The sequence below is a fragment of the Astatotilapia calliptera genome, chromosome 20 (assembly GCF_900246225.1).
Source record: "Astatotilapia calliptera chromosome 20, fAstCal1.2, whole genome shotgun sequence".
In the NCBI taxonomy this organism is placed as follows: Eukaryota; Metazoa; Chordata; class Actinopteri; order Cichliformes; family Cichlidae; genus Astatotilapia; species Astatotilapia calliptera.
The window spans coordinates 6,029,061-6,091,195 of NC_039321.1; the positions used below are offsets into that span (position 1 = coordinate 6,029,061).

Sequence of the window (62,135 nt, forward strand, 5' to 3'; positions counted from 1 at the left end):
CTACTGTTCACTCAGAATTACACTTAAACTTGTGCTTTTCTATTTAAGGCTAAATATATGAGCACATTGGTAATCCTGACTGTATAGCTATTTTGTGCTTATGTTTTATGGCAATTACAGAAAATAATTTCTATGCTCTTTGCATCTGCAAGCACAATAGTTCTGAATAGACAGGCAAGTAGCTCCAAGCATAATGATGGCCATTGTGGATAAATTCAAAATGCAGCTATTCACAAAACAATACACAGTTTAAACTTTGGACATTTTGTTGCTGAGTTGTTATTACAATTTTTTAAAAAAGAACAAAATATCAAATTAAATCAAATGATCTCACTTTAGTTTGCATGAGTGAGACTTAAGTTAGATTGTTAGCTGCAATATTGGGAAATAAAACCTCAACTATTGTGCATGGAAATCATTTCAAAATGAAGCACACGTCCCCATAAAGCTATCTTGGCACCTGGATATAATTGAATATATACTATATGAATAGGAAACGGTGCATTATTCACAAATAATATATAAAAATAATAATAATAAACATTGAAATCCCATTCTGAAAAACAGTGCATATTAGGAGATGTCACAACAGTTCATTTGTATATGCTTAAGGCAGCAGTGTGCGCTTCACAAGAAAACTGCACTTAAAATGAGATGATCAACACGTAAGCTTTGGTCAATCTTTACATGTAAAAAAATACATACAAAAAGACAAAACACGCACTTTGTGCACAAAGGATGGAAAAAATGACCAAAAAACAAAGAACGTTGTACGTGTGATGACTTTACATCGCGACATTAACCTGTTGATGTCGTCTTTTATGATAAGGCAAACCGGTGCGGCTTTCTTGTCTGGACATTATGGCTATGCTGTTTGTGGACTTCAACATTTTATGTTTTTTCTCTTTGGTTATAAACAGTGTTTCCACCTGAAAAACATCATGAACAACGTAAGGCACAATTTTCTGCCTTTCCTCAGTGGTGTTATCTGTTGGAAACCTGTCGGGTGTTGATGGCAGACATTACGGGTCAAATGAAATCTTCTGTTTGCCAAATGTTTATGGCAGGAAAACATCCAAAACAAACACAGCAGCCATATTTCTATCACCATGGGTAGCGAAAATAAGGAAGAGAAGGTCTGATTGGTAGTGGAAATGCGTCACCTCGATGGACTGCCCGTTAATGTCTGTCTGTCTGTTTGTTTGTCGGCGGGGTGGGGGGGGTAAGGGTATGTTGTCATTTCCTGCTGGAGTCCCTCCTCTATGTCTGACCTCTGGCCTGAACGCCCGTCAGATCCTTTCTTATGATTTCATTCACTGCAAGAGAAATAAAGACGCCAATATCAGACACTGACGCGATCAGTTTCACAAAGAAATTTCCAAATGATAAGAAAACAATGCCTTCCTGACAACGTAAAACAGTGACATTGATAACATTCCTATTGGAAATATTCCTCAGTGAGAACATTTACAGTCTGACTGATATCCTGTGAAGGGCGTCGATGGAGGGTAGACAAATGCTGCATTTATATAGAGTAACCTCTAGAGGTAGCAAGCAATTGCTGGTTGTTGCTCAGCCGATTACAAGTGTGTGTAAACACACACCGACAGCAGAGGAAGGGGGTTGAAATGGAAACTTTCATGGTGTCACAGCTCTAAAAATAGGAGCACTGTGTGTGTGGGGGGGCATACAACTTGCATTCGAAATAATAATAAATACACACATAATAGGTGCAGTTGTTTATCTCTCTCAGCAGCACAGGTTTGAGTTCATGGAGTTTTGTTTTTATCTGCTGAGTAAAACAGCCAAATAGTAGAGACAAGGAAGTGTAACTACTTGCTGTATAGTCTTACTTAAACTTCCTGCCTGCTTAGGTAGTTCAGCGTTAAGAAGCTAGGAATGATGACTATGTGTAATATGTCACTGCTTCACAAATGCCATGCCGTCTGTGTTGAGCTATGGTGTTTATCTGGCAGCCTACTGTGTACACTCTGGCTCTCAGACATTATAGGCTGGTGCCATTGCTTCCACTATGCCCCGGGGAAGTCATTAGGACGGATGAGTAATAAAAGTATTTCAAAGAGGACCAAAAAAAGCTTCTTGCCTGTGACAAAGCCATTACAGAGCATATTATGCCTGTGATTCTGTAACCATGGTAATAGCCTTCATTTTAGTATTGGCTTATTGAACCGTTAAAATGTGATTATCCAGCTAGCGTAGTTCGTATAGCAGTCTGTCAGGTTTGCAGAGTTTTCTGCTAGAGTTTGTTTTTTTCATTCTTTTTTAAAAGGATGCTTCTGATTCTATTTGACTTGGTATTCCTCATTAAATACACCTTAGTCAGATGTTTTATTTAGGAAATATGCCTCCTTATTAACAGGGTAAACAAGAAACCCACTACAGCCGTGAGCCAATTAGCTTAGTTTAGGGAATAAAAGCATGCTAACCAGTCACCTAAGCTGTCAGTCATTTTTTTTTATAAGAACCCAAACAAGGAGTAATATGTTTACTTGTGTCATTTATAAGGATACCCAACTTTCACACACATTTTTACCTTTAATTTCATGCCACTCGAATAAAAAACATGCTGGGTTTTTCTGCTCTGAGCGAGTTTTTGGCTTACAGCTGTTTGTAGGAGTCTTTCCTCTGATTTTATTAACTACCTGCAGCTTCGTGCGGTGCTACAGCAGCAGGATCCAGATAGTGAGACATCTGCATTTTTGTGTATGGCACAACAGTCATAATTTTCATGACTTGTTATTCCTAATACACAAAATAGTACGTTGCAATATGTACTTTTTTATGCCATTTACTGTTACTGTTGAAGTTGGTATTTCAGTGTCTGTGAAATCAGCAAATCATACATGAACCCAATAAAATGTCATCTATGAATGAAACATTTGAGTTATTATTGTGTTGTGGGAACCCAAGGTTAACATAAGTTGCCTTCTTTCTAACCTTACAGAAAATGACTTGCTCATGCTCATTGGGCTACATATGTAATAATTATCCATTGACAAGAATACAAAAAAGTTGATATATATTAAGATATTAAGCTGCCTCTGTAACTTCACACCTACGAATATGAAATATTCAAATCTGATTTTCTAACCACTGTTAGAAAAAAAAACTGCCATCTTGCTTTAGATAAAGATAGATTAACTCAGTTCAGCCCAACTGTGTATGTTCTATTTCCATCTTTAATTTACATAGTGTCAAAGCTAAGGGTGCGACTACATTTAAGCTCATGTAAAACAATGTCTGACATTATCTCACCCACACAGCTGCACTTCTGAGCAGGCACAGAGCAAACCGAAGACCACAAAATATATTAGAAGCTAGGAAGAGTCGTGTTATGTTTTTTGGTTTGTTTTTCTGACTCGTTTTTGGTGGAGTGTTGTGTGGTTTTTAGGGGATACAAACTATAATTCTAATTCAAACTTAAAGTACCTTTAACCTTAACCCAGTCTTTGTTTCTTTCTCTCAGCCTCTCCCTTGTCTTCCTTTGTGAAAGAGCAGCTCAGCGCTGAGTGCATTTTTTCAGCCAAAGCAACTTCTGAGACTTCCAGCACTGCAGGAGTAGCCAAACTGGATGCTCTGCTGTCGTCACAACATCGGCCTCCCTGTTTATTTTAGTCTGTAGTGGAATTCCCTCTGACACCCAATGCCTTAAAGAAACTTTCATCTATCCAGCAGTGCCACAGGATTTTTCCTGAGTATAAAACCAGCTTAGAGAAGGAGCAAGAGTGCCACAGAGGAGCAACATACAGTGGGGCTTTACTGATTCGAATGAAGGGTTGGCACACACTGGCAATTTGAGGCAGGCCTAGGGAACACTCAGACTAGTCTGTTCAATAGGTGAGTGTCTGGCTCCTGAGTTCTATACCAATGAGCTGGACTGTTTACCAACCAAAGGTGGGAAGAGAGGGGAGAGAAAGGGAGGGAGAGAAAGGGGAAACTCTGTACAGTAGCTGACTCAGTTGCCTGTTGTGAGCTGGAATGTGTGCGTTTGTGCATCTGCAAGTATCTGCATGTTCATACAGTGTACATGTTTGGACATACAGTATTTTTAATATTTTCATATGACCGAATCTATTTAAATGAAGCTCTTATTTCACTGCAATGACACTGAAGCTAAAAACACATCCACTGAAAAGAGAAAGTGGAGGGATCGGACTGACATCTAACTGCTATTCTAACTACAGTTCTGGTGTGTCAGCACTTAGAGTGACAAGCTTGCATTTTCAACCAAAGCTCACACACACACACACACACAGTGAAAAAACCTGCTCGCGAGTGTTATTGTTATTTTTCTTGACGCTGGCATGAAGGGACCGATTTGAATCTGATTTGCATGAAGACATTTTCTCCATAATTCATTTTCTGTTCCTATGAGAGTCCAACTGTCAGATTGAGCCTTAAGTTAAAAAAAAAGAAGATTTTTTATAGGTGTTAAATCCTTTTTGGTTTAATACATTTTGTTGCACATTAGCATTCAGGAGCAGTTTGAATTAAAATAAATTACTCCCTTGCTGTATTCGTACTGCACACAGTGCAGACTGCAGATTTTCAGCACCTGAAAGACAAAACAAACAGAGGTTGTTTTGTCTTTCAGGTGCTGATGCAGCAGTTGGAGACCCAGCATGTCTGTTAGATTCATCCTAGACAGCATGTCTTTTGTCCCGTCTTCCTTCTCTCACCCCAACCAGTCACGGCAGCCGCCCCTCCCTGAGCCTGGTTCTGCTGGAGCTTTCTACCTGTTAAAAGGGAGTTTTTCCTTCCCACTGTCACCAAAGTGCTTGATCATAGGGGGTCATATGATTGCTGGGTTTTTCTCTGTATGTATTATTGTAGGGTCTACCTTACAATATAAAGGGCCATGATTTGGCACTGTATAAATAAAATTGAATTGAATAGACTTTTGTCGCCCCCACCCCTTTTTCCTCTTTTTCTATTCCTCCGCCACCTTCTCCTTACTTTAGCCAACCTGGCCTTCCCCCCATGTCTGCTCCAGCATAATACCCACTCTGATATTAATGCAAATAATAAAATAAAATAAATAAACAGAGAGTCTATAGTGCTCCTTTTGGCAAAGAAAATGTGTTTGGCACAACGAAGCATTCAGACCATGATTCTGCTTGCTAAAAATGTCGGACTGGACAGGTTTAAAAAAAACAAAAAACAATTCGCATTACCGTATTCGTATTACACACAGTGCAGACTGCAGATTTTAAAGCTGTATTGTAGCATAATCGCATCTGGAAGGGCGCGATTGAGTCTTTAAGTCTTTCAAATGAGATGTAAGTGAGCTGAGACTAATGCACGTCCACCAGGCTGTTGCTATGTGCTTTATCTTTCCTGCGCTGATCTCTACCTGCTGGAACAATTTCACCTGCTCCACTGCCTCCAGGCTTTATTCCACACCCACCAAATCTGTCACTTTCAGCCTTTGTACGCTGTGCCAGTTGTTCTATTTTTGCTCTGACAAACTATATGATATGTAGTAACTGATGGGGGTGATTCTTGACCTTTGCGGTTCATAACAAGGCAGGCTCTGACAGGCATCTTTCACCAAGTTGACTAGATAATGTAAATAAATACCAGTCAACAGAAGAACGGTCACGTCTGAATACCAGCAGAGGGCACGGGAACTTTTCGAAGGGCATAAAAATTCAAGCCCTCTGCATGGGAGAAATTAGAAGCCACACTTTGTGTGTATAAGAGAACAAATAGCGGGTTTTCATTCAACACTCGTCTCTGGAGTTGACACACTTTAAAGTCCCTCTGAGATGTGACAGTTACGGACCACAACAGTGTGACGATACCAGGATGTGGCATCACCTCTTTTTCAAAAATGACTATAGACTTTAACACATGGCTTGATGAGTAATGTTGACAATCTCACTTAGGGCTATAAAACACTTTTTTACCTAACATAAATGAGTGTTATGCGGTCAGGATCAAACTTCAACAACCTTCCACTCAAACTGGAAGGGATTTTTTCTGCCTCACCTATCTTCTCACCCCCTAAAAATGTTTTGACTCTTGGGTAATCCCCCCTCTTTTTCTCACTAAATAGCAATGATGGCATGCGTAGGTGGCATGTCATCTGTTGGGAGTGATAAGACAATGGCAGAGCAATTGAGCTACAAATGCTACATAAGGTTAATAAGGTTTTTACATTCAGGAATGGTGTGAACTTATAGAACTGGCATTGTCATATTGAAAATTGTAAAATCACTTGACGCTCAGATTAATAAAAGACAGTTTTTAATCCCAGGAACTGCAAGTAGTTTTCATGAGATAAAGGGTTAAAGTTAAACTCAAGCAGGGGCACCTGGGGAAAATGACTGACCGTCATCAGCTTTTGATGATGGGAGGATGAAAGAGGGCCCCAGTTTGACCATTTCTCTAACTCCTTGTTAATTCACCAGCTCACAGCCCTGTTGCTGTTTACTGTGGAGGAAAATCCTGCAAGTTCCATCCAAAAAACACAAATTCCATTGCTAGCCTTTTTTCTTCGTTTCATTTTTTCCATTGAAGCACGCACATGTGCAAACACACACAGCTCCTTCCCTTTTCCTGCGAACTACCCTCCACCCTCCTGCTATCTTACAGGGATCAGGCGGGATCTCTGGAGGACAGCAGCTGCAAATAGGAATTTCTTGTGCCAGATTGGCAGAATCCCGTGGTCGGAAAAAACCTAAACCTCTGGTGGGCTCCCCGACAGAATTGAGGGGCATAGGGCCAAGGAGAAATCCTGGCCAACTATAACAAACAAAAAGGCTTTCCCCAGTTCTCCCAGGCAGCACGTTCCACTGTTTGACAATGGTTGCCATGGAAGTTGTTTTTCACTTCATAACAGTGTCAACATGTCCGGGCGGTCAGCACAGTGACACTTTTTTCTCCCTCTCGCCCTGTCTTTAATGCATGAAAAAGCTCATTTCCTGATGTTTGCCAGTGCCAGATGAGCCCCTACGACCAGCAGAATGAGCATTTTGAATGGAGCAGAGCATTGACGAGCAAAGTCTAACTTTAAAAACCACCCGGCTGACAAAAACCAAAGGTAAGAAAAATACTGCACCGCGTTCAGAGCTGCTCGTTTTATTTTAAAAGATTGGAGGTTTGGAGAAATTCTAAGGAAGAGGTATAACCTCATGCCTGCTGCTGGATGTGGCCTGACATTAATTTTGTCAGAGGGTAGTGGGGTTGACAAGCACAAGTATAAACATATGACTCACAATCCCTGTTATTTCCACCTTGAATGGAACATAACTGCACCTCCCGGCAAGGATTGTTTTAACAGTGCGAGTTTGTTCTGCTGGCTTTGTTCAGAGGAATACTATAGCACACAGACTGGATCAGGATATGTGAAAAGGAGATACTGTAAATATCCTTGAATTGTTCTTGGGAAAAGTCATATCTTTGTTAGTGGATCTTATCAAATCGGAACTGCACCTATCGATCACGTTGTCTGGCCCTGAATCTGGAGACTCAGACACAAGCTGCAATTGACCACTCACACTGAGTATAAAAGCATTAACTTACACTCACCATCATCTAGGTAGGCCTGGTCCAAATTCTCTTCCTTGACAGTCACTCGTCTCTGTCCATCTGCCGAAGCGTCCATCTGCCCCGTCCCAGCTGGAGTTCTGCCTTTCTGCTGCTGAATCACGGTGGGGTAGTGCTGCGGGTGGGTTACTGCTACCTGGGGGGGTGTGGGTGAATGGGTGGCAGCTGCCTGTGGGGAATAGCTATCGCAGTATATGATCTGCTGGTTGTCAGGTTGAGGCCCAGTAAGGGGTTGAGGTTCACCTGCTCGGATCAGGTGGTGGTTGGTGGGAGAGAACTGGATGATAGAGGGGTGTTGACCTGCATTGATTGGCCCCACAGACTGAGCCGGGGAGCCCGTGTGGACCAGGACCGATCTGTGGGGGTCAGGCATCATCCCTCCGGTCTGCCACATAGCAGGGCTGCCACTCAGACTCTTGCCTCCACGTGAGTACACGATGGCCGGGCTCTGCTGCTGGAAACGTGCATCCTGGTTTGGAAGGCTGGAGCTGAGGCGCTGGCAGGGAGCCATGCCAGAGACCAGGCCATTGTCTGGGTGGAGAATGCCACGTGGGCTATGGTAGTAGGAATGAGGAGATAAGCCCAAGATTTGAGGCATGGCAAAGCCCATGCGCTCTGCTTCATACTCATCTATAGGCTCCGTCTTAATGGATGGAGCTGAGGAGGGGAAAAAATGAGTAAGATGGCTGTGAACAATACCACGAAAATCATTTAAATATAATTCTTTAAAAGCAGTATGTGAAAAAAGCATACCAAAAAGAGGCTGAGCAGCATTCTTACATGCCAGTGGTGTGTAGGTGAAATGCTGAGGCTGGCTGCGCTTTCTTTTGCCATTGATGACGTAGAAGTTTACTTTGACAGGATGGCAGACAGATGCATCCCGGTAGGGCGGCACCTCCACAAACAGCATACTCTACAAGACAATGCTCTATTATGTACTGAAAGTGATTCATTTATTTGAACTAAATGGTAGATATCCAGAATTTAAGTGTCATGTTTAATACATACAGGTTGGCTTTTGTCTTTATCCACCGTTGCTTCCATTTCCCAGATTTGCTGCCCATCTAGAAAGAAGGAAAGAGAAAGCGAAAACCTAATTACACTTAAGAACATGTGGTAATTAATTCTACAGGGTAAGTGAGGTCGATTGCTTCCAGATGTACTTGACAACGTGCAAATTTGGAAACCGGTGAAACTAAAACGATTGAGAAATTAATTTTCTTTCTTTTTCAAGTGTATTTTTGCTTATTTTATTTCACCAATTCAAACGTAGGGACGTGCATTACTAGACAAATCTACTGTATGTCCCCACGAGTCCCATTTGAGTTACAGTTCATGTCGACAGAAAAGGCATCTTTGTGCTTGGAGATGATATCACTTTTGAAACCACTTCCTCTTACCCCACAACGCACGCCCAACAATAGAGGATCGGTAGGTTTACCCCAAACACACATACAGCCTTCCATTGTTCGGAAAGACATGTGACTTTTGAACATCCTGAGCCGACTAAATAGTAACGTAACAAGGTGAAACACCTTGGATTATATCTATGGCGGTAAAGGTTTACGTTATCTCACACTTCATTAGATTTAAATGCAGCTGTCATTTATGTGCAAAAGTTGAAAACAACATGTGCCTGCGAACGTAAACTCCACATGCCCCAACACATGACAGGACATGTGCTGCAGCGAGTTCTGTTTGGAGTGCAGTTGGGAAACCCTCTGTCAGATTGTGAATTAATAACACATGGCTAAAATGAGTCAGCAGGAGAAAAGGGGGGATTCCACACATGTTGACAACTTTTTTTCTTAGCTTTCTTTTTATGATCAACTTTCTCCACTGCTACAAAACGTGACCATTTCTGCTTTCTTGGCATTTCTATTTGTTTGCATTTTGTTGCAATTCTACTCCAAGGGATACCCCTGACTGCGTGTACTTTTGGAGATAATTGCATGTGGAGGGGGGGGAAAGGGGGCAAGGAATGGAGCTGGAAACAGAGAAAGAAAATTTACTTGGACAGAGAAGCTTTCCTTCTCTCCGTACAGCTTTCCCTGTCCAAGCACAGGAGTCAGGGGAGCTCCAGCCAATAGCAGCTGAGGGATTCAGAGGGATTTCACAGCCTCACTGATCCAGAACTTTGTGTCATACACAAACTCTTCAAAACATCGGCAACCCCTCTTTGTAAGATTTCTTTTTCCATCTCTGTATTACTATCCATTGCTGTTGTTTCATAACACAGCAGCAGGGAACCCCAAAGAAGAAGAAGAAGGAGGAGAGGAGGGGAAGCACCTGCGATGTGCATGTCCAAGTTTTATTTTAGGTAGCCTGTAGATTTAAAAATACAGCATTGATGCCATTTAATCAAAATAAGGGAAACCCAGAACAACAGAACTTCTGACCTTTGACCTAAGACAAGAACCATAAAAGCTCCCAATCATAGTACAAATGCTTCAGTCTGGCGTAAAAATGTCAGAAGGCAAGAAAAATTACTGCACTTCCTCGCTGCTAAAAATAAATCCTTTTGTTCCGTCCATTTGTTTCAACAAATAAAACAAACTTTTATGTGACACCATTGATCAAATAACGAGAGGCCCGTGTGACTGATAAGACATGAAGGTGAGGGAGAAAAGGTCAAAAGGAAGTCAGGCAGCAGCGTTATCCTTCAGATCATGCAAATAATTCACGCAGATTCATCTATTAAATGAAAGCGAAGACACGTAACAGCTATGACCTCGTGCACAGACACGGCCAATTATGACTCATTAGTTGTCGTTCGTGTCGTGTTGTTACTGTCACACAATGTTGTGCAACAGTGGAATTGACAAATCGACAGACACCACAAAGATTTTATGAATTCAGTCACTGATTTGGTTTGAAAGCAAAGCATGTTTTTGGAATGCCGCTTACCCTGTGTTTTCTCCATAAAAATGACCTTGGAATCGGAGCTGAAGTTCTGCCCAGTCAGGATCATCTGCTGGCCACCCAGAACAGAGCAGCTGTCCATGTCCTGCTTCTCGACCATGGGAAGCTCGTGAGCTGAACGCTGAGCTGCAGGGACACACAAAAGGGTGGCATGCAACATTTACTGCCTTTCTACTGGTGTCACTTTCTCCAGTGTGTGGATTTTCTGTTTTTCTTTGTTTTTGTGAACTTCTTTGCTTTCTATGCTGTTACTTGGACGCTATGCAGCAGGTATTGGCAGTTTTCCCCAGCTCTGACATATCACAGACTACATAACCAATTTTTAGTCATAGCCCAATACTGCAGAAAAGAAAAAAAAAAAAAAGCATGTAACAGATGATCTGAAAGTTCACTATTGATTTCTCACAAATGCAAAACAACTCATTACCAAGAAGTGACAGTGTTTGGCACTAAACATTTGATGCTGAGTCATTCAACAATCTCACCCAGTGCTTTCGGTTTTAATCAGCCGAAGCTTAAAATCAGTCAAATCACAACCTGCAAGAGCAAAGGGGAGTTGTTGCTGTCTCAGCCCATTTACAATCAAGTACCGTACAGACACAAAGAACAAAATAAAACTAACACCGAAAAGAATGATGCAACCTCTAAAAACTGTAAATGTGCTGTGCAGTCAAATCATTCAATCGGACAAATATTTCCAGTTGATTGAAATATGAGAACCGAATTGAACGTTTAGATGAGGCCGATACAAAAATGCATACAATACTCAAACGTGCGGAAAGAAATACACCTGCTTAACTGGAAATGGACATGTTATGTAATATGTATATGTTAAAGGGAAACAGATAATATTCCCGTAGCCATCAGCTTTGTATTCATTTATTCATCTTTTTAAAAAAAAACAAGACAGTTCCTCACTGGTGCCCTATTGTCATCAGTTCAGCCGTATCTCCTGTTCAGCTGAATCTCCACATTTACTGATGGGAACTGAGCTACTGACAAACACGCCGCTGACCTTTAAATCGGCCGGTTCAACCTACTACACTGAAAAAGGGTAGAACAAAGAGGATGACACAAGCAGGTGCCTCATCTCCTCAAACACCCCATCACTGACCCTCTGCTTAACAATACGCCTGACAGATGCAGCACAGGTGTTACTGTGCGCTGCTTTACGCTCGATTGGTTTTCACATACAATGATTTTTCAGAAATTCACCTTTAAAAAAAAAAAAAAGAGGTAGTAACTGTTGTTTCTCCCTATCTGTGATCCGCGAGCAGATGGAAAAAAATACTTACAACATAATATTGTATTCTGCATCATGACTTTTTACAATGGCAGGAGCATATTGCAAGCAGATGGTGCAACACTTGACCAGGGTGTTGATTAAAGCCAGATAAAGGCCCTTCTTGTTTGAGTTTTGATTACACCAGGTGCTTTAATAACACTGTGTACACATTCGCTGATGTACCCAAACACAGACTTTACTACTGTGCACATACAAACAGGTACACAGACACTGTCACATGCTGTGCCCACCAACTGGATGGAAGCCCTGGTAGCATAAAGAGGTCTTTCATACTATCAGGCAAGCTCCAAACTCATTTGAATGTGGGTTCTTTTTTTTATGTTTGTTTTGTATGAAGTTTTGTTAACTCTTGAAAAGCAGTTTGACCTCAATGGGAAGCGCACATGCTGAAATTCAAAAAGCTCATGGTCTATCAGGACGATATTAGTAGTTACAATAACGCAAAAATAAAACATATTGTTAAATGTAATTGTGTGCAGCTACTTACAGCACTCAATGGGATGTGAGGCCACCTGGAGAGAGACGTGCTGTCCTCCGGGCTGAGGTATGTGCACGCGAAACACAAGTCGGACTCTGGTGTTTTTCCGACCGACGTCCGTCTCGCCCTTCCTCAGCTCGATGTCGGCGTTCCTGAGCTTCAGGATCCCAGCACAGTCGATGCTGCGACGAGAACGAAATGTTCAGAACTTTAATATTTAAAACATTAGACTGCGAAAAGACAGATCTGGGGTTTAAAAGTGGACACTATGCTTATCTCACATTGCTTTCATGTTGTTCTTTGGCTCCAGCGGGATCTCGAGGACTTTGGTGCCGTTGATAATCTTTTCGAAGCTGGTGGTCGTAACTGTTTTGCCAGTGATGCGGTGGACTTGGTAAAAGGCATGAGGCTTGAGGATGCGCTCGTCAGCTGTACCGATAAAAATCTGCAGGCCAAGAGGCTCCTTGCCTCTATAGCCATGTAACTGTAAACGAAGAAATAGCACTCAGTCATTTTCTTTTCTTTTTTTAACTTAAAGCATCCTCTGGAAAGCAAGGAAGCAGAGATACAGTACGAAGGAAATATTTCAGTCACGTTTAACTGGTTGTGCTTCTCCATAACCGCTTTCTCTAACTCTGCATTTCCAGATGTTGCCCCCCCCCCCTCCAGTGATGGCAAATCTGTGTCAGACCCACGTGCAAACACATGAGTCTTTTTTCTGCAGCCTTGAACGGAAGCCAGCAGAGAGCTCAAATCCTACGGCCTTGTGCTTGTTCTTTCCGATGGGATGAAGGATTAAGCGGGGATTCTATCTTTTAAAGTTTAGCTGAAATGACAAGTACCATATTGATTAAACCGCGAACATGAAAAGACCAAGATGCTACTTTTAACCTGTGACTGCCTCCTAAGGAAACCTGCAAAAACCACAAAGCATCAACTTGCATCTAAATGCTGTTTTTATGCAAACTGTGTAGTGCATAACCTTTATCATAGAGCACAAACATGAATTGGATTGTGGGTAATGGAAAAAAAAAAGGCTTCGGGTCCCTCTGCCATTAGCCTGCAACACGCAAAGTTAATTTAAAGTTGTTTCGAAACATAATTTCCATTCAAAAGAGCTCCGTTTAACTGCGGTCAGGGAAAAAAAAATCAACTTGTTTGAAGAAATTATCATCTCAGTGGATGCAACTGTCAGGCTTGACAGCAGCTGCTCAGTGTGAACAGAAGCTATGGCAACATGAATGAGCATGCTCCCCTCCAAACAGAAGGAAGCTGACTGCAAACACTCAAAAGGCCATGTGAGCAGCCGGCCAGTCGTCATGGCATTGGCAGGACCCGTGAGTCATGACAGAGCGCAGTGTAGGAAAAGTAAAGTGGAGGGCAAGAAGCTTAGAGAGAGGCAAAGAGAAGAAGAGAAGGAGGGAGGGGGGGACACAGAGAGTGAAAGAAGGGCAGAGGAAGGGAAAGAGGAGGTGAAGGAGTGCAACCGTGGCTAGCCAGGCCTGACCATCTGATTGGCCGGCAAAGCAGGCAGAACTGACCTCAGGGTGAGGCCTTTGGGGATGGGCATAAAATGGAAAAGAAGCATTAGAAGCTTAATTTCCACAAAGTCCCCACAGTCACAGACAAACACAGCAGTGAAATGTTGCCACAGTAACACAAAGAAAAGGAAGTTGTATCTATTTATGGACCCCAGCTGTAACTGTGTCAAGGCTAATTTTAAAGTGGATATTTGAATCTTATTTTGTGACTAGAGAAAAACTAAAATATTAGTATTTTTCATTTTCGTCTGCAATCATTATAACCACAGGCCGTATTCAGTTTCTACACATAGGGGCTGAACGCTTCGATACTTCAACGCAGCTAACGCAAGAACCACACAGTCAAAACCTCTTACACAGAGTGCAAGAGGAAGTCAGAACAGCATGAGAACAAATATGTACATGTGGTTAAAACCATACGGCGAAGGTGCACTATTGCAGACTATTTTAAGCTTTAACACCAAAAAGAAAAAAAAAAATCTGAGTGTTAGAGTTGATGAGTGACCCGAGGGTTGTCCTGAGTGTGCACCCTGGTTTCAATGCGTCATTTTTCTGGGGTTACAGCAGCTATTTCAATTTGTTTTAGAAAGTGAAAAAAAATGGAGAGGTGCCATGACAGTAGCCACAATAACTAACACAGACTCATTTTCATACAGATGACCCCGGGCAACAATACCACCACTACCGCCGAGTGTATAATGAGTAGGAAATACTATTACACGCAAGCCCTCCCACCAGGGTTGCCTGAGGCTCTCGAGCTGGACGGCTAATTTAAAGCGGAACTGTTACTAGTTTCCTTATTCCTTACTTTGCTGCTGTGTATACTGTCACAGCGGTGGACGATAACAGAATTCAGACTGCTCTTAAAAACCGTTCTAGGCACTTTTTTCTGTGCTTGGTTCTGTATGATGTCAGTTAAACGGACACCTGTAATACAACGATTTGAGGCACACAGCTCTGTATGTGAACACAGAATCTCCACCCGTGTTCAAACCTCCTGTTTACAAGGGCCAGCCAATCGGAAGAAAGTTGGCAGACCAGTATAAGAAAAATAAGGATTAGGTTTAGCTGTGAATCATTAGACTACTGAAGTAGAGCCCAAAATATGGGAATGGAAATAACTATGAATGTGCACTTTTATGAATAACCCTGACAACATGACTTCATATGGTTATTCACCAAAGTAAAAAACAGATTTATTCATATTTACTGATTTAGTACTTAAAAATAAATCATAGGCTTAAGAATTTTACTTAATTTTTTTATAGTGATGCTTTTGGCCATACCTGCACAACAGGATGTCCTCCCGTGGGGGCTTTGACTGCACCCCTGCTTCCTTCTGTTTCATAGTGAGCTCTGTGATGTGGTTTAGGCTGCACATCAATGTGCAGTTCATACTGGTCGGTGCGACGAGGAATCGGCCATTCCAGCGGTGGGAGAGAAGCCACAGGGATGCTGCAAAATATTAATTATTCATAAAATTATAGAATTATTGCATAAATAAACACACATGGAGAGTGGGAGCTTATCGGAGTGAAGCCTCACTTCATGGCCAATTTACCTGCAGAGGCTGGAAACCAAAGGCTTGGGCCAGACTGAAGGAATAACAAAGAAAGGCTCTGCAGCAGGTTTGGTCTTTATGTCCTGATCACAGGACACCATGTAGTTCCCATCGCCATGATTCTCTGGATACAGAGTGTAAACCTGGTTGGATGTCTTCACTATTTTAGTGGGAACCAGGTTTGGATGATTGGTGCCAAAACCATTCATGGCATCAGTAAGGCTGGTGTGTGTATAGTGGGCGCCTATGTTGTGATCTTCATGGCCGTTATTGGGGGAAGGACTGCGGGACCGGTGCCCAGGGATTAATCCTGGGTTTCTGTACATGTCGTAGGTGCGTTTTCCCTGTGGGGAGGTGGAGCGAGAGCCTGGTCTTGGTGAGGGAGAACGGGGTCCGAGGCCGTCGTCACCTAGGCTGGTGTGAGGAGAGGTGCCTGGGGAGGTGCGAGGGGAGCCAGTGTGGATGTTCTGCAATCGAGGGCAGAGATCTCCAGGGTTCTGCGCACTGCTTGGGGAGACGCAAGGTGACGCCCAGGGAGAATAGTTCTCAGAGTGCCAGCTGGTGGAGGAATTGCTGCTGGCAGGACTCAGGCACTGGGGCTCACGGTAGGCAAGGTTTTCATGGCCCGGGACAGTAAGGGTAGGTCTGGGGCTAATGTTTAGATGGTGGTTCTGCAGAGAGTCCCGACCATGACTGTAGTGCTCACGTGAGGGGGTGATTTCAATGCGAGGGCTCAAGGCTGCAGGTCGGGTACTGTCCAGGTAGTTTCTGGCTTCCTGGTTCTCGTATCCTGTGAGAACTTCGATGTGCTCACTGTAGACGGGGCTGCACGACTTGATACCATAGGGTGAGGTCTCCTCCAAGGGGTAAGCCTGCTCAGATTCAGGACTGAGGACTTTTGGGGGTCCAAGGTTGGAGTCATCTGCAGGGAACAAAATGTTTACATTTATTACAATGCACACATTTGAAAGAGAAACGGGCATATGTTTGTTTTTAAAGAAAAGCGCATGTTTTTCTTTACCAATATCACTCAATGAATGAATGAATCTTAATCAAAGACGTGTTTCTTTTCAAAAACAACACAGGTTATTTTTAGCTCAAGTATACAGTTATCAGCTGAAATATTGACTCTTTTTTTTTTCACATGGCGAGGCGTCAGAATCCTCATTGCGAAGTCAACTTTACTTCCTCATTTTTCATTTCATTCACATTAAGCAACTTTAAAGGCCTCGCTAGTGGTCAACACAGCAGAGAAAGAGAAAGGCAAGCCAACTCAGAGTGCCAAAAAGAAAAGTCTCGGACAAACCTTGGTGCCCCCCTGCAAAGTCACTGCACGGCGGCTCATATTCAAACAGGTACTCAAACTGCAAATCCTCATCGGGGCAGCTGACTCGACTGAGCTCTTCCACCAAATCTTTTTCGTCGTAAAAGGAGGTCATCTGTCTATTTTTTTCCTAACTACTCCTCTGAGTTCACACGAAGCGGCAGGGACGTGGACGGCGAATTGCGGTGTAGATGTGGATTTGGGGAACCTGTTGTCAATTCATGCATCGGTGAGCAGCAGAAGGTGAAGCGCACACGTTTCCTGTTCAGTTCGCCGCGGTTATTTTCGTACGGAGGCGGGTCTATTTACACACTGAATACAAACTCTTTATGTTCATCCCCGAGAGTCCGATCACGCCTTCTCTCTATGCTGATGCGTCAAACAACAAAAAGCGCAAGTGCAGTTTGGACGTGAATTAACTGCTCAGATCAAACAGAATACTGATTTGACGGGCTACACAGCCTGTTGCTGCCCCCGGGTGTTTGACATGGTGACATAGCAGGGTGCCGACTATGTTCGACACCTGTCAAGCTGAGTTACCATTAAAACGCGGTTGTGCATCGCTTTTGCGTGGACTTAGATTAAAGAGGATAGATGGCTGAAAATATAAACGTTTATTTTATCTGATGCATTATCTCGTCAAACAATAAATCCTGTCCCGGACTGGATTTCGTAGTGACGTACTGTTTTATTGTCACTGAAAACCCACGGGTTCTCCTGAGGGTATCCCCGGATTTACGCACGACGCAGCACACATACCAGGGCGTTCCTTACACCGGTAGCATTTGCTCTGTCAGCAAAAAGCTAAACAACGGCAGTAAACTTTAATTTTTCTGATCTCGTTGGTGGTGTTATATAGAAATCACAACTTTATTAAATCGTTGATTATAGGCTTATTTGTTTAAATCCTTAATGAAGACGGAAAGCGTGTATCCCTATCAGAGAAGACGCTAGCATCTTCAAGTTTTCATTAACTGATGAGAAAATCAATCTCTGCATGAGCCTATCGGTCTTTGCTACGTTGCATTTGGTAGACTTGTGCAGAGTGCCCTTCTTTCTCCCGATCAGCATCGTGCAATCCAACAAGTAATTCTCAATGGCAATCAAAACTTTGTAGGCGACCGTGATTTCAAAAGCACGCGCTGTATGCTGATTTAAAGCGCCAAACATCAACATCCCAGCTGTCTCCGAAATGTTAGACAGACAGCCGACAAATGACTGCAGCATTTCAGGCATGAACACACTAGTTAACACTAGTCTATAAATTAAAAATCAAATGGGTTGATTACCAGATAATCACAACACTTCAGCAGTACCTTGATCCATCGACCTCATGGTGTGGTACTGTGCCAGCCTCCAAGTCTCTCTGAACATCTGGATACAAAAAACTGGAAACAGGAATGTAAAAAAAGAAAAAAGAAAGAAATATCTGGAAAAACTAGTGTCCTCTAATAACCATAGCAGAAGAAACTCTCTTCGGTTAAAATGCTGAAAGCGGAGTAAAACAGGAAAGAAAAACTCTGTAGACGTTCAAGTTAAGGCTGCGACACGGCAGCTGCGCGCAAACTCCTTTTCTGTTCAAAAACATGCGGCCGCATCAGCAGTGGCTCTGGTATGAAGCCCCTCTTCCTAGAGCTCTATAAGGATTACTTGAGTATCGAGAGCGGCTTCCTTCCCCGCTCTGGGTGTTTATAATGGTCCAATGCTGTAAAATAACGGGATTCCCTCAGTGTTTCCTCCTGTTTGTGCGGCTTTGCCATGGAAACCTGGAGCTGGTCCATGTCGGAGACTCAGGGCTTTCCTGCAAAGCCCCACACTCAGGAATCCATGACGTCTCCAGCTCCTGCGCCAAGGCATTTCTGCGGTTCTCTCAGACAGTAGCACACAAGAACCTCATTGTGGGTATGAAGAAATTACTGTAGGACATTGTAGGAAAGAGAGAGAAAAATGAAAAATAGCTCTGAAGTCTAATCACAGGCTACGGTATGTGAAATTTACTTAACATAGTTCACCCTACTCATTCTTCTACAGTTCAGTTTGAACTATGAGAGACCAGGCAGTAGTAAGATGTAGCTTTTTGGAGCAAAAACTAAATCCTTTTTTAGGCTATGGCTAATTTTGAACATGGAATATGGAGAATTCCATTGCTTCCATTGTGGGAAGACGTTACTACCCATTTCCATTTTAAAATGGAAATCTGCTGCATCTTCTAATACTTGGCTGGAAAAAAATCTGAACAAGACCAGGACATAGCGTGTCCCCAACAGACCTGTAGACACATTTATAATTCATATAGAAGTTATATAACCCAGCATTTGAGGAGAGGAAGAATAATGCTATTTTGGATTTAACTGAGCTAAAGATTTGTTATGTATGAAGGTTTCTGCCAGACATCTAAATCACAGGCTCACTTCTTCATTCCAAGAAACTTCATTTACTGCATTGTGGAGGGAGATCACCTGAGGTCACAAAGACATGGGACTTTACATTGTAGACTTCATCTTTTTACTCCCAGACGTGATCTTTTTGGAATAAATCACTAAATAATGAATAGGAATGATATTTCACACAGCACAGTTTTTCTCGTCTCATAAAACTTAAAATCGCACTCTTGGGAATTCAGGAGGGGGGGGGGGGGGGGGGGTGGCTCATCTATCTACCTGCTGAGGTTTCCAGCTTCTGAACAAATACTGACAGAAAACTTCAGGAAGAATGGTTCTGAAGTTTTATCGTCATAAATCACCCCTAGCAGCAAAAGGTCTTTATTTTTCATTTGGACAGGAGAGAAAAAGTTTACGTTGTAGATCAGTGCTCCTGCTAAACCGCTACTGTTTCACGACCATATGTGATGAATTGCGATGTTTTTAAGAAGCTGAAGTTTATCCAGAATATATTTGCATAATTAAGAAACTGGGAATAGAACATTAAGACTTTCACATATTGCCCAGGAGAGGAAGACATGCTGAATAAGCCATCGAGAAGAGCCAAGTTAAACTATACATTACCATGTCAGTGCCAAGAACTCAAGCCTACTCTGCTGCATTAAGTGTAGTGTGTTACTTATGACATCTGTGGAGTTTGTATGTATGTTCAAAATACCCCCAAAATAAAAATTTGCCAGAAAAACTGAAGTTTTTATACTATTTCATTGTACAATGTACTACTTTCTTCAAAGAACAGCACTGCTGGGATGTAGGGGTTGAGGACCTGCGAGGATACTTCTCACTTATCTTTGTATTCTAGTCCTTACTTACCACCATATGCGCTCTTCTGTAAAGGGAATTATGCACACTGTTATATGAATTCTTAATTTCTTTCAGGCACTGAACAGTCTTCATTTATAATAAGAACAATCTGAAGTGTTTCAAAAGATTTTGTGTGTGTTTGGCTATTTTGAGACTATATTTGTAACCAAACCCACAAAGGTGCTCCAGCTCAAACAGTCAAATGTCTCACTTCTTTAGTTAGCAGAATGGTTTTCAGCAAGTTCAGATATAGCCTTTAAAATTGCATTAGCTAACACATTGTGCTGCTGGAACACAGGAGTGATGACATGTCCAGTTCATGTTAACGTTACCGGTTAAAGCAAATTTAAAAAGCACATTTGCTTTGTCTCAGACTGCATCTACATTTGGAATGCCGAGCCTCAGTATAACCTCAGGGAGTGATCCCATGCTTACGTTAGTCATATTAGTCCCAAGGCCAGTCAGAGGAAAATGTGTGTACTTGAGAGAGAGAGGGGGGTGTAATCAGAGGATTTATTTTGGATTGAGATATTGATCAGTCTGTGTTAGGGAGTTTGTGCTAGACAGCTGGGCGAACAAGGTGACTGCAATGAGTCTGTAAACCACAGTGGCCAGAGCATACGTTTTGGGGGTAACCATCCAGCAGGCTCGTCTACCAGCTCTAAATTCCTCCCCTGTTACGGAACACTTATGCAACTTAAATCATGAATGAGTAAATGAATATGGCACAGGCTTAAGAAAGGAAAACTGCCTGTGTCCAGACAGTCGAGTTTGCACTTCCGTTTTTTTTTTTTTCATGAGCCCAGTTTTTCCAAGGTCATGCAGTATTTTCCATCACTGTTAAAGAGCTAATTGAGGTAAAGTTGTCTGGGTTAGAGCACTGCCCTGTTAGAGTTTTCCAAGGGTAACATGTGCCGCTGAGCTCCTAAAACCAAGCATATGGAAATATTAAATTGTCCAATGGAAAGCTCTCCCAGGAAATTCAGGGGTCAATGAAAAGCATGGACTTTTGACTTTGTTTGGGTCTTTTGATCACCTCTCTTACTTGCCAGGTAAAGTATAGCTGCTTTCTATTTTGCAATAGCTCTGAACTTTTCACCTCGTGACAATAAGTGGAGTAACTGTAAATTTTCTCAGGTGAGCAGCAGGATACAGACCATAACAAAGAAAGAAAATTAAAAACATAACAGTATATCAACAGGTTTATTAGTTTTAGTGGGCTTAAGTCCATGTCATACACCGTTTAAAGCATGCAAACAATGGCTAAATACCAAAAAACAATCATATGAGAAGACTGACACCACTGACATGTTGGTACCCTGCAAAAAAAAAAAAGGCCAGAGAAAACTGGCAGTTAGCTTAATCCAAAGACTGGAGATAGCAAGTCTCTGCAAGAATGGAAGGTACCCAGTTGAATCCCCCGCCCCACGTTCTTCTGTCAAGTCAAACATCTAAGTGAAGTGACACGAAGCAAAATAAATATGACTTTAATATTAGCACAAAGGAATCATTTTCAAAACTTATTGCAGAAGCTGTCAGCGCACACCTCAAACATTTATGGATCGCCTTTTAATGATGTGGAAGCCTTAAAAAATTAGAATGTGTTTCACAAGTATCACCAGATATTAGACAAGTGCTGCGGTGGCTGGCGAGACCACTACTGACAAGATTTCAGTTTGGGCAGTGCTGCCTTGTCATTGTGCAATAAAGAATCTTTATTTCCTTCCTGCCACAACTTGAGATCTGTGGAAAACATTGTCCTTCTTTTTCCAAATCGTGCAAATGAACTAATATGTTCCACTAACATGGAAACTACATACATCCACGCTGGACGAAACCAGCTCATTATGTAATAGGATTCTGATCAATACTGGAATGTCTGTAGAAAGAATTCAAGTGTCTTAAATCCAGTGGAAAAGTGGCAGACTGCAGCTCACGGATTTTCCCCTTTTCAGCACCACATAAAATCTCACGAAACAACATCGCCCCCCTTGTCGACACTTCTTTCTGTCTGTCGTCTTGAAGTTTCCAGTTCAACTCAGCAGTGTTTCATTAGATCTCTCTCTCTATCTATTATCAGTGCAAAAATGAAAGCATAAAAGTCAATATTTGGTAGTCATAACAAAGTTAAATAAATCCTATCCAAAACTGCAGCTAAAAAAAACCTTACTCCTCCTATTACAACTCCATTTATAACAACAATTGAAGGTATTTTGGGCTCAACAATCACAACTAATCACTCCTTTTTTCTTTTTTTTTTACTTATACTGCAACGAAAGTCTTAAAGTGTTTTGGGCGGTTTTGTTTGATTAGTTTGGGAGGTATTACCCAATGTCATTAGTGATCGCTGGGAGAGGCAGCGAAACACATATGCAGCCCTTCTTTAACAGTGGTGGGTGCCGAGACAAATCAAAGCATTCCAGGCCCACAGGGTTATAAATAGTGTCAGAGAAGGGTGTGTGTTCATGCCTTGCAAAGTTTCTGTGAGGAGCCTGTCATTGCCAAAATCCAGTGTTTACACAGAGCAATAACAGCGAGTAGTAAACAATTCATCTGCAGTGGCGTGTTCATTATTTTGTGTCGTTTCAAATAATCCGTCAATGGTTTCTGTTATTTCAAAGCAGCTCAGCAGATAAGCTTAATGTGGGCTATAATCCTAGGAGTGTTATTCAAATTTGGTCTATTGCGCGAATTCATTATGCCTTTAACCAATCCAGAAGCAAGGCTGACCTCAGGCTGAAACCATGCAGCAGAAGTTAGTGTTGTCTGTAGGAAATTGGCAATGGCTTTGGGACCTCGTTGATGTGGCTGCCTTGGCCTTAAAGTTGGGTATAGATCCCACATGTTTCCATGCTATCATTTGTATTAACCACTCTAGTCAGGGGCCTGTTACAGCTGGTGGTATATTCTGTAGCAGATTCATGATAGTCTGCTTCTCTCTTGCGCTGTTCCACTGGGAGCTGTGTGGAGGATGTTTCCAAGCTGGAAACAAATTCATGTGTTGAAGTGCCAAAGATAAAATGCAGCGATGTTGTGGTAATTAGCTTAGATCTGTTACATAAAAGCTATATGCTACCTTTTTTTTCAAAGCCTTAAAGTCAAAATCTTGTGAAATACTAAATGTTAATTTGAAGATTTACTGAGATTGTTAACTGGATAGTGAACTTGGCAGCGAGCCAGCAGGAGCTCTGTAGCTGGCATTGGGACAGGAGGAAAGACCAAAATGTTGAGGTTAGCAGGCAGCTCTGTTGATTCTGGAGTGGAATTTCAGTTTTCATGGGACAGATTAAGTTAAATGGTTTCTTTTAATGGTATAACTTACGCATTTGGGCATGGAACAAGAAAAAAAAGTTGGATAAACACTGTAGTTTTAATTTGAACATGCCGTTCTGAGGCGCTTGACTGCATTTTGAAAAAAGGAAAAGGTTTTATGACTGAGAATCTAGTCCTGTTTAATCCTTGAGCTGAAATGCCAAGCAAACACAAACACTTTTAACTTACATGAACAATTAATAAGGTTGCTTCTAAAAATTCTCACAGAGCATGGACATTGATTTAAAACAGATGCGTTTTCCACCAAGTTATGGATTTTATGAGCTGTGATAATATTTCTAATAAAGTCAGGTGATATTTTGTGTTATATTATTTCTCATTAAGACTGAAATAAGATTAAAACATGCAGGTCGTGACCATGAATGGAAAACAGAAGTGTCTCTAGGTACCAGGGACTCCCTCCTCTGGTGAGAGAGAGCCAAACATCCAGGCTCTGTGTGTCCTGTGTAACTTGCACCTCATCAGAAACTGAAGTGGAACACAACCAGAGAAGCCAGGATTGCTTCAGCAGACAAACATAATTTGGTTTCAATCCAAACTCCATTAACAAGGATCGCTCAGAGGAAATGAAAGCATTAAAGTTTCATTCACAAATGTTTTCTTTATATACTCTTCTTATCATAGCCTGTTGCTGACCACTGACGTTTGGTTAGGCAACGCTGAGCAAAAGGGATTACAGTTATCACCTTTATTTAACAAGGAAGTCCCATTGAGAGCAAATCTCTTTTGCAGGAGAGGCCTGGCTTAGGTAGCAGCCATATCTACTCAAAACATCTCAAAAGCTCTAAAAGAAACCAACATAAAATAGAGTATACAAGTAGCCTTATCAGTGGCCTCTCAAGAAAAATAATCAAGAAATCTCCTTCATCCCCTTTTTTATTTTTTATTTTATTGGATAGTAGACCAGTGAAGGGGGAAGACACACAGCAAAGGGCCAAGGGTCACACTCAAACCTGGGCTGCTGCACTCTGGCAATGCTCACCTATTGAGCTAAAGTAGTGCTCATTTGTGATGCCTTTAAATTCACCACCAAATATATATCCATGTTTAAGTTTAGGTTTTTTGTAAATTATGCCATGTCCGGTGTGCATAGTAACAAAAACAAACACCCTCGTTAATTGTAACTGTTGGTACTGAGACAGAGAAGGGTACAAAGGTCAAATATAGAAGAGAAATATACCAGTGCTGTTTTCTGCAAGTTGTATTTGATGGCCAAACTACCAAATCATAAAGACATGGTAAGTGACAAGCTTTGTAATAAAATAATCCACAGTACAATAAAACATTTTTTTTCTTATAATAAAAAATAAATTAACTTTAGTTTCTAAAAAGAACAAACAAACTTTACTTTGAGCTTAGAACTCAAAGAAGATTTGTGACATCTACATTAAAGAGAAACTTGTCATCTAATCATATACTGGTAAGTATGTACCCCTTCATTTACCATCAGATGTCACAAATTCCTGCATCAAATCATCAAATTCCTGCAGGCAGGAACATAAATTTTGTTAAATATTTAAAAATCACTTTTAAATACAGTTTGTAATGAATGAGTGAAATCCAGCCTGCCTGCCCCACAGAGGCAGCATGTGTGTACATGACAGTATCGTCAGCATAAAAATGTATTTTCGCAGGAATGTTCTTTACTAAAGCATTCATAAAACAAGGCAATAAAATAGGCCCCACAATAGAGCCCTGCGGCACACCCTTAGTTAACTTTAGGGTTAACAAATTTAGGGTCCTCTACATAAACACAGAGTTCAATTTACAAAATAATTTCAAAATCCTTTAGCCTAACAGCCTCAGGACCAAGAGTAGCATTAAAGTGCTTTTTTCAGGGGCAATCCTTGAGCCACTGAATCAAATGACTTAGATCCAGAAACAAGACAGCACAGTGTACTTTCCTGCCCACGGCACCTATGAGATCATTTATCACAGTTGTAGCAGCAGTAATTATACTGTCCCTAGTCGTAAAACCAGACTGAAAATAACCTTAAAATGTAAGCAGATTAAAAACTTTTATAATAGCAAACTTACCTAAGATTCAAAGATTTCAGGATGATCTCCACCTTTAAAGAAAGGGAGAATAGAGGCAGCTTTCCAAATATTAGGTAGGGAGCTGGACTCGTATTAAAAATGTGAGCGATTGGCTCGGCAATGATATCAGCTGAGATCTTTAAGATATAAGGATCAGGATCGTCTGGAAATCATGGTGTGAAGAAGAATAGTAAAAGTAAAAAAATATCCCCAAGGATGGCACAATTAAAGAAAACATGTTTATTAATTATCATCACAACATTAACATCAGCACAGTTCTCCCTTTTTTGTTCTGCTCATTTGAGTGCAAACAACATTGTTAAATAAAACATGGCAATAAATTAAAAATTATGTTATTTACAAGCAAGCAAACCATTTTAGCATCATTTACGCTCTGCACTTCAATTACAACATAAAAATATACTAATTAGTTGTACAAAAAAAAAAAGATTCAGTGCAAACAGCTTGCTGTAGTCAGTGAAGACTGAAATTCCCATTTAGCATACAAAATTAATTATGGCACCCTGGATACTGACATATTAATTACATAAGAGAAAAGTAACGCCTTTTTAAAACTGAAACAATGTGGTCATGTTAGCTGCTGATTTTTCACAGTCCACCATCACACCACTAGTGAAATGAAATATGAGGAGTGTAGCATCGTGAAGCTTTTCTTTGAAGGTGCAGTACTAATACTTATTGACAATATTCACATTTGGATGAGTAGTGTGTTGATTTGATCCCTTCTTTTGTTGTTGCAGTGAGAAGTGAGGGGGCCCTGGATTAGCTGACATGAAAGGTGGCGGCTGGACGCCGGTCACCGGGGTATTTTCAGTTATGGCTTTAGGTCACTGTTACAGTGAGTCATCATGCAATGCTGAAGCGTGGCCGTTGCTGGCCTGCCCAAGTGGCCACATTAGAGACTGTGCATTCTCCTGTGAACAAACAGCCTGTCGGGAGCCCCGGCGGAAGGCTCGGCTGCAAATAACCGGCACTCCTTTGTGGTCGTTTTGACCACGCTCCACAAACAATAACAACTCAGGGTCCGCACAATGAGACAAGGACAGATTTAACATCAGACACCACGGGTCATGCTAAAATAAACTACCACACCACCTCCGCCGTGCTGGGATGTAGCTTCGAGGTGACGCATAAACAAATGCACAAACTTGCAGACGTCTGTTTTATGCAGTCTAGCCAGCAAACTTAACCGTAACCGTACAATTCTCAAACTCTGTTTAGAAATAACTGTTTAAGGAGAGTGTGACCCAAGTCCTGAGTGAAAATGCTACGTCAAATTCCAGTTCTTAGATTAAAAACTAATTTACTATTTAAGATGGAACTGGAAATTAGACCAAATTCCTTTGCAAAACCAGTGATACAGCTACAGATGTCTAAATGAGTTAACTTTCCAGTGTAATTTCCTAAATATAGAACAAATTGGACCTGTAAAATTCACTGAAAGCTGTTTGTATTTTGCATTTATTACATTCAGACTAAATGGTTTCAGGTATATTAATGTTAGGGATGTTTTTAATGCTGACAGGACAACTGAAACCAGTCTAAGCTGGTCAGTCTAATCCATCCCACAATTTGTTGCAGGTGCTCTTCACAATAACGATCAATCAATCTGTCCTTTCATGAAAATACATGCAATTAACACAGTTTTGTTGTTGTTGTTTTTTTTAAACTGACACAAACTCTCCCAACCAGTAAACAATCTGTCCCTGTCGACTCAGTCTACATTTGACATTTCTAACAAGAGTTTTTCAGAGAAAATTAAAGGGCGTTTATCTGTATTTGATTCTCTGGTCAAGGTGCAGGTTTGCAGTTCAAAGAGAGGAAAATCTTTGCGTTTTCCCGCAAAAAACAAATCCTGAGACCTCTCGGAGGAGACCTTGGTTTAAGAGGTCAGCTTGGAGTAATTGGGTGGAGAGAAGCGTCTGCGCAGGTACTTGAGGATGTACAGGGGCAGACAGCTCACCAGCGTGATGACAGTCACTTTCCACAGGAACGATACGGTGGTGATGAAATAAATATCTGACACAAAAAAGAGGTAAAGGTAAGATCGTTGTCATAGGATACAAACAGACATGTCCCACCATCATACAAGAGTTCAGGAGGGAAAACATTTTTCTCTTTTTTCTTGTTCGCACCTGCAACTCAGCAGGTGTTAAGAGTTCAGTTCTGACTTCTTTATGTCTGGGCTACAAGCTGATTGTTGTTGTTTTAGGGTGTCTGCAGGTACAGAATTTTAAATACCTTTTCAATGCCACTTTGAATGAAATTTAAGACCAGACTTTTAATCAAAATGCAAACTTGCAATAGAAATGCACATAAATAAAGTCTAAAACACATTCACACACAGTGCAGTTTGCTTTTTAAGTATTTCCAGACACTGACTTCAACCATCAACAGCAGCTGTTTTTCTTTTTGTCCTTAAACATCTTCCCAGTTTCACACACTGAATGCTGGCTACCAAGGTCTTTTTCATCACCTTCAGAATTTCAGTATTGCAAGACTTGGTGCTCCCTCAGGGTCAATGGGTATAAAATGACTTTTCCCCTTGTCTAACCTTGAGCCTAACCACCAGGGTTTGTTTGTTTTGTTTGACAATTTTTTAAGTGGTGTTTTAATTTTTAGCTAATGCTAAAAGCTAAAAGCTAACATGTACTAATGTGTCAGTAAAGTGGTGACACCGCTAAAAAGACTGAGGAAACTCCAACCTATGTTTAAGGGAATTTAATAGTTTTGAAGGTGTTTTAATTAAAATGATGCATATTATTATTCTGTTGTAATTTCACTCAGTTGTATACAGCATTTGTATTCTATTTTTATCCTATTGTATATTTTATTCTACTGTATATAGTATTTTATTTGATTCTATTCTGTACAGTTGTGTATAGTATATTATTCTTATTGTATTCTAATTTTTGCTATATAACTTTACACTGTCCACTTTCTGCTGTGACAAAACAAATTTCCCACATGTGGGACTAATAAAGGTTATCTTATCTTATACTCATGGGTGTAGAGACAACGGTTACAGCGTTAGAAGGTGATGGAAACAATAAGAGGATTTTCAGACAGGATGTGGGGTTATAAAGCTACATCATTTTTGTACTTCAAAACTATTCTTTGTGCAATGAAAAAAGGAAATGAGACCATGATGATCTCAGAAAGCACGACCACACTGAAACACACTTAATGCGTATAATGCTTCTGCTTTCATTTTTGCATCAATAAGGCTTTGAAGTAGCCTCTATGCTGCTCATTGTTCTTCAGCAGGCCAAACTACTTCCTATTGTTTTTCTAACACTGGCATGCACTTATACCTCACACACACACACACACACACACACACACACACACACACACACACACACACACACACACACACACTGCCTTACATCACACCATCTGTACCCCCGAACCCTATCAGTGTCTTACTGGAAATGCACACCTCGCAGTTTACAATTTTATGGTATACATTTTCCATATTTAAAAAAAAACACAATTTCCTTCAGGAGTTCTTGACCAAGTCTTTTTTAGTTAAAGCCATATGGGTACAGAATGCTTAGAATGCAGGAGACAGAAAAATAAACCCTGGAAAATGTCCAATTAAAAGTGTAAACTGCACATTCAGCAGAAGAATAGGCTTTAAAATCTATTCTAGTCTGACTTGAAGAGGGAGAAAACGTGTACCAAAAGGGTATTCTTGACCACATGCCAGTCATGATCCTCAGTGGTCGAGGTTGCAGGCTGAAAATGGAACTCCACACCCCACATAAAGCTCAAAATAAGACCTTGAAGAGCCCTTGGTCACAGTATTGTGTATGTCACGAATCTTAATATGGCACAACTAAAAATGCCTTATTGTTTGTCAACTAAAGTAAATGTGTGGGTGCAACAGGGCAATAAACTGTTGTTCTATGAATGTTTTTCTTTTAGATTTTTAATGGCTATGAATTTATTTATTTGGTTGGAACATTTTTTTGGGTAATATTCTCTAACACACCTTTGCTGTGATAAACACATAAACCTTGGAAGCTCACAGGAAACTAACTGGACTGTAGGCATTTCCTCTTTGATACTACAGCATGCCTGACTGTCGTCCACACCAGGAGAATTTGTCAATACAGTCAGCTTTGGACTTCCTAATATTCAGCATACCGCTGTTTATTATACACTAGAGACACAATATGAATGAGCGGGGTCTCTGTACTGCTGACGTACTATTTCAAGGTCAGCAAAAAAACAAAATAACACTGTAGTGAAATCAATTCAGAAATGAATGCATTTTCCTTTGCTTCCCCATGAATTAGACAGCACTTCAGCCTGAAAGTCACTCTTTGTCTGATAAAGGCATCTGTGTGTGATCGTGTTAACTTACCGATGAACTCGTGCAGGAAGACGAGCGAGGCGATATAAGAAGCCAGGCTCAGGAGCTCGGCAACTATCATGAGCCAGTGCCATGTCTGAATGGTCAGAGCCACCATCAGTAGCTCAGTCAGGATAAGAGAGGTGAACGAAATGGCAACGATATGGACAAATTCGGACTCGAAGAGCAGCATTGCTCCATACATGATGATGCTCCCTGTGGAGGAAAAAGAGGCCTTAATGTAATTAAAGCTTAAAAATGTGATAATTTAACTTGATCCACCTCCTCAGCTCATCCACAGTTTGAAATAAGCTGTTTACCATTACACTGATACAATTTGTTTTTATTAAAATAATGACAATGAAGATATAAAATATTTATGGTAATCTCATCGTATAACAATGACAATAATGAAACTTCTGCTTTGAATAAAAGGAAAACTGAGGTGCTTAGTTCAAACTGAGAATCCAAATGGGGGTGTCTGCATGTTTGTGTGACTACAGTGACTTTGAATGTGCACCATTGTTCGTGACAGGAGGGCTGGTCTGAGTATTTCAGAAACTGCTGATCTACTGGGATTTTCCCAAACAACCACCTCTAGGGTTTACAGAGAATCGCCCGAAAAAGAGAAAATATCCAGCGAATGGTAGCTTTCTAGGATAAAATGTAATGTTGATGTCAGAGAAGAATGGCCAGACTGCTTCGAGTGACAATAAGGGAAGAGTAACACAAACAAGCACTCGTTACAACTAAGATATGCAGAAGAGTATCTCTGAATGTACGACACGCTGACATGCTAAGAACAGACACGCTTTGATACCAACTAAACTTCATTTACATGTCACTGCCTAGCTGGGTACTGACGATAACACCAGTGTACCATCCTCTACATTGCGGAGGACTATAAATACCTTGGAGTATACATAGACAATAAACTGGACTGGGTTAAAAACACCACTGCACTTTACAAGAAGGGCCAGAGTCGTCTCTATTTTCTGAGGCGGCCGAAGTCCTTCAACATCTGTCGGGCAATGCTCAGGATTTCCCATCAGCCTGTTGTGGCCAGTGCTATCCTCTATGCTGTTGCATGCTGGGGCAGCAGGTTGAGGGTTGCAGACGCCAACAGACTCAAACTGATCCGTAAGGCCAGTAATGTTGTGGGGATGGAGCTGGCTTCCCTTAAGGTGGTGTCGGAGAGGCGAATGTTGTCCAAGATAAAGACAATGTTGGATAATACCTCCCACCCACTCCACGACATGCGGGCTAGCCACAGGAGCACATTCAGTGAGAGACTGAGATTACCAAAAAGCACCACTGAACAACACGGAAAATCATTCCTGCCTGTGGCCATCTCTCTGTACAGCTCCTCCATCTAACACACTGTAAACACTGCAATAGTTACAGCCTTTTTGCACATGCTCTTTTCTACTATGTAAAATTCCTGTCAATTCTTGATTTATAATCAGGGGTGCACATAAGTGGTCCGCAGGTGCGCATTCGCTGTCAAAATAAAAGACGCGCACCAAATGACAAGTTGCAACGCGCGTTCACGCACTTATAAAAGGCAGTGTTTTTGTCCGCTAGAGTGGGATTTTCACGGCATATTCTGCACCACATCTCTGCGCGTTCATCATTTATTTGAAGCCAGCTCACCTCCCGCAACCACTTTTCCGAGAATACGCGCTTCTTTTGCAGTTCCGACTCCTTCTGACATTTCTTTGAAGGTGATTGCTTAAAGGCGCTTCTTCAACATCTTTAAGAGTTCTAAACAAATGTCTGTCCTCCTCCAGAAAATCTTATGTACGCAAACGCGCGTTGTGACTTCTTATCTGGTGCGCGTCTTTTATTTTGACAGCGAATGCGCACCTGCGGACCACTTATGTGCACCCCTGTTTATAATTGCAATCACCTCTGTCAATCCTTGATATTAATTATTGAGTGATTTGTATATATTGTGCTATTTCTTAAATTTCCTAAATCTGTAACATATTGTTAAATAGTCTAGTCTGTTTCTGTTATTTATACTGGAGCAACTGTAACCACATAATTTCCTTGGGGATTAATAAAGTATGCTGATTCTGATGCTCGATAACAAACCATCATGTCACAAAGCTCAAATGCTGTGAACATCGCAACGTGTTCACTGTACTCAATGTTCTCCAAAGTCAGCAGAGATCAACCTAATAGAGAACCTTTGCAATGTGGATGTGGAGAAATGGGAGATTCAGCAACTGTTTATTTACTTTATGTTGTCTTGTCAATATGTACCAAAAATCTCAGAGTAAAGTTTTCAGCGCCTCGTTGAACCATCGCAGTAAAGAATTAAGGTAGGCTGACAAGGTGTACCTAATAAAGTGGCCAATGTGTTTGGCTTATTACAGAGACTAAAAAAAAATTAATTAATCAAAATATTAATTTAAAAGAGAAAAATTTGCTCTTATATAAGAAGAACAAAGCCCACTTCATTACCTCCTTAAAACACCATTACATTTAGGCATTTCCTGCATATTATGGTTGTTATGAGAGATTTTCCAAAGTAATCTTTGGTCAGTAACAGTAGCACTCTTCTATCTAATAGAATCGTGCCTCCTTTAACATACAAGCATGAATAGGACCGAGAAGAATGATACAAACACACAGAAGTGGTTTGCAAAAAACGCCCTTACCACTGCTTGGATATACAGTGTTTCGACAGAAATAGACAAAAAAGGTTTCGGGGTGTAGTTTAGAATGCCCGCGTAAACAGCTTTCATTGCAACGGTCCATGTCGGAAAGTTACCTCAAGTTTTTCTTTAACAAAGTCCCTAAAGAAAAGAAGAAAGTGTGTGGGCTTTTCAAGAGTGATAAGTCATGAACCTAAGCAATATATCTTGTTTGTTTGACGGGGAGTGACTCATCAGTCTGCCAGTGTAGACGTCTTGTACAGATACAAACATTTAAACAAACATATGACCTGAAATACAGCTTAGATGTTGTAAAGTACTTAAAAATTAAGTATATTTAGAATTACTGACTCATTGCCAGCAGTTTGCACAAACTCTCTCTTACCTTGATATATACTTATTAAAACCCATAATAGGAACGTCTTGAAAGATAGTGGTCGACCCTGTGAAAAGAAGACAGTGCGTTCATATTCACCGATTCAAAGCTACGTGCCTGCACAGCAATAGTTAATTTGCGAACATTTACTAGATACCTTCAAAAGATCCTTATACAACTCTGGGTATAGCATGGCAACCTCTGACTTAACATCTTTGTCCAACACCAGGGAGAAGACAGGGAACATGGTGTAGATAGTGGAATAGCTGAAACAGACAAAAATCGAGTGTGATGAATACTTCCCAGATAAAATGTCACGTGTACAAATTGGTTGAAATCTTTCATTGTAAGATTTTGCATATTTTCCCTTTTAAACATTTCAATAGTCTTAACACAGAGGAAATGCCAGGGACACAAGGCAGCTAAATGCTCTCTTGATAAGTCATCTCCATTCAGAGCGTGTATCTTACCCAATAATCAGGAATCCTTGGTAGAGTGGGACTGAAGCAAAGTAGAAAACAGAGGAGAAAACTGCCTAAAGAAACAGAAGAAAAACAAATGAGAAACTCTTATCTGAGATTTTTCTCATTTCAACACCCAAATGATATTATAAGCAGTATTGGAACATTGACACACTGATATTTGAACTCCATGACAGAAAAAACACCATACTTTCATTAAAGGAGGCCTTTTATACTCATTTTTAATCGAGTACTTTTGCATGATTCACATTTTAAGGGTAACTGCTTTGGCCATCCTTAATATAACCATCCACCAATTCTAATAACATTTCTATGGAAAAAAAAATGGGAAAGTGTAATTAAAAGAAACCCAGCTTAAACATTAACCTTCTGTGGGAACACAAAAATCAAAAGGTGACCACAAGGACATCATTCTAAATCAAACTACTGCAAATACTTGGACTACAATGGTAAATTCTACAGTTTAAAATGATGAGATGTCAATTAGTCAGACAACTGCAAACTGGAGAGGTCACAGCTCCAGCTGTGGTTGGTGTTATTGTGAGACATGCGGAGGAAGGCCTCCCCAAAACCCCAAAGTCCACGATACAATGAGTCATGGGTTGCCCCTCCACCGCGGGGGCTGATGTTGGACTGGGACATGGGAACTAGACAGACTTGTTAGGCCTGGTGGGGGCAGTTTAGAAGGGCACCACAGACTGCCTTCTCTGAGTCATCATGCATCCCGCCCTTTCAAGACCACCCCTGAAACCTCTCCCTGCCTCTCCCCAAACTGATGCTCTCTACATTTAGATTTTAGGTGCTGTGAGTAAGAACAAAAAACACCTCCCTGCATTAACTTTAAGGCTGCATACACTTTTTTTGCAGTGTGGTTTTGGCTACAAACAAGCAGAAAAGGGCCAAACCGATTAGCTAAATTCAAACACTAAACACAGTCCTTTTGCTTGTAATCATCTCAACCTTTTTTTGACATTATGCAGTTGAGCATGGGAGTAAAGAAAATAAAGAAAAGAGAAATATCTCTAGATCACTGAAGTTTACTGTTTTTAGAAGGTTAAATTTAATTCACAACATACTGAAATATCTTGACATCCTGATTACCAGCACAATATTTAACACAGAAAAAAGCACCCTCTCAAGTGTGTGGTGCATTACCTAAATTGTTACAACTGGAGACTGATAAAGGAGTAAAATATAAAGTAGTGACAGTTTTGCAAACTAAAACAAGAAACTATCCCACAGCAAGTGGAAAATACTTGTAGTTCTAAGTTATTCAGCTTGATGTTTACATGACTCATGCACACAAACCAATACGACACTGTGTATTTGTTAGTCTACCTGCATGGTGCTGATGCACAGGCTCCTGTGGATGACAAACTGGCTGAGGGCCGCAGACCTTTTGTAGCTGTTCCGCCCATGGACCATGAGGAGACGGCCTAAATGTTTAAACTGAGTCACCGAGAAGTCGGCAGCCAAAGAGGCCTGCTTTCCTTCCTGCCAAACACACAGCAGAGGACACTGAGGACATACTGCGCAAAGACTGACCTGAAAAGCATGCTTTGAGTATTGTGAATTGATTTTGTACAAATAAAACATTTTTTTGGGGGGGGGGAAACAGACTGAAGGTACAATAAGCATAAAGTTCATAATTAGCAATACAAATTTACAAAAAGCAGCATTGCACATAATAAGTCACCTGTTTAAAAATCGAGCAAATATTCATGTTTGAGATGTTAGAACCAGAGGATTTTCATAGAAGAACTGCAGATTTTCTGTTATTAAACCTTTAGCTTCCTCTCTGACAAGCAGCCCAGGAATAACTGTGTAGTTTTCCACCTTTTATTTACCATCATAAGATTATGTTTGGAACATACAGAAAAAATGTATTTAAGATGCCAAGTCCATCCTGTGAGTGCACCATCTTCCTTCCAAAATCCAAATGGGTTTTCAGCTTTTTATGCACATTAGTCTGAACGAGTTTGTCTATGCAGTATGCATGAAATGAGAGAGTTAAGATCTGGCAATGATGCCCCCTATCCCAAAGATTGTTGGGATAGGGGGCATCATTGCCAGAATGGTGGTACTGTAGTAAGCAACCATTTCCTCACAGTAAAAGGTTTCTGAGTTCCAGCCTGCTGTTATTTGTTTTCATGTTCTCTTTGTGCCTGCATAGAATCTCCCCTACAATCCAAAGTTGAACATGTTAGCTTAGATCAGTGGTTCTCACTGCAGAAAGGACAACGATGCCACGCTAAAAATATGGAGAAAAAGTTGTAGGAAAAACTTGATTGACTGTGGTGTGAACTTTCTCAATTTGGACATAGCAGAAGAAAAACCTGAGAATCACAGAATCTGCATTGGTGTGGATGTGAGTATGCATGGTTGCCTCTGATAGCCCTGTCTCGGACTTGTCATCCTTTACCCAGCCTCTCGCCCCAATATCACCTGGGACAGGCTTCAGCTGTGTGAAACCTTATACGGATAAGCAGTTAAGAAAAGCGATGGACGATAAATACACAGAAGATAGCGGAAAAGATAAATTGTGTACATCAGTGGAGTCGTTTGGTACAGGGCCACGAGAGTTGAGGCCCGGGTGTGAAATTATGGTTTTTATCGTTTACCCGGTTTCCCTGGGTCTTTTCCCGTGTTGTAGTTGTGTGTCTTATTTTGAAAGAAATGTTTACACGTTACCACAGCAACCAAAGAGCATTAAGGGACAGAGAGGAGGATGTTACTCTCATTGTTGTTGGCGCATTTCAGGAGGACGCCGTTAATAAAGTTACACAATTACACAGTGAATTCGCGTTTATTATTATATTTACAAAATACCACAGTTTTTGTCTTGGTCGTATCATTTTATTTTGTTGTATTTATGTGCGACACCTTAATGGTCTGACATTAAACCGGTCTGTAGTGCAAAAAAGGTTGGGGACCGCTGATGTATGTCACCTACAGCATCTTTTAGTTTGCAACCAGATTTGTAAGTTTGTTTCTCTTCATAATAAAGATAAAATTTACAGTCAACTATTGAGCAGTTTTTAACTTTTAAGGTCAGCTGTACTAAACTCCATATTTTAATATGCTTATTTACTTTATGTTAAAAAGTAAAGAGTAAAGACTAAACCAGGAGCACAGCTGCACCGTCTGCTGTCGGTAATTCCACTGTTGTCACAAATACAAGGATCCATGTCTGAGCATACTAACCAACTTGACAGGCAACTTTCAGAGAGAACAATGAGAAGTAGAAGAGACGGGCTGATGGGAGATTCTTACTTTTATGTTAAATATACAATACAAAGCACAAAGCATCCTGTCATTTTGTTTCCTCTATTCACACAATAGTTCCTCAAAAAGAGGAATCATCTGTGTGCATGTCCTTTTACAACTCTCTGAATGTGAGAGAGATCTTGACAGGAAACAGAAAGCAAAAATCTGTGCGAGTGGCACGTCAATGTGAAGCGATGAGATGGAGAGTCTTACTTTCCCCTCCACTCCCACGCCACAGTCCGCTTCCTGGATCATGCTGACATCGTTTCCTCCATCCCCTAAGAGAAAACAAAAGCCATAGAGGTGTCAGGATTCACATCAGTGACTCACCAATACAAACTTTTAGTGAAAGTATCAAGTGCATGTTCACAAGACACTCCCTTAATTTGGCCTGATTAAGAGATCCAAGCTCCTACAAGTTCACTGGGTTGCAATTTAGAGTAACGCATATATATATATTAGGGGTGCAACGGTACACAAAATTCACGGTTCGGTTCGATACTTTGGTGTCACGGTTCGATATTTTTTCGATACAAAAAAAATGTTCATGCCTTTTTAATTTGTCATTTATTAAAATTATAAATATATATTTTATCTCAAAAGTACAGTTTTTAAATTTAATGTTGCTGAAACAACAAAGTAATAAATAAATAAATCTATCTGATCGAGAAATCACTCATCTTTGGAAAAGAGAGTTTATTACAGAGAAATGGCTCTTTCCAAAATAAAAGCTATACTATACTCTTCTTCTGGGCTATATTCTCAGCAGCATATTATACATATCAGGTCCCCTTAAGGAGAATCATGTGCTAACGGCTGTCTAAATGACTCGGATAAAGTTTGTAGCATGCGTGCTTGTTGTTTTTGTCTGCTTCCACTTGCAGTAAATGTGCAGTCATATTCATTGTGTTCCCACTAGTGCTGTCAGCGTTAATCTCGTTAAAATGACATTAACGCCATAAGGCGGCAAATCTCCGTTAACGATCGTCCTGTGCATGGGGCTAGACGGCCAACACGTTAATGAGCTAACTGCGCTAACGCACTAGTTCCCACCAATTGAGCATTGTGGCACGTCCTACATACTGTTTTACTTTTGTCCATGATGCGCTTACCATCAGGGTCATACGTCACATGAAAACCAAGATGGTTCCAAACGCCAGATCTGAATGAGAGTGGGGGAGGTTCAATTTTGGGTAGCGTTGAGGCAGTTGCCATGTTGCAACGAGCTTAGCTTCTGTCTTGCTAGCTTGCACTGCGCTCATTGGATCTGCACTCAACAGTGCAGCCTAGGCGGAGTAGTCGAACGCAGATCCACTGAGCTCTCAACACAGACAGCATCGTCAGAAGAAAAGTTGATAAAATAAATAAAAGAAACTGTATTGTTCGATACATATGCGTACCGAAAGCACTATATCGAACGGTTCAATATCGATACGAGTATTGTTGCACCCCTAATGTGTGTATGTAATTAATATGTATGTATGTATATATAGACAGACAGACAGACAGACAGATAGATAGATAGAGAGAGAGAGATGTAGATTTATATATAGAGAGAGATATAGCTTTTTTCATTATTATTCATTATTATAATAGCATAACAACATTATAAAGTTGGAAACACATATTAAAACTAAAACAAACAAACAAACAAACAAACAACAACAGCAAAAAAACAGTGCAAGGAAGAACTTTAAACAAATGAAAAACATGCTGGCCCAGTTTAAATTTTCCACTCACCTACTGCACAGGTGAGTTTGCCTGTGCGCTCTTGCAACAGTCGGACTATCTGAGCCTTCTGAGTGGGGGTGCATCGGCAGCAAACCACAGCGGGACACTGGCACGCAAGCTCCATGAACTCATATTCATAATACTTCAGACAAACCTGCAAGAAAACCAGCATAATGGACAGATAAAACACTCAGGCACCCACATTTAACTGCTTTCAGCTGTGGCGCTCGAATACCTCCACTCAACTTACAGTTTAGCTCCTATTGTGGTTGAGATAGTGACTCTAACCACAGACACCACTTCCAGAGTGATATATTGTGCACGCTTCATGCAGAATATATGTCAAAGTTTCATAAGGAGATATAAGTTAATGGGATGTGGGTTAGACAGTCTGAGTGGCACACTTACCTCAAGCGAGTCCCCCGATATCACCAGAGCGCAGTCATGCTTTCTCCTGAAAGCGTTGAGCTCCAGGTGGGCTTCCCCTCGTGTTGTTACCTATACCAATAGCAACCACATTGTTAAATGCACTTGTATGCCCCAACAAAACACTCTAATGTAGAATTATCACAGGGGAAAATCTGCCAGGCTTTGCATGTTTGTCTCTCTGTTATCAGACAGAAGAAGGGAAGCTTGTCTCTCTCCAACTGCAGCAATGACAAATGTTAGAGCAACCAAACACCTAGCTGACATTCAACTAGCTAAATACACTAGAATTCAGTCACACAACTCACACTCGTGAGTTGTGTGACTGAGGGGGCGACCGTGGCTCAGGGGGTTGGGAAGCGCATCTGTAACCGGTTCGATCCCTGGGCTCTCTGTCCTGGTCGTTGTGTCCCTGGGCAAGACACTTCACCTACCGCCTACTGGTGATGGCCAGAGGGGCCGATGGCGCGATATGGCAGCCTCGCTTCTGTCAGTCTGCCCCAGGGCAGCTGTGGCTACAACTGTAGCTTGAGTGTATGAATGTGAGAGTGAATGAATAGTGGAATTGTAGTGGAATTGTAAAGCGCCTTGAAAAGCGCTATATAAATGCAAATGTTTAATTTATTAAACAGCACCATGTAGCTACTGAATAGCAAGTATAATTCGGCATATAGGTTCCTATCTCTACTTGTGTTTGAAATAAAATTGGAGTGACAATTAAATGTTTCTGTGGAGCCTACAGGCGGATATCAGGTTGATGTAGGGAATAGAAGTAAAGAGCAGGATGAGCCTGAAACTTCACTCAGTTTAAAGCCTTACTGTTTCCAACCGTCAAGTTCCACTTTATATCCACGCCTGTCCATCCTTACAAAATATCTTTAGTTACGATTATTAATTGAGAGGTCAGAATCAAATACTGGTGACACAAATTGAGCATCTGACCACATGTGAAATATTGCTATACTGGTGAATAACTGCACGATTTCTTTTTCTTGCAGAACAAGATGATGTCACAGTGAAAGTGAGCATTTGGATACAAAATGTGCAGCACAAAGCAGATGAGAAGAGCACAAAGACATAGGAGGTTCAGCCAAGTAATCAACTAAAAGACACCGCACAGACTGAAAATGCAACAGTTAGACAAGTGCATAAAATTTTACCATAAATAGATTGTGAATTCTTGAGTTTAGGCCAATTTTGATCTTGTACCTCAAGTACAGTTACATGTTTTTGCCACATGTAATTACTCAGAACATTACGTCAAAGCGACTTTGACATTTTCCCATGAAAATATAAGTAGTTTTTCTCTGAGTCCAAGTGAGTATATTTCATTAAATTCCACCAAAGGTATCAAAAGCTATTGCATTTATGAGAATGGGAGTGACACACGACCTGAAAAGGAAGTAACTGAGTCCACAGATGCAGGCAAGGCTGGTACAAAAAACCTTAAAATTGTAATATTAGAAAATATTAGAAATATTAGAAGATTTTAATATCACAAAAACTAGACTGTAAATGACTGAACTGAAAGAACATAAGATCATTCAGATTAAATTAAAAAGTAAAATTATTGACCTTTTAGCTGAGCACTGTGTCTTAAAGAGGCATATGTTGACACGAAAAAGGCATAAGGTAATTTCACCCTATTGTAAAAATGTTTTTAAACTTACCACAGAGGAGGTTAAAATGAAAATTATGCATATGCAAATTATTCAGGGTTTGTCCTTACATTTGCACACAACTAGCCTGTAGTGTATTGTTGATGTATTACAATGCAAATATTAAAAGGGTGTGTTAAAAGAAAAATGGAAAGGGGAAACGGGATAATATCCTGCATAAAAAAAATTGAAAAAATAAACAGAATTTCTTAACAGTTGTGTCAGGTTCAAATATAGACTCAAATTCTCCAAAAATTCAGCACTGACAAGGCATGGTGTTAATCTGTCAACAAAAGCTATGCTCTGGAATGAATATCCTTCAACCACTGACAATTCATACGTCAGTCCAGTTCAGGCCATTGGTGGCCACCAGGAAACTAATCCAGATGTGTGTGTAGCAGGCCCAGTCAGCACACCCCCGTCCCCCGGTGACAGAGGTTTTTAAGCACTGCCAACCATTGTTATTCTCTTCCAGTAACCACAGTTGTACGCAAGTTCTAACCTTCCTATATGGCAGACGCTCCTTCTGCTCTGGCATGGATCCAGAGGTTAAGGCAGAAGGGGACTATCAAAGCAGCTACAGTGCCTGAAACCTGCAAAACAAATTAGGAAGTGAGCCCTCTGCATGTTCCCTCTGGGAGTGGTTCAGCTGGTTTCTCCTCTGTTTGAGCGAAGGGCTGTTTGTTCTCTTTGACAGTGGCTTGGATGCTTTCACTGGTGGGAGGTGATTTATTCAGCTGTGGATGCTGGCTCGGCCTGCATGCGTAGTTGTGTTGGGCTGTATGACCACTAGCTAATGGGCCTTGGTCACAGAGCCTGGATGCCCGTGGGTTGACAGATTCAAGAAACTGTCAGGGCAGCTTTGAACTGACATCAGCCCTGGAGTAAAATCAACTATTACCCACTAGATATGTGCACAAGAGAAAGACGGGTCTGTTTCCTGGACTTACTGGTCTGAAGATATGAATGTCCTGGTTGCGGGTGATCAGATGGGCGTTCTTAGCAGTGCACGTGGCCGTTTCAAGCTTGTCTCCGGTCAGCATCCAAACCTACACAGGAAACAGAGACAGAAATCCCACTCCAGTGTCTTTAAACCCAGATATAAGACTTTGAGAATCATCTTGATAATAAAAGCCTGTAAAGATTGCTCCACGGGCTTTTAAGACAAAGCCTGTGGAGCAATTTTACCAATAAAAACAGTGTTAGTTTAGATCTTGTGCTTCAAACAAAAATAACACAAGTCATCACACAGACTGGTATCACAGCATCCAAATTCTTTCTCATTAGTATTTTGGATCTTGCATATAAGAGAATTGACATGGCTGATTCATCAATATCACAAAAAAGGTTTGGGGGGATTTTATCCTCAGATCTTGACATTTCTGACTCCACCCAAACACAGCTGAATTTCATTTTAACAAATTACATGAGTGGTAACTTTTAAAAAGCAATGTTCTGTTCGTGTGGTTTGTTTATAAAACACACACATTTATTTTTTTATTGGATGACTTTTTAAAGAAGAAACTGACTCCATGTTCAGTAGTTTGTCAAGAGTTTTGGAAAACTACATAGCCGCTGATTTTTAAAAATTTTTAAATGCCATGACCCAAAGAAATTTGACTCTATTTCTGTCTGCTGTACTAAAGCAGAGGATGAAAACGGGCTTAGAGTAAAGACTTAAGACTGTAAGTTGAATCGTTATCATATTTGTTGCCATGGTCACAATAAACCGGAGAAACTGAGATTTGTTACTTTTTCTGAAGTTTAGTTTAAGTGCCTCTTGTTTAGCTTTTGGTGTGAAACATATGAGCTACGCTTGTGCTTTAGCACCTATGAAGAGCATACTGGGAAAGAGCATCCTTTTCAAAGACTGACGCTGTGTCCACACTAATACGTTTTCGTTTGAAAACGAATCTTTCCTCTCCGTTTTAGCCTTCCGTCCACACTGAGACAGCGTTTTGAAAACGCTCTCCAAAGCGGATACATTTGAAAACGCTGTTTTTGTGTTACTCGCAGCAACAACTCCACCTCATTGTTAGTCCATTTAAAAAACTCGGTGCTTTTCCTCAATATTTTGCGTTTCAAAAGACGTTTCAAAGAGCCAGAAAGTAAATAAACGGCTGACAGAAATGAGGTAGGTCGAATCGTCGTGCGTTTCACGCAAGCACAGTACTGGAACGTAAGCGTTTTTGGCCGTTTCAATGTGGACGCACAACTCTGTGAAAACGACTGAAAATGATAGTGTGGACACGGAACGTTTTCACGAAAACGCCATTTTCAAATCTATCCGGGCTAGTGTGGACGTCGCCTGAATTGAACATCTAAAATAACTAAAGTGTCAGTTTTAAAGTTTAAGGGATGGAAAAAATGAAGGCTGTATTGAGATACATACAGCCAATATGAAAAACATATGTGCTTGTCTTCTTAGTTTGTTGCTACTGTGCACTGTAAGGCCATTTACCCACTCCACCCCACCCCACCCCACAGACCTTGATGCCTGCATTGCGGAGGATCTCCAGAGTGGGCCTGACATCAGTCTGGAGCTGATCCTCCACCCCAGTCAGACACAACAACTCCATCTCCATCTCAAGACTCTCAATCACTGTGGCCACCTTCAGAGAGCGGTCATGGACGCTGAGCTTGGCCTGCACGTACCGTGCCTGGAGAGTCGTAGTGGGAGGATAAGAAAGTTTAAATACTGTGAAATTACTGCAAGAAGTGAAACAGCCAGGAATAAAAGAAGAAAACAGGAATGTGGCTGTCAGCCAGGAGAGTCAAGAAAAACAAATAAGGAATAAAATGAGCTAGGAATATGTCATGCATTGTGCATACATAAGGCCAAATTTGCAGTCTACCTACTATATACCATCCTAAATGCACTGATACTTTAAATACAAAAATAGCAAAATACAAAAATCTGTGTATAAATGTAAACTGTCAAGCAGCCCTGAAAGCTATAAATATAGCTTTGTTAAACAAAATAGCTATACATACAGCACACTGTACTTACAGCATACAGGACAGACATAATCAATCAGTTAACGCCCATCTTTAGCATTTCAGCTCGAGGGCAATTTGTGAGTGAGATAAAGCAAAAACAATCTGAGTGTGACTCATACAGAAACATAAACTCTGTGTGTGACTCAGTTGGTGACTCACTGCTGCCCACCAGCTCTGCTCACTCAATTATACACTTCAGTAATAGGCCTGGGGCTAACAACTGCAGGGAAGACAGCCATGCCCTGCTCAAACAATGAGGGGGGCCTGGTGTATGTGAGGAACAGTGGGGTAGAAATACTGAAGGGGGGGTCAGAGGTTAGTCTAATTACCCAAGGACACACTTTGACATTTAGAAATGCTGAACATGTCTCCTCCAAATATCAATATCATGTGTAATGCTTGTCAGTCGACAGATGCTTAATGTAACTTGAGCATGTTTTACTATCACACTGTTGAAACTGTAATGGCTTTACTAGACAGGGACCAAACAATGCATGTATAACAACGCTCGTAAACCTAAGCACACTTCAACAGCCCCATCTTCTCATACTTGAATCTGAAACCCAACTCTGAGCTCTGTCTTAGATTGCTGTAGGTCAATTTCATGGAGGGCTGTTACCTCAAAATCCTGATACTGCTCCTCTGTCAGCGACTTTTTGGAAACCACGAGGACTCTCAGACCTTCCCTCGCCATGTTCCCACACTAGAAAACACAGACAACATCTGCATGTGATCTAAAAGTTTGTGATTTACTATTAACAGGAATAAAATCAGTGTCATCAGGTATGTGGCATGACTCGTGGGAAACATAGAAACATACCTCCTCCTCCAGCCAGTCGTTATACTGGACGATGCCTGACATCACCACATCGGCACCTTTCATGTAGAAAGTGATCTCTCCTGTTGATTCATCCTAGAAAAACATTGATTTGTGCTTTATCATGTGCAAACGGTACATAAAATTGTATTTAATATTTGGTACAATGATTACCCAGCCGTGCTTCTCGCAGGGGGATTTCTACTCAGCGTGCACAAGCCAAAGTGCACGTGCGCCATTCTATTATTTAGTGTTGCCTAGAAATTCATAACTTATTTTGGTATCCACAAGAGAGTTTAAAAGTGTTTGAAAATATTATCAGGAGGAAGTCAACTTTAAAAATCCCTGGCTTCCTGAGCAATATCCCAGCCAGCAATAATAAAGTTAGTCATCCGACTTAGTCAGAGGTCACAAGGTGAGGTTTTTCTCAGATTATACACTTTAGCACAAATCTGTTTTTCGTTTGTTTTCCTTGTTAAAGTCAGCACCAAGCAAGAATCAACATCATAGCAACAACCACTGACCTACATTGACTGTAATTGAAAGTAATTTCTAAGCAATAGAGATGTGAGGAAATCAGTACATTTCCTTTGTATCAAAATATATTGAGCAAGATGGACAGCAGCCACTACTAACACTAACAACTAGTAATAATATTAATTTTGGCACTCACTCTGACTATAATTCCCATCCTTTTGCTCTCATAAGTGAAGGGAAATATCTGAAGGATTGTGAAGTTCAGTATTTGGCCAGTAGGGGTCCGCAGCTGCATGGATGACTGGTCTCTTCCTACAAGTGTAAGGCCGACGCTCTCAGTCCACTGCACCAGCGACACCTATCAAAAGCACAGTGTAAAGGCTTTAGTGAGCGGTCATTAAAATGCACAACTGACACTAAATATATATAGAGCACAATAAGAAGGCAAAATATGTAGCTTTTAGCTAATAACACATATTTCTACCAAATAAAATATTATCATCATTCAAGAACCCATTAAGAGAAAGTGACCTCTGCCTGGGTCATTTTATTATTTTCATGGCAAAAGCATTGTCAATATGATGTTCCATTACTTGAATTACACAGAAAACAGCGAAGGCCACTTTGAAGTAGACTGTCAGAGAACATCAATAGCTCAAGCATTTTCAGCACTTAAGACTATTGATTGAAAAACTGGGAAGATGTCCATTTCTTAACTGAAAATATAGTTTCTGCTTGTTCCTTTCTGAAGGACACAACAGACGACATCCATTAATACAATAGAAGCATGTGTGCGGGGGTGGTGTGTGTGTGTGTGTGTGTGGGGAGAGAGAATGAGGGGAGATGGCATTGCCCAATAACTTCCAGACTAGAAACCAGATCACATTCCCAATTCATCATCCATCTTCTGCCAGGACGAACAGCAGAGAAGCCAAACAGATGCAGATAAGAGACAATAAGGGAGACTGCTCTGCTCCTACAACAACTTTAAAATCACAGATTCTGGGATACCAAAATTACTTATTTTGGAAATATGCACCACATAGCCTAAAAATGTCTGACCAGAAACGCTTTAGCGTCATCAAAGCTCTGACTACTGAAGTGTTTGTCATACAGGTTGGGAAGTATGAAGATTATGCTTAGTCAGAGTCTAGAAATAGTCACTGTGGAGGAATTTTGGGATCGGGTGTCTGCCACAACAGCACTACCTTATAACAGAAGCATCTGAGTTAGCGGCCCATTTGTAACTGGACTGAATAATGCTTGACCCAGATGGCTTGACTCACAAACACCACATGGCTGACATGTTCTTTATGAGCCAGAAAGCAAAGTGATTCAGATTTCACTCCTCGTTGAACCAAACCATACAAACGAACATTTATTAAAATTTTAATAAATGTTGAACAAAAAAAAAGAAAGAAAAAAAAAAAACTACTTTCATCTGCATGCGGATGGTGGCAAACTGTCAGTTTACATTACAGTAGTAGAAACCATACATTTAACAGTCACTGACATTGCATCTAATGTGCTCACACACAAAACCAGATCTATAAATAAGACTTCCTGAAAGCTGTTGCAAAGCAAACTGAATCTGCCTCGATTGTATCAAACTGACTGAATGCAACTTTCAGGTCTCAGCAACTCAAAGCCAACTGTTTTATCCATTGTGACCTAAAACAATAAAACGGCTCCATTTCCTACCAACAACGCAAACCACCGATGCCAGACTTTTTTCTTTTTTCTTTTCTGGTGACCACCACATAGTGTATTGGGTGCTATTAAAATGCAAAAAAAAAAAAGAAAAAAAAAAAGGAAACTCAGAGGGGGCTAAGTGCAATGGGCTGAGGAGCACATTAAGGAAATCCGTATTTACATGGCAGGAAATGGATCGAGTCGAAGTCCGCAGCCTTTTTCCTGACGTTCAAAAGAATTCATACTGATCAAGGACATCAGTGTGGACTGCATTTCTGTGAGACTCTCCCTATTCAAGAAATACAGAATCTCTTGTAATGGCCTTGACCAAAAACACAAACCTACGCATCTTATATGCTTAGAAATCTGCTTCCCTGTTTTGCTCTTGGTCTTAGGTTTGGGTAGAGTAACTACATTTTAAACATTTCAAACTGAAACATCAAAAAATAAGAGTTCAGCTTTATATATTAACATATATCATCTGATGAATGAATAATAAAGGTCTAATCACACTTTCAACTTCAGCACGTTGATATGAAAACAGTCTTTTAGAGTCATCATTTGTGTACGGATCAAAGTGAGGTGTCCTGCAGGTTTTACATGTGTCCTTGATCCAACACAGCTGATTCAAATGGCTAAATTACCTCCTCAACATGTCTTGAAGTTCTCCAGAGGCTTAGTAATGAACTAATCGTTTGATTCAGGTGTGTTGACCCAGGGTGAGATCTAAAACCTGCAGTACACCGGCCCTCGAGGCCTGGAGTTGGACACCCCTGTTTTACACAATAATAATGTGCATATCATTATATGCCTTATAGGTTTTTATAAAACAGCATTTTCTTGGACTGGATACCTCATCTGGGCTGGATGCCTGGTAGACTCTGCAAGTGTCTTCGTAGTGCTGCTCGGCCTCGGCCTGGTCCGTCACGCCGTTGGACTCGTACACGGGTGTTACGTTGTGCACCAGGGCGATGGCCTTCACAGCCTCGTGAACTCTACTGCTGATGGTTTTTCGAACCTTAGTGGCTGCTGGAGCCCTGGAGGCTGGAAGGTCATGGGTGGGCTGAAGAGAATTAGAGAAGGTACTGTTAGTGCAAGAAGAACAAAGAATATAAACGTTTTAACAGACTTCTTTTATGTGAGTCTTTCACTGTTGCCAGCTGTCAAGAGAGGGGAAGTATTCTAGCCAACAGAGCTAATTATCAGTACTGTCAACTTAAAAAAAAAAAGATCAAAAAACCATGGGCCACTAGTGACTGAGAGTTTGTGAGGAAGCTGCATTAACACTTGAAATGTTTCACAGACTGAGGAACTAGCTTCTTCATTTCAACAGTTTCCATTATCGCTATGTTAGCAGCCTGTAAACATAACCAGATGTGTAGAGTAAATATGAACTATTTGCTTCTGCATTGTGAATTTGCTATTTTTAGAAGGCTGCATGTTCTCAGGGTTAATGATGGTGTCATTAAAGGAGTCCGGTCAGTGCTTCGCTTGTGGGCTAATCCTGTTTCCTGCTCTACTAACCTCTGGTGTCAAGAGGGATAAAGAATGTCATTTGAGGTCAGGAAGCATTCAGCTGAACAATAATCACAAACTAATACATTTTGTAAAAAAAAAAATTGCTTTTTTAATCCTTTCAAGAGCTTTTTAAATTTGAATCTCTTCTTCTGAATACTGGGACACAGTTTGCTCAATTTAGTCACTTTTTCTTCTTAAGATACACATAACACCTTTCACCTGCGTGTAGGCACTGAACACATGGCTCTGTACTTCATCCATTGAGTCCATCCCATATGCCACAGTTCCAAGATGGAGCCGTCTGAACACCATTTCATTTTGGGTAAGAGTTCCTGTTGAAAGTTACATTACAGACATTTAAACAGTAAAAGTTATCACGCTTGACAGCACAAATTATGACCCTATTGTAGAGATTCAATTATCTAACTAACAAACAACAATCAGTCACCTGTAACAGCCACATATGGTGACCAGAAAAATGCCAGAAGCATTTGACACTACACACAACCTCCGTATCCTCACACTTACTTTAAAAGCATTTCTGCCAGTATATCAAAAAGACTTCAGGGGACTTACACATACATTAGTGTGACCTGAAGACCCCACTGGCCTTATCGCTCTCTGGATGTGGAAATGGCCGATCATTTTATTAGGCATGAGGGCTGTAAATCTGACGAGTAACACCTCCTGCCTGTGGAGGTTCACTGGTGGAGGTGTTATGCTCTAAAGGTGTGTATAGATGAGAGACTTTGATTTTTTATGATTTAAAGGTCCTGTAAGTCTCAGGGAGCAAGAAACCCACCGCATAGCAACGCTGCAGGGTAGGAAACAGCTAAACTCTGTCTTACAGAATACCTCCTAGGAAAATCCTCACCACTTTATCCTCTCGTGTTACTGCTCAACTAGGTCAACAAAAAACGGTATGCTAGGTTACCCGTTTTGTCAGTCAGCAGGTAGGAGATCCGTCCGAGCTGTTCAGGTATGGTGCTTGCCCTCACCACTGTCCCAGGGATCTTTGAGTCTTTCTTAATCATCCAACTGAAAACCATCTTTCCCATATCCAGATTTACACGCAAACTGCATCAGATAAAACAAGGAAGCACGCAATTTTTCATTCCTCACATGTAAATATAACATAGCACTGCAGATGCCATTAAAAAAAGAGCATTAAGTCGGACCTAATGGGCACAATGTGGGAGAAGAGCAGCAGGAAGCGAAAGATTTGCAGGTACCAACGGCCGGCGAAGTGCTGGAGGGCCACCATGACCAGTGACACCACAACCAGGGCTCCAAACAGGATTTTAGTCAAACAGTTCACCTCTAGGTCAAACAAACCAACCTATAAGAGAAGCAAACATAAAGCATCTACTTACTGTAAATATAAAAGATCTGTGTACTGACAAAATGCAAATGTAAATAAGTGAAGCAACAAATTAATTTATCTGAATAATTAAGTTAAATCCAATCACACATATACTGTATAAAAAAAACACATACTAGGAAAAACACCTTCATGCAATTAAATGATCAGACTTCTGTCTTCCAGCTCTGGCTTACACTACTGTACCTTGTGCCTAGGGTTGGAGGTGTTCATGACACTGCGCAGCTCCTTGCCTGTGTAAATCACGACCCCCACCACTGTGCCTGGAGTAAGTGAGGCAGAGACAAAAAAAAGACCAAAAAAAAACGGCCTCAGGGCAATATAGTAAAGGTACAACATAAAACACAGCATGTCAGGAAGACGTTTTCCAGACTTATAATCTTGACATGAATAGATTTTTCCAAATGAAGAATGACATTTTGAATGGAGGACGCAGATTTCTAATTGCTTAATGAACAACACATGCTTGTGCCGGTTAAAGTGGATTCACTCTCCCACAGACGAAGCACACTTTCTTTACAATTATAGTTAGCGGTGCCTCTGCTTTTTTAGAAAGGGCTACCTCATTGGGCTTTTTTCCAGAGTGTAGATTTGATTAGATACACCATCAAATCAACAGCTATGAAGGATCAGTGCTTTAGTGAACACGCAGGTCCTGGTTACTTGGATATTAACAGCTTTATAGATGCACCACCAGTCAGATATTTACCAGAGGCAATAACAGTGCTCGCCCACAGGGTGTTTTCAATGCTGAGGCTTTCATTAACTGGTGGGTCTCCATCTTCCTGTAACAGTTGATACAACAGACATGCAGAATGATTACTAAGGACAGAAACCAGCTCGTCTCTGCTTCTCCTAATTGAGCCACAGATAACCTATTAATCGGTTTTATCATTCAATGTTTTAGTAGTCAGCTGAGACTGAAGAAGTCACTTGGATGAGTGACGAAACATTTCTCCCACAAAACGCTACGTCAGATGAACAGAATCAACTTTTGGAGATTTACTTACCTGGATGATTGAGCATGCATCAAGACATTCAATGTTTTAGAACATATAACACAGCAAGCGCTAGGGAGTTAAATTTGGACTCTTTTACTTGTTGGGGTGTGCTATATGTTAAGAGTTTTGCAGGATTTCAACTTTTTATCGATGTAGCTGAGTGATTGTTGCGGTGGGGTCCTCAAACGCTTTAAGGAAACTCATTTTTAAGTCTGATCTAATATCTATTCAACCATTTATCAAATTCAGGATTGCTGAAACTGGAGCCTAATCCAGCTATCACTGGGCGACAGGCGAGGTACAATCTGGAGAGGTCACTATTGTATCACAGCTCCTGATCTAAAATAAGACATTCAACAACTTAAAAGTGTCACTTTCACAGTTTTTATAGATGAAACCAATAAATTGTGTTCTATAAGACAACAATTGAGAGCACAAATACACTTCAATGAGCATCTTTCTTTCTGCATGCTTCTGTTGAGGGGTATTTAACAACACTGATATCACTGTACTCAGTTCAGCACGGTTTCTGTTACAGCTCGAGCATAAAAGTGACAAAGACTCAGATGTTGGAGATGAGATTAACATGTCTGAAGGGAGATTAGGGTTCAGCGTAACAATGCAACCACTTACCCTGGTAAAGGTTCCGATAAAGTTGTGGATATCAATGTTTGGCTCTTCTGCATACACGTATGATCTGATTTGGAGAAGGTCCTGTGAGAGATTAGACAACATGACTTAAAATTACCTGAAGAAGAAAAGAAAAGGCTTTACAAGTCCTACATGGTGCAGAACATTGTACATGCAACAATTATTAATGAATTTAATGTTTAGATTGCATACTTAACTTAGCATGTAGTGGCTAAATAAAAGACTTGTTTCTCTCAGTTCAAATTACTCTTGTATTTATTAGTTGTTATAAAAAAAAAGAAAAAGAGAAACAACAACAGGGCAAACATTCAGTTTCCAGTCGAATCGTTACTGCCAGCCTCCATCTACAGTTTACAACTCACGCCAGCAGTTGGTAGTCTCTGCGTGCAGGCCACTGGGAGGCGTAGTTTCCAGTCCGTCTCTCCATCAAGCTGGTCAGTCCGCAGGAAACAGGAGCCTGGAAAAGAGAGGACAAGAGCTGCTACTGACGCCATATGAAAACAGTCACCTCTAGGGGGCAACAACAGAAAGGTTTTTATTTCAAAGAAGGAAACTCATAAGCTCCATTATTGATCACTTCACTGCCTACAGCAGATTATCAACCATACTGAAGGCTAGACTGCGAGTTCATCATATTCTCATCTTTTCTAATAAACATCAATTTTTTAAGTTAATGTTATGTGTGAATTTATTTTAACATGGGGTCACAGATGAACACTGACTACTGGGAACAGGATTGAGCAGTTTATTGCTGTTGGGGTAGAAGTGGAAGCGTCTACCAGACCCCTTCCCCCCCACTGGCCAGCATGAGTCATCCTGCCCAAAACTCTAAATCCTATCCTAGGCCCTTCATAATTGACCTAATGGCCTCCACATGGAATGGGAGATAACCGAGCACTATTTCCAGTAAAACAAAGTTGATGTTTTTCTTCCCCCAACAGGAAGACGCAACAACAACAAGCATGTAGCATTTCTTTCTTAGTCACATTTGGATTTCTAGGCTATAAATAAAACAGCAGCAGCCTGTGCATTTCAATTTAAACCGCCTTAGTCAATGTTTGGTGTCATCTCCCACAAATGATACACTAATCCATATTTGATTATTCAGATGAGGGATCTTCCCCTCTTGTCTTCTTTTTGTTCTTTGCATTTGATTTTTTTTTGTGTCCCTTGATTTTCCTTTTCATTATCTTCTCATTTGAAAGACAAAATTAGTCAGAGACAAAGATGAAAATCAAACAATGTTTTGTCTATGTGGCCGTGGCAACTCGCCACAATAACTTTGAGTGATAACTTAGTAGTGGTCACGGTTCCGATTTATACAATGTAGGACTTCCTGTCGCAGCTCAGGGCTAATCCCTGCACCTCAGCGCCTTTTTAAACAACTCATTTCCCCAGCCGGCCTGTTGTGGATATATGGATGAATGACCGGCAGATGTTTACCATTTCTTTCAGAGGTCCTTAGAAAGATCATGTCAGCAGGAACACGCTGGTTCTACAAAGAAAGGCAGAAAGAAAAAAAATGGCGTGAACCTTACATCCTGATTCTATACTTTCCTTCTACCTCCTTATGCTCTTGTGACTTTTTTTCACTTCATGTGCCACATTACCAACAGTCAGTCAGTCAAAAATATTAAGCCCCTCAGCAAATCATTCTGTCATGGCCCTAAAAGGACCCAAGCCAGCTTTTACACTCAGCCTGACCTGGCCATTTCACTCAAGATATTACACATTAAATTCACATGACCGCTTTGGCAAAATCTAACTGTTTAGATTTAGTTCACGTGATTAATAGCAGTTTAACAAAGCAAGTCGCATGGCTTTTCAAAGTGAGATTTATTTGAAAACTTTTGCCATCACCTCCACCGATGACTTTGTGAATTGTAACCCAGATGACTCGGAATCACTCGGTCATATTAGCAAAATGTGTAGGACAACATGTGTGACCTTTCCCTCAACTGCACTTAATGAGTGATTCAGAGAGAAGCCCTCCGCTGGAAACTGAAGACAGAACGCGCTTCTCACATTTCATGTACAAAGACCTCAGGGACTCCAGTCTGTCCGCGAGGGGAGCAACACAGCAGATCCAAAACTCACACAGATATCGAACTAGAAACTATAAATGAAATCTCGAGATAAAACTAAAGCGCTTAATTGAATTTGTATTTCAGATCTAATTAAAAGGCATTTCATGTTCACATATGCCACGCGCGCATCGAGTCTGACAGGCCGACACTCAGCATTGATCACAAGATTACAAAATCTTTACTAACTCTTTTCACCTCAGTCACCAGCGGAGCACAGAAGATTAACAACCCCCTCATTACTAGCTGTCATATAAACGGTAACTTGACAGGTCTAAAAAGCAAAACTATTCACAGATGTGGATGAAAAAAAAAACTTCAACAAACCTTTTCCACAATTATTAGATCACCAACTTGAATGCTGCTGCTTTTAACCTTCACAGTGCCTGAAATACAGAAGAAAACATAAAGTTAAGTGTTTGGCAAGTTTGAATGTTGATTAAAGTCTCACATACACAAAGCTATTTGAAACTTTTACGTGAGTCATGTAGTTAAGAATTTAAATGGAATCTAGACCACCCAACATTTAGATTTTTGTCTTAAAAGTTTCCCTAATTATAAGCTAGTGAGAGAATGTGGTATTTTTTCAGCAAATATGTCTTCACAAAACCCAGACCTCTGGGCGAATTGCATGGCTCACTAGTCACCTGAGTGAATCTGGGAAAGTAAGTCTCCATGAAGATTTGAAAGAATGCTGGGGGAGTTGAGCCTTTTCTTTCATTCCACTTGGAATGAACGGCAAAATTGTTTGGAAGAGATCACTGACCCTTGAACTCTGCCGTGACCTCTGAGCTTTGCATATGTAAGACATTAAAGCACATTAATATCGCTATGCATTCGGGTTCATGGAACTTTACTCTACAAATGCATTTTACATTTTACACGCTAACACAAAAAAGACCTATTCGGTAACACTTCACACCACAGCTTTTAGCAGAAAAGCATTAAGTGATGAAATGTTCTAGATGGTTTTGACTGATCATATGGCAATATCTCATGCACGTGTATTCATAAACATACAATTTAAAGGAACTTAGACAAAATAACTGCAACCAGTACACCGAGTTCTGACACCATAAAGTTTCTATAAACCACAAAATATGCAGAGGGGCTGCCACCATGGAGGCAACCAGTCATTGTGTTTATGGGTAAAACAAGCTGCCACATCAAAGAGGCAAAGTGATGGAAACCACAAGAGGTCCCATGCTTTTTATTGCTGGTAGCACTTTATACCAAGGCCTCTTATGTACACTTTTACATCTCTGCTTTGAATTACCCACCATTTCCCCCAGCCCCAATAAGTTTTAACAGGACCAACCTCCTACAGTTAATAGACATGTTTGCTAAGAAAACAAAAATGCAACACAGAAATCGACGCAGGTAAAACCTGCTTTCAGTTCTTACCTCTTGTTGAAAGCTTGCTGTAAATCTGAGAGTTCACTTCTTTGTCTCGAAGGTAGCACCTAATTTCTTCAATTGCCTCTCGCATGATGGTAATGATCAAAACAAGACCCTGGAGAGTGACAAGTCACAGTGAAAAAGTAACTAATAAAGTTTATGTGAGTGCTGCAACCGTGGAAGTGAAAAGAAATAGCTAAACCTTAATTTTCAGCAAAAGTACATTTTAAAAAAGCATTGAAGAGGAACACAAATAATGGAAAATGAAGCTGATTGACCTTAATGATTAACAGTAAGTGAAATGCCACATACCAGAGGGACCCAGTAGGTGTAGAGAGCACCTAAGCGTAACTCCTCGACAAATTGAGAGCAGGCCAAAAGCAAAAAGTACAAGTTGAAGAAGTACTTGAACTGATTGAACAGCACCTGAGAACAAAAAGGCAAAGGATCAAGAGTGAAATATTCACAGTTTCGCAAAGCAATGTGCATATGGAGGCTGTTGTTGAATATACACGATTTTCAGTTTCTGGCTTTCCCACAAAGAATAATAACCAGGACTGTGACAAACAGAATTCCAAGTATTATTTTAAGTAGGGTTTAGGAGCTTCATGGTGTAGTACACATTTGCCTAGCAAGCAAAAAATCCCTAGTTGGATCCCGAGAGGAGGCACAAATCCCCCGGGGGCTGCATTAGGAAGGGCATCTAGTGTAAAAATCTGCTAAAATGCTGCTCAGATATGAGGACCTCTTGTGAATAAGGGAGTAGATAAAAGCAGCTTTCATATTAAATAGGGTTTAATTTACCCAAAAATAACATGTGCTGCCATTTCCCAGAAAACAAAACAAAACAGGAAAATGCTCACTCACTGCCTCAACCATACACCATCACCAATGTCACAACCTTCCCCCTCAAAAGTCTACTTTCCTGCTTGACAGTATGTGACTTAATAGAGAATTTATTTGTCATCTGATCATCAATGAAAATGCCTTTGAGTATGCCTGAAGGATTTTTTTTGTAGTTTCTTTCCGTTATCTTTAGTTTTGTGTAACAAGTATAATATGTTATTTAAAACAAATCTGTTTTCACTGCAGTTCCTCTAATGACCACTTGAGGCTGGCTACAAAAGCGAGTCATTTCCCATCTTAAAAATTACATTACAAAGTACGTTTACAAGCTTGAACAAAAACTGGTTATGGTCTCAACCAGTAGCTTTTCCTCCATAACAAATGTGTGCTGCATGAATCTTTTAATAACACATCCATATTGGATGCTGCTAAGTCTTAAAATCCCAGCTGTGGAGTCTTTGATTGTCAAGTGTGCCCACACAAGCAGCTATAGCTGATTGCTGTCTCCTTGGCCTCATCTCAGTTAATTCACTGAGCAGAACCTCACTTCTACTTTTAACAGGATTTTCTGGGAAACACTATGAGCTGCTTTGTCATACAGCTTATCCAGTAAGTTTGTGATTCAGCTTTGTTGAGCGATATCCTTGTATTTTATCGGTCTTCTACTTTTATAAATCATCAGGTATCTGCATCAGTACTTTTTACTCATCCAGTTTACAAATGCAGCACTTAGCACTCCACCCTCTCTTGCAAACATGATGATTTTTAGCCTTAGAAAACGACAATGGGCGCATCCAAAACACTAAAAATAAGGCCTCAAAATGTGGACTCGCCACCAATTAGGTGACGTCACGGACGCTGGATTCATCTTTCACTATTACTGACATGCAGCACCCAGCAAGACATTGTTCTCTCTAACGGAAATGCTCTCTTGGTTGAGATGACGATGCAATCTGAGTATACCAGAGCATAGGAAGACCACTAGCTGTGAGTTTGCTGGCCTATTATCTTCAGTAGTCTTCCTTTGCCATAAATTGGGACAGTCAGACATCACCTGGATCTTTTCCACATAGCTGGCAGGTTAAAAAGCATTGAATGTCTGACCGTTTGTGTAATTACACGAATATTACCTCTGTCCGAGAATGTCTAGAACAGCCTGGAGATGCAGTAGAAACAGCTAAAGGCTTGCCTTTTAGGAAATGCAACGACACAGAGTTGAAAGTGGCAAAAATAGCAGTTTAACTGGCAATATGTTAACACGCTAAATTAATAAAGAATGAAAATGATCTGACACTGCAATTGTATCCTTTTGAGTGAATTAAAAATCAAAGTTAAAAGATGTTAATCTAGAACTAAAATCACTACAATTAACTGCAACATTGTCCACATTTACACACAATATTCGAAAAAACCAACTACAGACGTAGCATTGCAGCAAATCTGGCAGCATCTATAGGTGTATAATTTCACAGCTCATATAAGCATCTCACGCACCCTTACTAAAGAAGTACACTTTTCAGTTAGGCGTACAAATCTTTTCATGAACCAACAGATATGGAGCAATGTGCAAACACATATGGCTACTTTTCATCTGCCAGCGTCAGTCTAAAATTCAACACACACACTACAGCTTTGCTCAGTTTCATTACCATCAGCGTGTGAGATTACTACCAGAAAAACTTTTCCTCTAAGAGGAAAGCACATGAGCAACAAATATGTTTTAAATATGATCTAGAGAAAAGAAGTTCTTCACATGAACCAAAGTAAATAAAAAGCATCTTGATTTGCAATGCAAAAAGGCTTTGCTCTTGTCTTTTGCTTTACAAACAAATCTGAGCTACTTTCAACGTCTGACTCCATAAGCAAAAATAAGATCTTAAGACAACTGAATGCCTGGAAAACAAATGCATATGTAAATAAGTTAGGGAAAATACAAAAATCAAAGGCACATAGCTCAGTAACTGCCTTCCATGCAATATCCAACCAAAGTCACATCTGTCACGCAATATCAAGAAAGTGCTTGTATAAGACCTGGTGCTGCGCAGGCGCTGGTCAGCTGGTAGCTGAAACTATGATGCATCTCTCATTCATTCGAATATGCAACATTGTACTGTTTAAAAATGGCAAATTATCTCTTTATACTACTTAGATGCAATCGGAATAAAGTAATTAATATTGAATTCACAAACCAAGCCCGTCCTGCATATCAGGGCTAAGACCGCACAAACAGTGCATCTCTCATATCCTCACATGTATCATCCAATGTTTTGGGTTAGGTTTAGTGTAAGCATAAAGACAGACTACAGTACTCTTATAGGAAACTAAAGAACCAAAAAAGCACTTGTCATTCATAAGGACCTGATCTTATCTGGAGATGCATCACTCGGTCACTTTCTTTATAGTCAGCTGTTTTTATAAAACAAACACTTCACTCTTTTCTGCTTTTTTTTTATTGCTTACTCCTGTAAAAGTGACTTTTGGTTGATTAACAAAACATGACATTAAATACTCACAGTTGGTTATGGTGGATGAACCCAGATTACACCCTACTCTATTTAGTGTTTTTATTAATACTGTCATTTTTCAACCAATGCTAAAAATAACTACTAGCTGCAGGCCAAACTAAACCAAACCTGATACTCTGAAGAAGGATAATTTGAAATGAGCATCAATGCCTTGCATACTTACATTACAAGCAACCAACAGGGAGGATTTAAAAAATATCAATTAAGACAGACATATCCTATGATGCTCTGAAAATGTGCCGATCAAACAGACAGTGAATCATGACCAGGAGGAAAGAGCTGGATGACGGCTTCGGGGGGTTAAACAAAGGGCAGGTGAAGCGGTGACCTTTGACTGGCACTAACCCCAGGCAGGAAGGTGAAGAAGTTGTACTTCTGGTTGTTAATGACATTCCTGGGGTACCTCTGCTCCCTTTTTTCTGGGTGGCCGAGCCACACGGTGCGGGGACGGAAGTCACCCATGCCACAGCATCTCGACCACGGGCAGCACCTGAGAGGAGGAGGAGATGGAAGACACAAGTAACACGTCACATTTAATTCCAGTGTTTGATTCTGTAGTAAGGATGCAAAGACAAAGACTATTATGTGACGAAAAGACAATTAATATTTGGGAAGTATTTGAATTCACTCTCCACACCCTGAGAGAGCTGCATTGAGGTAACCCTAATGAATTTCCTCTCACATCTTCTTGTTAATGTGTTGCTTATTGTAGCCAAATCCCACAGCGCACACTGCACTGAGCTACAGACCCATGACCAAAGGTGTCTGGAAAGATCATGCCGTGAAAAATAAATATTAACTTTATCTTGGAAAAGCTGGTCACTCCCTTCAGACTAAGAAAACAAAGCATTTCGTAAAATCCAACGAACAGCTCAGTGGCTTTGCGATTAATAATTGAACCTAACTGTAAACAACATATTTGACTTTTATGGCAGATGACTCAAGTCTTAGATGCCAACAATATCCTGTCTGCCAGGCCTGACAAATTAAAAGAAAAACATCATAGCACCGTAGCAATAATTCAACAACCCTGCAGTGATAATATTTACATCACTTGGAACCAAGTAGACCCCCTCATACTTGCAGACATAGAAAGAATAAACATGGAAAGCATAACACAGGCCATTAATCTGACTTTGGTGCAATGGCAATTCAAACCCACCCATCCAGACAATTTAAATTGTATTTGTTATGCAATACTGTGTTTCCTAATTAACTGTTTAGAGTAGTATCAGGCATATATAATGAGCAGTCATTATGCTAACCTGTGAAAAGTAGCTAAAACACCCAAGCTGACATATTCAAAATGTTCTCCCTTATGTTAATGAGTGTTACATGTACATGTTATCAAAATACAGGTTAGTACTGTATATCAACTGATTATTTTTCTAATGCTTTTTAGTCTTTCTGTATAATTCTATATTTACATCAACCGTTAGAGTGGCTGTTTATTCACTAATAAATGGGACACCTAAATGTGGACTGTTATCAGCAATGAGATGACCTTTCCTGATGTCGGCTGCCATGTTTATCCGTTGTGCTGGATGAACTATGTGCCGGAACAAAGTTCAAAGATAGCGTGATGGAGAGATGAAAGACTTATATTAATTATTTTTTCTCATATTATTTTTTAACCTTTTTTCACAAATGGGGGAAACAAACAATCCGCCCAATCCCGAATTTTTAATACAAATTAAATGTGTAAGTGATTTATACAGAGCTCTCCCACTCCATCAGTGTTTTTATAAAGACCCACTCGACCTCCTGAGACACAGCACCGACTAGTTTGTTGATATCTTTAATTAAAAAATTACTAAGGAGCTTTACAAAGAAAGTCATGATCCACCTTTGCTTAAAGGCTCTAGATTATTTAGTTAATGGAAAACAACAAAATCTCTTTATGTAACATAATCTCAAAAACACAGAGCTCATAAACAACGAGAAGCTGATAGGTATAATGTTTTGGGCATCCACTGGAATGTGTGTGAATGTTAGACAGAAAGCAAATGAAACTAAAACCTCAATCATTTTACTTTATTACACCAAATCCAACGTATACGTGTTTCTTTGATATCATTAAAGACTTATGCAAGGCCCTCAAATGTCTTATTCAAGTGTGCTATACAAATAAACCCTCGCCTTGGCATGCCTCACTCTGTAGGAGGCAAAGAAAGTGCACTGGCTGCACTAATGGTCACTATATATCACACTGCCAGCTAGAAATCATACACCCATCATCCTTGTATATATGCAGGCCTTTATTTCTGCAACATCATAGCTCGTTCGAGGATCTTGGGTCTTTATAACAGGAGGTGACATCACCATGGCAGCCTGATCAGTCTGCTGGAAGCATTTCAGCACTGTGTCTCTCCACTTTCTCCATCATTATTTCTTAGGCCTGCCCCTTTTTGTGGTGGTCAAATAACACTACAGAGGATCACTTCGTCCGTATGTAAAAATTAGGGGCAGAATGTATTTAAATCAGGGCAGACAGCCTGAACTTAATGTCAGGCGAGCAAATATTGACAATGGGCGTTAATATGCACTTGCTACTGCAACCCCGGAACAAGGATGTGTCCGGCTAACATTAGCCGTTTCAAAGCTACAATGAATAGCTACATCATATTTATTAGTACATCTACGGGCTGCTCGTCCTTATGTTTCCCTCCGTACTGATATATTTTACCCAGAAAGCTGCTTAGCTGGTTTCTGAGACAATGTCGACGCGCTCCTGTAAACACTTTTAACCGCTACAGTGACAGCAGGAGATGCGACGAGCGAAGCACGTAAACAAATGGCTTCACAGTGATAATACCGAGCTGTATAACGCCCTTACCCATTTCTGTGTTTACTGTCGTGTCTTTTCGGTCGCCTCACGGGTTGTAGAGGGATATTGTCGGTCATTCCTGCAGCCCCTTGTCGCGGGTGGAAGCTGGAAGGAGTCCGCTTGGCTGTGGAGCTGCTGGGCGGAGGCTTCCCTGAGTGACAGCTGGGACAGTGCTACACCAAGCAAACCAATCTTCCACTGGAGTACTATACCACACTCGTGTCATTAATAATTACTTATTGTATTATTTTTTCAAATAAGGTGTTTTAGTTTTAATAGTATAGTACTAGTAATAGTATTTTTTTTTCAATGGGGTGGCACAGGAAAGACCAAAAACGAACGAGACACAGTGAGGAGTACAGGAAATCCAGGACACATTACATTAGAAATAAATACAGTAAAAAATATATATATTTTAAAGAAAATCGAGAGAGACAAAAAATTTTAGCAAACAGTTATCAAGTGAAATTTGGCACTAAAAAGTTTAAATAGCTGAATTAAGTGTCATAGATTTTATTTGACATTAAAATAAACAAGCTGTTGAATTTCATACAGTATTTCTGGACTGTCTTGACTGAGGAGTCTTCTCTTTTTAATCAAAAATTATTGGCTTTATTATTAACTCTTCCAGCCCCTTGTTTTTTCCTTTTTCATTATTTCTGTCATTTTTCTGACATGTTGATAGGACCATCTCAAGGACTGCTGCTCTGATACTCAGCTGTACAATATCTTTTACTTGATAAATGTTTATATGTTTATTAAAATGTTATCGTTTTAATTTCAATGCTACCTGATGACCGCAAAGCCTGCAGCAAAGCAGCCCCAAACCATGTTGTTCTCTCCACTGTGCTTTACAGTTGGGGTATGGTTTGGGTGACAGTAAGGCTTTTCTCCAAACACAGGTTTGTGCAGTTTTTATGACCCATATTTGCTAGCACTATTCTTATTCAGCATGGTTCTTAAGACTAGAAAGGAGTGGTAATGATTTGTTTTTCACTAATTTCAGCATCTTTCCAAAATACCCACAAACAATCTGAGTAGAAAGTGATGTGATCTGATAGACTGTAATGTGATTAACACATATCGCTCAATCCATCCATCTATGGCAGAAGGCCATTTCCCTGAGCCTGGTTCTAAGAGGTTTCTTCCTGTCAAAAGCGTTTCTCTGTATTATTGTAGGGTCTTTACCTTACAATAAAAACCACCTCGAGGCATCTGTTGTTGTGATTTGGCATTATGTAAATAAAACTGAATCGAACCCATCCATCCTTCCATCCAGGTGTCCAATATTAAAACACACCCCAGTGTAATGCAGTCAAATGGGCCAGTCATCAGCCTATTGGGGCATTTTTGAGCACATTAGAAGAGATCTCATAAGACTGTAAAGTGCTTATTTAAAAAGGCTTGAGCAAGGACAAAAGGGTAAACTTAAACGACTGTAGCAAATTGTAAAATTTGTATAATGAGTTTAACCTACAGCAATTAAATTTGCATCCCACAACTTTGACCTCAGCCTGTGACAGAGAAAGAGTCGATTGAAAAAATGATGCGAAAAGGCAGCCACTATGAAAGCATCTATCGTGCGTCATGTTTCAGATATACGCATAAAACATTG

At 40.5% G+C, this 62,135-nt stretch overlaps 2 protein-coding genes across 6 annotated transcripts in view; both read right to left on the bottom strand.

Annotated features, from left to right (window-relative positions):
• Nucleotides 1-18,530, bottom strand: part of nfatc2a (nuclear factor of activated T cells 2a) — a 19,118-nt gene extending 588 nt beyond the window's left edge. Inside the window, exons 1-10 of one of the 5 annotated variants that reach the window (XM_026153474.1) lie at nt 18,021-18,530; nt 15,381-16,302; nt 15,106-15,274; nt 12,560-12,762; nt 12,288-12,460; nt 10,480-10,620; nt 8,581-8,636; nt 8,326-8,485; nt 7,549-8,229; nt 1-1,316 (exon numbers count right to left, since the gene is read on the bottom strand). The exon at nt 1-1,316 is cut by the window's left edge and continues 588 nt beyond it. In XM_026153474.1, coding sequence (XP_026009259.1) covers nt 1,261-1,316; nt 7,549-8,229; nt 8,326-8,485; nt 8,581-8,636; nt 10,480-10,620; nt 12,288-12,460; nt 12,560-12,762; nt 15,106-15,274; nt 15,381-16,302; nt 18,021-18,078 — 2,619 coding nt within the window. In that variant the 5' untranslated portion in view covers nt 18,079-18,530 and the 3' untranslated portion in view covers nt 1-1,260. Of the gene's footprint in view, nt 1,317-7,548; nt 8,230-8,325; nt 8,486-8,580; nt 8,637-10,479; nt 10,621-12,287; nt 12,461-12,559; nt 12,763-15,105; nt 15,275-15,380; nt 16,303-16,686; nt 17,171-18,020 lie in introns of those variants that run through there. The other 4 variants (XM_026153475.1, XM_026153473.1, XM_026153471.1 and 1 more) reach the window with 4 other exon arrangements.
• Nucleotides 18,531-25,544: 7,014 nt separating this feature from the next.
• atp9a (ATPase phospholipid transporting 9A) lies at nt 25,545-60,735 on the bottom strand. Its single transcript, XM_026153470.1, has 28 exons — nt 60,530-60,735; nt 58,039-58,183; nt 54,635-54,748; nt 54,329-54,437; nt 53,252-53,310; nt 52,284-52,335; nt 51,203-51,297; nt 50,823-50,903; nt 49,898-49,973; nt 49,375-49,451; nt 48,986-49,146; nt 48,742-48,884; nt 48,027-48,139; nt 47,143-47,352; nt 44,794-44,955; nt 44,124-44,216; nt 43,923-44,006; nt 42,793-42,963; nt 41,254-41,352; nt 38,628-38,717; nt 38,229-38,373; nt 36,702-36,766; nt 34,560-34,715; nt 33,210-33,274; nt 32,897-33,005; nt 32,749-32,806; nt 29,713-29,916; nt 25,545-27,359 (listed from the first exon to the last, which is right to left on the bottom strand). Exons 1-28 carry the CDS (start codon nt 60,595-60,597, stop codon nt 27,223-27,225), a joined length of 3,141 nt encoding a protein of 1,046 aa, XP_026009255.1. The 5' UTR covers nt 60,598-60,735; the 3' UTR covers nt 25,545-27,222.
• Nucleotides 60,736-62,135: the final 1,400 nt, after the last annotated feature.

What these genes read in the sequence shown, in the direction of transcription:
- atp9a (XM_026153470.1), bottom strand. Translation starts at nt 60,597, where the DNA reads ATGACCGACAATATCCCTCTACAACCCGTGAGGCGACCGAAAAGACAC. An exon ending in TCTTCACCTTCCTGCCTGGG is followed by an intron (nt 54,749 to 58,038) that starts GTTAGTGCCAGT and finishes TTTTGTTCTCAG; the next exon opens with GTGCTGTTCAATCAGTTCAA. An exon ending in TTATCGGAACCTTTACCAGG is followed by an intron (nt 49,974 to 50,822) that starts GTAAGTGGTTGC and finishes CAACTGTTACAG; the next exon opens with GAAGATGGAGACCCACCAGT.